Source organism: Ranitomeya variabilis, chromosome 1, assembly GCF_051348905.1.
Source record: "Ranitomeya variabilis isolate aRanVar5 chromosome 1, aRanVar5.hap1, whole genome shotgun sequence".
Taxonomy (NCBI): Eukaryota; Metazoa; Chordata; class Amphibia; order Anura; family Dendrobatidae; genus Ranitomeya; species Ranitomeya variabilis.
The window spans coordinates 326288515-326360603 of record NC_135232.1 but is presented as its reverse complement, the minus strand read 5'-3'; positions in this window follow the sequence as shown (position 1 = coordinate 326360603).

The following is a 72089-nucleotide window of genomic DNA, read 5'->3' as shown; positions in this document are numbered from 1 at the left end:
TCATCACTACTGGTGCTGGAGCAGACCATGTGTGACGCTATAAATGTCAGAAAAATAGAAAATTCAAACCACACCCTTAAGACATTCAGTCTCCAGGGACTTCAGAGCGCACGTCCCAAAACCAGGGAGTCCATCCCAGATAGCATACCATATCCAAGCAAATCAAGAAGGACAGCGCCACAATAGATAGTGAAGAAGCACAGCTCACATTTTATTCTGCCTCCTGCGGCGACGTTTCGGTCAATAGACCTTTATCAAGCACAGTCTACAGCGTTCTAACCACCATTATATACAAATAACCCCACCCCCCAATTACAATAGTACCAATGGGGTGTTAGCACACAAAGAAAAAAAAACACACAATATCTATAACATACATATATAATAATAAAAACAATTCCCAATGAGCCACCCCCATATTAACCCCTAAATTACCCCAGAGATACACCTCAGATCGCTCTTATGCACTCATCTGTACCCATAATAACACGATAGAATTCCCATCGCACAAATGTAAACACATAACGTCCCACCAGTCATCATATCGCATTTCCATCACCATAGCGATATGGGGGTGGTTATCGCTATGGTGATGGAAATTTAGGGTTAATATGGGGGTGGCTCATTGGGAATTGTTTCTATTATTATATATGTATGTTATAGATATTGTGTGTTTTTTTCTGTGTGCTAACACCGCATTGGTACTATTGTTATTGGGGGGTGGGGTTATTTGTATATAATGGTGGTTAGAACGCTGTAGACTGTGCTTGATAAAGGTCTATTGACAGAAACGTCGCCGCAGGAGGCAGAATACAATGTGATCTGTGCTTCTTCACTATCCATTGTGGTGCTGTCCTTCTTGATTTGCTTGGCATGTGTGATGCTAGTCACAACTAGTGTTGAGCGATACCGTCCGATACTTGAAAGTATCGGTATCGGAAAGTATCGGCCGATACCGGCAAAGTATCGGATCCAATCCGATACCGATACCCGATACCAATACAAGTCAATGGGACTCAAGTATCGGACGGTATTCCTGATGGTTCCCAGGGTCTGAAGGAGAGGAAACTCTCCTTCAGGCCCTGGGAACCATATTAATGTGTAAAATAAAGAATTAAAATAAAAAATATCGCTATACTCACCTGTCCGACGCAGCCGGGACCTCAGCGAGGGAACCGGCAGCGTTGTTTGTTTAAAATTCGCGCTTTTACTTGGTTACGTGAAGTCCCGGCTTGTGATTGGTCAGGGCGGCCATGTTGCCGGGACGCGGACCAATCACAGCAAGCCGTGACGAAATTACGTCACGGCTTGCTGTGATTGGTCCGCGTCCCGGCAACATGGCCGCCATTAACCAATCACAAGCCGTGACGTCACGGGAGGCTGGACATGCGCGTATTTTGAAAAGCGCGCGTGTCCAGCCTCCAGTGACGTCCCGGCTTATGATTGGTCACGGCGCCATGTTGCCGGGACGCGGACCAATCACAGCAAGCCGTGACGAAATTACGTCACGGCTTGCTGTGATTGGTCCGCGTCCCGGCAACATGGCCGCCATTAACCAATCACAAGCCGTGACGTCACGGGAGGCTGGACACGCGCGTATTTTAAAAAGCGCGCGTGTCCAGCCTCCAGTGACGTCCCGGCTTGTGATTGGTTAATGGCGGCCATGTTGCCGGGACGTCACTGGAGGCTGGACACGCGCGCTTTTCAAAATACGCGCATGTCCAGCCTCCCGTGACGTCCCGGCTTGTGATTGGTTAATGGCGGCCATGTTGCCGGGACATCACTGGAGGCTGGACACGCGCGCTTTTCAAAATACGCGCATGTCCAGCCTCCCGTGACGTCCCGGCTTGTGATTGGTTAATGGCGGCCATGTTGCCGGGACGTCACTGGAGGCTGGACACGCGCGCTTTTCAAAATACGCGCATGTCCAGCCTCCCGTGACGTCACGGCTTGTGATTGGTTAATGGCGGCCATGTTGCCGGGACGCGGACCAATCACAGCAAGCCGTGACGTAATTTCGTCACGGCTTGCTGTGATTGGTCCGCGTCCCGGCAACATGGCCGCCCTGACCAATCACAAGCCGGGACTTCACGTAACCAAGTAAAAGCGCGAAATTTAAACAAACAACGCTGCCGGTTCCCTCGCTGAGGTCCCGGCTGCGTCGGACAGGTGAGTATAGCGATATTTTTTATTTTAATTCTCTTTTTTACACATTATTACATTAATGTTGTTGCGATACCCGATACCACAAAAGTATCGGATCTCGGTATCGGAAATTCCGATACAGCAAGTATCGGCCGATACCCGATACTTGCAGTATCGGAATGCTCAACACTAGTCACAACCCATGAACAGGCCATGAATCAGCAAAGTCAGATGTTCCGGGGTCAATACCAAAAGAGCACACAGTAAACCAAGGGAAAATATGAAGTCGTATGTCAGGTCAAATGCCAGGGCTAGAGTACCAGAAAAATAGCGAATAAGCAAAGGGGCAATAAAAAAACGGTAGCCAGAACACGGTCCAAAGGTCAGCAACAGAATATCAGATACAAAGGGGCAATAACAAACGGGTAGTCAGAACATGGTCCAACGGTCAGCAGCAGGACATCAGAGCTTACAGCACAGGAATCAGGTGAACGCACACCAGAGAGCACAGACGTACAGCAAGCTTTTGACTTGCAGTGATCTGGGCTTGATAGCTCACCTAAATAGCTGGACAATTACCAAGAACAGGGAACACTTGTGGAAATCTCTGCACCTTCCAGTCTTAGGCCTGTCCCACACGTCCAGATAATTCCGGTACCGGAAAAAATCGGTACCGGAGTTATCCGTGTCCGTGTGCCCATGAGCTCACGTAGGCCATACGTGTGGCACACGTGTGCCACCCGTGTGCCGAGTGGGTACCACACGGAGTGTGCAGGAGACAGCGTTAAAGTTTAGCGCTGTCCCCTGCATCGTGCTGATGCCGCGATTCATATCTTCTGTGCAGCAGCGTTTGCTGCATAGAAGATATGAATAATAGTGTTTAAAAGAAAGATCTATCTGTCCGCCGCCCTCCCACCCCCTGTGCGCCCCCCCCCCCGCTGTTCTGAAAATACTCACCCGCTTCCCTCATTGGCTGTCGCTGCTTCCTGTCCTGGCTGCACCTTCTCCTGTATGCGGTCACGTGGGGCCGCTCATTTACAGTCATAAATAGGCGGCTCCACCCCTATGGGAGGTGGAGCCGCATATTCATGACTGTAATCGGCAGCCCCACGTGACCGCATACAGTAGAAGGTGCAGCCAGGACAGGAAGCAGCGACAGCCAACGAGGGAAGCGGGTGAGTATTTTCAGAACAGCGGGGGGGCGCACAGGGGGTGGGAGGGCGGCGGACAGATAGATCTTTCTTTTAAACACTATTATTCATATCTTCTATGCAGCAAACGCTGCTGCACAGAAGATATGAATCGCGGCTTCAGCACCATGTGGGGGGGACAGCGCTTACTGTAGTGCTGTCTCCTGCACGCCACACGGAGAACGTCCGTGTGCGGTCCGTGTTTTACACGGACCCATTGACTTTAATGGGTCCGTGTAATACGTGCGCTCCCACGAACACTGACATGTCTCCGTGTTTGGCACACGGAGACACGGTCTGCAAAAAATCCATGACATCAGCACAGATGCATTGATTTTAATGTGTCTACGTGTGTCAGTGGCTCCGGTACGTGAGGAAACTGTCACCTCACGTACCGGAGCCACTGACGTGTGAAACCGGCCTTAGAGAAAGCAAACACAACCAAAATATAGATACCCAAAAAAACCACCAACCAGAAAGTAGGTATAAAAATGCCTTTATTATATATGATTGACCAAATAAATACAAAACAATTGTGCGCACAACAGGACTAAAAATTACATACGGTTAAAAATAAATTGATGGTACTGGCTGACCCAGTTTATATATATGTATATATATATATATATATATATATATATATATATATATATATAAGTAGTGCTTCTATATGTGCATAAAAAAAGAAGGAAAAATTATATTTTTTATATGCTAGTGCTATATTTCAACAAATAATGTGAGGAGGAATACCTAATACACTAGAGTATTATCAGAATACACAATATATATATTACCACAACATATCCACATAAGTGGCAATATGGAGTGCAATAGTGCAATGTGCAAACCGCAAATAATGTGCAGAGAAAAGAAACTAAAAAAAAATAATGAATGATACAAAAAGTGCAAAGTGCAAGAAAATGGGAGGTACACAATAACTACCTTATTATCTGGGTCTGCCAGAGCTGATCCTCTCGACTGTGCATGCGCCGGCTACACCCGGGCCGCAGCATTAGGTGAATGGATGATATAAAAGGCTTCCCTGTCTTAACAATAACCACCCCCTGACGAAGGATTAAATATCCGAAATGCGCGTCGGGGTGCGCTATTACGGGACGTGGCAGACCCAGATCATAAGGTAGTTATTGTGTACCTCCCATTTTCTTGCACTTTGCACTTTTTGCATGGTTCATAATTTTTTTTTGAGTTCCTTTTCTCTGCACACTATTTACGGCTTGCACATTGCACTATTGCACTCCATATTGCCATTTATGTGGATATGTTGTGGTAATATATATACTGTGTATTTTGATAATACTCTAGTGTATGAGGTACTCCTCCTCACATTATTTGTTGAAATATAGCACTAGCATATAAAAAATATAATTTTTCCTTCTTTTTTATGCACATATAGAAATAGGGAAGCACTACTCCTATATACAGTATATATATATATATATATATATATATATATATATATATATATATTTAAACTGGATCAGCCATTACCATCAATTTATTTTTAACCGTATGTAATTTTTAGTCCTGTTTTGCGCACAATTGTTTTGCATTTATTTGGCCAATCATATATAATAAAGGCATTTTTATATCTACTTTCTGCTTGGTGGTTTTTCTGGGTATCTATATTTTGGTTGTGTTTGCTTTCTCTTTGTATAAGTGGTTCCTCACTTTTTTCACAGAGCACCAATCACTGGGATGCGAGTTATAATATTTTTCCCTACTATTGTGGATTTTATTCAGTAATTATTGGTGAAGTGTTTGGTCCATCTGTGTTCTTTTTAACCTTCCAGTCTAAGGGTATGTTTCCACTGTCAGGATGGCCGGCGGTATCGCCGCAGCGGCGAAGCCACTCGGCGCTAAGCCCCGCCCCCTTTCTGGGACGCGATCATGCCGGATGTGTTAACTCTTCACATCCGGGATGATCGTTCTCTCCCATAGGGCCCTGTGATATGCCTTGCGGGGACGCTGCGTCCCTGCAAGGTGTACGGACATGCTGCGATCTGAAAAGATGCGCAGCATGTCCGTAGTCGCAGGGCCGCCGCGTGCGGGTTTCCACGCATAGTGGAGACGGGATTTCATAAAATCCCCTCCACTATGCTGGAACATCTGGACGCTGCGTGTTTGACGCTGCAGCTCTGCGCAGCGTCAAACAAGCAGCGTTTCCTGACCGTGGAAACATACCCTTAGATAGGTCAACCGAGCTGTCAAAGAAATCACTGACAGCTCAGCACACCCAAGCACAGGAAAGAATGACAGAGCTGTCGATCATAATGTCCCAGGTGCTCTGAGCAGAGGAATCTTGACACCATAGCGTGGCCTCCACTGGATCTATGGGGGTGATAGCTGGTGAGCATAGCATTTTATGTTATTTTCAGAAAAAATAAGGTCACCAGTCAACAGTGCAATTACAGTATCATGGACTACCAAATTAACAATGAAGTATCTGAAATCAGCAAAGGGCCCTGAATTTTAGTTAATAGGATAGATTTTTATGATAAAAATCTAAACTTGTACACTTTCAAGAACAGCACTATTCACATTACACATGTACGTATTTGAGAGACAAACTAATCTACAATTTAGTAGTATAGCAGTTTCCCTGGGTGCAGCATGTCTCAATGCTCTACTCATTTTCTGACTTCATATTTCATAAGGATAATTATGTATGACCGATAGATGGCTCTGTTTAATTTAATTTGGCTTCGATAATTTCTAGATTTCACATAAGAGAGGAAACATCTGGGGGTGACAACTGTCATTACAGTAACTTCTTAAGCACTTGTAGTATGTGAGATACTAGATCCTTGAGATAGACATTATGTTTCTGGTAGCTGCTTTGCTTCTATTCCACTGCATGGGTAAGAAAATTATGGAAACAAGAAAATTCTCCATCACTTGCAGCCCACTATTGTGTATTTATACTTAACCTTTTATTTCCATGGTTCACTTATAATGCCTTACTGAGTCAACGCAGCTCTGAAAGTAAAGTCTACGGAGAACTTGCTGTCATATCATGTGAGGCCTTTGGGTATGAGTTTACCAAATACTGGCTGGCCTGGATAAAACATGTTCCAAGAAAAGAACTTGTGCATTTAGGACATATTAACCTATCAGGGGATTATGCCAAAATCTCAGATTCTTTTAGTTCAAGATTACAATTAAAAAGAGATAATGTAAAAAACATAGGGTTTTTGGAAATAAAGAAAGTGCAGTATGAAGATGCTGCTGTGTATTACTGTGCTCAGATGGTCACAGTTTTATGCTACTAATATGAAATCATACAAATACTTTACACAACAGAACAAAATGAATTGACTTGATGAATCAAACACCTACAGATGTGTCAGCTAAATTTGTAATTCCAGTGTATTTAAAGCTAAAAAACTTGTAACATATTAACAAAGTGTACCATACCCCACTAAAACTACATAACATAACTGTGTTGGAAATGTGAACAAATCATTGTGACCCCAGGTATCATTTCTGGTGTAATAGATCCCTTAGCTTTGAATGGTGTTATCACCCCCATCTCTACCATTTTCAATTTAGCTTTAAGACCCTATATAAATTAGAGTAATGTTGCCTGCATGCACGTATATCACCAGATTCAGCTGAAACACTACTGTGTATAGGGGGCCAACTGATTTTTAGTGAAGATGTCAATCCAGCATATCTGATTTAAAGAGAGAGTAGATGGGAGATAAAAGTGGAGAGAGAGATAAATAGTGAGAAGAGAGGGAGGTAGAGACAGAGAGAGACGTTGTGTAATACACAAAGCAATGCCTTTGACATGCTCCATAGGTCATGCTGTACATGTAAAACATTGCTGTAAGGCTGTGTGCACACGTAGCATATTTTTCGCGTTTTTTTCGTGGTTTTTCGCTATAAAAACGCTATAAAACCGCGAAAAAAACGCTACCATTAAGCATCCTATGTAATAGAATGCATTCCGCATTTTTTGTGCACATGCTGCATTTTTTTCCTGAGCGGAATCGCATTCCAGAAAAAAACGCAGCATGTTCATTAAAATTGCGGAATCGCGGCGATTCTGCACCCATAGGAGTGCATTGATCTGCTTACTTCCCGCACGGGGCTGTGCACACCATGCGGGAAGTAAGCAGATCATGTGCGGTTGGTACCCAGGGTGGAGGAGAGGAGACTCTCCTCCACGGACTGGGCACCATATAATTGGTAAAAAATAAAAGAATAAAAATAAAAAATAGCGATATACTCACCCTCGATGTCCCCCGCAGTCTTCCGGCCTCTCCGCTGCACGCTGCCGCTTCGGTTCCTATAGCTGCTGGGCGGTGAAGGACCTGCGATGACGTCAGTGTCTTGTGATTGGTCGCGAGACCGCATGTGACCGCTCACGCGACCAATGACGTCATCTCAGGCCCTTCACCGCACAACAGCTATAGGAACGGACGCCGCTGAGGTCTGCAGGTGAGTATAACCATTTTTTTTATTTTTTTGATTATTTTTAAACATTCTATCTTTTACTATAGATGCGGCATAGGCAGCATCTGTAGTAAAAAGTTGGTCACACTTGTCAAACAGTATGTTTGACAAGTGTGACCAACCTGTCAGTCAGTTTTCCAAGCGATGCTACAGATCGCTTGGAAAACTCTAGCATTCTGCAAGCTAATTATGCTTGCAAAACGCTAGTTTTCTGCGGGTATATGCATGCTAATTCTGCATGCGATATACCCGCGGCAGGAGGCGCAGAATTGCCGCGGAAATTTCCGTGGCAATTCTGCAACGTGTGAACTTAGCCTAAAAGTAATGCAAAAGTGCCTATACCATACTGGATACCACTTATTCTGAATAGTTAAAAGAATTTTCAATTTTATATACACTGTATAAAGCTTGAAAAATATGCTCGGGTGCTCATTGCTCGGGTCGAGCAGATTGGAATACTCGGGTACTCGGCCAGAACAACGAGCCCAATGCAAGTCTATGGGAGACCCAAGTATTTTCACCACGATCCCCCCGGGGGTCCTTTTAAGGACTAAAAACATCTGAAAATCATGGAAAAACTGCTCAAAATACACAGGGACATCATGGGGGTCGCCCCTGGAAGCATTCCTGACTCCTAGTTCACAGCTGTAAACATTTTTTTCTGAGATTCATGGCATTTTTCCCAATGCAACAAAAAACACACTAAAATGAAACCAAAATGGATTTTGCTGGGAAATATGTCAAGGTACATCCTCTGCAGGTTAATGACTTGCCTGTATACTAAATATTTAACCTCAGACCGAAAATTTCCTCAACCACTTAGGCGTAGTTCAGACGCAGCATTTTTTAAGCGTTTTTCAACTTTAACATTGCTTTCAACCACTACAAATGCATTCACTGGGAAATGTCATTGTAACATTTAACAAACTAGCTGGCCATGTGGTGAGTGACACATAAGCAAACCCATGTTGTTTCATTTATGAAGGAGTGACTCTTAAAGTCACAGAGCCATTTTTACTGGTGAATCAGGCAGCATTAATCTTCTTAAAGGGCCATTATTAAACAATGGGTCTCCTAAGCTGTTGTAGCCTATGCTGTGAGTGGATGGGCTGCAAGAATTACGACGCACCACAATACCCCTTTCATAAGATGTCCAGGGGGGACTCCTGAAAAAGTGTTGCATTGAATTCAAGGCCTGCCCTGCTGTCAACTCATATGCACCCCAATAAGCCTTGGAACCCACATACTGGATGGGCCCATGAAAATCCACTTCACAATATTCATTTTTTACTCCCGTACTCCATTGTTTTACACATTGGCAGCAAGGACAGTCCTGCTGCATAGTCAGTCATATGCACCCCATTAGGCATTGGAACCCACATAGTGGATGGGCCCATGAAAATCCACTTCACAATATGCATTTTGCACTCCCGAACTCCTTTGTTTTACACATTGGCAGCAAGGCCAGCCCTGCTGCACCCCATTACGCCTTTGCACAAACATACTGGATGGGCCCATGAAAATCCCCTTGTATTTTTTAATGGTATGATGGTTCCCTCTTTGACGAATTATTTACAGGAGAATTTGGCAATTTTATTTGCCATGTTTTTAACAATAAGTTTCAGATACGGCTTTTAATAAGGCTAATACTTGCAATACAATGCAATTGTATTGCAAACTACAAAATTCAAGGAATAGCATGATTGATTAGTATGAGTGCATACACTTTTGTATATGTTAACATACAAAGGTTAATAAGTACATACAGTATAAGGATTAAATAAATATAGTGATTACGTATATATGAAGATTAACTACATACAGTATACTTACATCATCCACAAGAGGCTCTTAAACATCATCCGTCTGGAATATCAGAAAAGCAACACCAAGACAGAGAACCCCTGGGAGATTACCTACACTGCATGGGTGTCCCCAATTATGCAGGTATCAGCACACTATACATCTACAGATACCTCAGTTTTGGCATCTGTCTTAGTCGTGCTTCTCTGGTCTTATATAGTGATTTACACTATGTAGTAACTCTAGTTTCACCCAGACCTTCAAGTGGCCAGCTTTCAAGGTTGTATGAAACTGAGATATCATGGAGATGAGTAGGGTTGAGCGACTTTTCATTTTTTGAGATCGAGTCGGGTTTCACGAAACCCGACTTTCTCAAAAGTCGGGTCGAGCGAAATCGGCCGATCTTATTGAAAAGTCGGGGTCGGGGAGCGGCCAAAACACGAAACCCAATGCAATTCAATGGGGAAGCATACTTTTTAAATATTTGCTTCAGCGCGATAATGTTGAAAAGCCGGTAATTCAATTGCCGGCTTTTCATTTCTCCTGCCTAAACCCGACATGATATGAGACATGGTTTACATACAGTAAACCATGTCATATCCCCATTTTTTTTGCATATTCCACACTACTAATGTTAGTAGTGTGTATGTGCAAAATTTCGGCACTGTAGCTATTAAATTTAAGGGTTAAATCGCGGAAAAAATTGGCGTGGGCTCCCGCGCAATTTTCTCCGCCAGAGTGGTAAAGCCAGTGACTGAGGGCAGATATTAATAGCCTAGAGAGGGTCCATGGTTATTGGCCCCCCCTGGCTACAAACATCTGCCCCTAGCCACCCCAGAAAAGGCACATCTGGAAGATGCGCCAATTCTGGCACTTGGCCACTCTCTTCCCACTCCCGTGTAGCGGTGGGATATGAGGTAATGAAGGGTTAATGCCACCTTGCTATTGTAAGGTGACATTAAGCCAGATTAATAATGGAGAGGCGTCAATTCTGACACCTATCCATTATTAATCCAATTGTATGAAAGGGTTAAAAAACACACACACACACATGATTAAAAAGTATTTTAATGAAATAAACACACAGGGTGTTTTAATATTTTATTGCTCTCTCAATCCACCTGAAGACCCTCGCTTGGAAAAATAATAAACCAACAATATACATACTGTTATGACCTGGTGGTTACGGAGCGGTACTGAGATGACCTGGTGGGTAAAACCAATCATGGACAAGCTTAGAGGAGGTAGCAGCTCCACAGACAGTAATCACTGATATGACCTAGTGAATACGGAGCAGCACTGAAATGACCTGGTGGGTAAAACAAATAATAAACTAGCTCTGAGGAGGTGGTAACTTTACTGACCGCAATCCCTACTCCTAACACCAACACTAGAAATAGCCGTGGAGCGTACCTAACTCTGCCTAGACGCCTCTGCACAGCCTAAGAACTAGCTACCCCTGAAGATGGAAACGGAAAACTATCTCGCCTCAGAGAAACCCCCAAAGGAAGATAGCCCCCCACAAATATTGACGGTGAGTGGAGAGAGAAATGACAAACTCAGAAATGAAACTAGATTTTAGCAAAGGAGGCCAATACTATCTAAATAGACAGAGATAGAAAAGGCTACTGTGCGGTCAGTATAAAAACTAAAAGTCCACGCAGAGTTTACAAAAAATAACCACCACACCGACTCACGGTGTGGAGGGGCAAATCTGCGACCCCAGAGCTTCCAACTAGCCAGAATATTTCATAATGACAAGCTGGACAAAGAGACATAAATTAAACTGAACAGAAGGTCATAAGCAGGGAAACACCCAAAAGCTAGCAGAACTTATCTTAAGCTGAAAATGGACTGGCCAACAGAGAACTTCCAGGAAAGGACTGAATCCACAGGAAATACATTGACAGCTGGCATCCACTACAGCCAACAGCCCAGTTAAATAACAAGGCCAGGAAACCGATTAGTGAATGCAGCTGCTAAGTTCCACTTGAAACCACCAGAGGGAGCCCAAGAGCACAACTCGCAAAAATACCATTCGCAACCACAGGATGGAGCCCAAGAACGGAATTCACAACAGTACCTCCCCCTTGAGGAGGGGTCACCAAACCCTCACCAGAGCCCCCAGGCCAATCGGGACGAGCCAAATGAAAAGCTCGTACCAAATCATCCGCATGGACATCGGAGGCAAAAACCCAAGAGTTATCCTCCTGGCCATAACCCTTCCACTTGACCAGATACTGGAGTTTCCGTCTTGAAAGACGAGAATCCAAAATCTTCTCCACCACATATTCCAGCTCCCCCTCAACCAACACCAGAGCAGGAGGGTCAACGGAGGGAACAATGGGCACCACATATCTCCGCAACAAAGATCTATGGAACACATTATGAATGGAAAACGAAGCTGGAAGGGCCAAACGAAAAGACACCGGATTGATAATTTCCGAAATCCTATAAGGACCAATAAAACGAGGTTTGAACTTAGGGGAAGAGACCTTCATAGGAACATGACGAGAAGACAACCAGACAAAATCCCCAACCCGCAGCCGGGGACCAACGCACCGACGGCGGTTAGCAAAACGTTGAGCCTTTTCCTGAGACAATGTTAAATTGTCCACCACATGAGTCCAAATCCGCTGCTACCTGTCCACCACAGAATCTACCCCAGGATAGTCCGAAGGCTCAACCTGCCCTGAAGAAAAACGAGGATGAAAACCGAAATTACAAAAAAAAGGCGAAACCAAAGTAGCCAAACTAGCCCGATTATTAAGGGCAAACTCGGCCAACAGCAAGAAGGTCACCCAATCATCCTGATCAGCAGACACAAAGCATCTCAATTAGGTTTCCAAGGTCTGATTGGTTCGCTCCGTCTGTCCATTTGTCTGAGGGTGAAACGCCGAAGAAAAAGACAAATTAATGCCCATTCTACCACAAAAGGACCGCCAAAACCTAGAAACAAACTGGGTACCTCTGTCAGACACAATATTCTCCGGAATACCATGCAAACGAACCACATGCTGGAAAAAAAAGGAACCAAATCAGAGGAGGAAGGCAACTTAGGCAAAGGTACCAAATGGACCATTTTAGAAAGCCGGTCACAAACCACGCAGATGACAGACATCTTCTGAGAAACAGGAAGATCAGAAATAAAATCCATGGAAATATGCGTCCAGGGCCTCTCAGGGATAGGCAAAGGCAAAAGCAACCCACTAGCACGAGAACAGCAGGGCTTAGCCCGGGCACAGATCCCACAGGACTGCACGAAGGAACGCACATCCCGTGACAAAGAAGGCCACCAAAAGGACCTGGCAACCAAATCTCTGGTTCCAAAGATCCCAGGATGACCAGCCAACACCGAACAATGGATCTCAGAAATCACCTTACTAGTCCATCTATCAGGAACAAACAATTTCCCCACAGGACAGCGGTCAGGTCTATCAGCCTGAAACTCCTGAAGTACCCGCCGCAAATCAGGGGAGATAGCAGAAAGAATCACCCCCTCCTTGAGAATACCAGCCGGCTCACGGACTCCAGGAGAATCAGGCAAAAAACTCCTAGACAAGGCATCAGCCTTCACATTCTTAGATCCCGGAAGATACGAGACCACAAAATCAAAACGGGAGAAAAACAAAGACCACCGAGCCTGTCTAGGATTCAACCGCTTGGCCGACTCAAGGTAAATCAGATTCTTATGGTCGGTCAAGACCACAACACGATGCTTGGCTCCCTCAAGCCAATGTCGCCACTCCTCGAATGCCCACTTCATAGCCAACAACTCCCGATTGCCGACATCATAATTACGCTCAGCAGGCGAAAACTTTCTGGAGAAGAAAGCACACGGCTTCAACACAGAGCCATCAGAACTTCTCTGAGACAGAACAGCTCCTGCCCCAATCTCAGAAGCATCAACCTCAACCTGAAAAGGGAGAGAAACATCTGGCTGACGCAACACAGGGGCAGAAGTAAAACGACGCTTAAGCTCCTGAAAGGCCTCCACAGCCGCAGAGGACCAATTCACTACATCTGCACCTTTCTTGGTCAAATCGGTCAGAGGTTTAACCACAGTAGAAAAATTAGCAATGAAGCGGCGATAAAAATTAGCAAAGCCCAAAAATTTCTGAAGGCTCTTCACAGATGTGGGCTGAGTCCAATCATAAATAGCCTGGACCTTAACAGGGTCCATTTCAATAGCCGAGGAAGAAAAAATGAACCCCAGAAAAGAAACCTTCTGAACTCCAAAAAGGCACTTAGACCCCTTCACAAACAGTGTATTAGCACGAAGAATCTGAAATACCATCCTGACCTGCTTCACATGAGACTCCCAATCATCGGAAAAAAACAAAATATCATCCAAATATACAATCATAAATTTATCCAAATACTCCCGGAAAATATCATGCATAAAGGACTGAAACACAGATGGAGTATTAGAGAGCCCGAAAGGCATCACAAGATATTCAAATTGGCCTTCGGGCGTATTAAATGCTGTTTTCCATTTATCACCCTGTTTGATGCGGACCAGATTATACGCCCCTCGAAGGTCAATCTTGGTAAACCAGCTAGCCCCTTTAATTCGAGCAAACAAATCAGAGAGCAAAGGCAAAGGGTACTGGAATTTGACCGTGATCTTATTGAGAAGGCGATAATCTATACAGGGCCTCAAGGAGCCATCCTTCTTGGCAACAAAAAAGAACCCCGCTCCCAACGGTGACGAAGAGGGGCGAATATGCCCCTTCTCCAAGGACTCCTTTACATAAGTCCGCATAGCGGCATGCTCTGGCACAGACAGATCGAAAAGTCGACCCTTAGGGAACTTACAGCCAGGAATCAAATTAATAGCGCAATCACAGTCCCTATGAGGAGGCAGACGACTGGATTTAGGCTCAAATATATCCTGGAAATCCGACAAAAACTCAGGAACTTAAGAAGAAGGGGACGAGGAAATTGACAACAGAGGAATGTCACTATGTATCCCCTGACAACCACAACTAGTCACAGACATAGATTTCCAATCCAGCACTGGATTATGTACCTGTAACCATGGAAACCCCAGCACAACCACATCATGCAAATTATGCAACACCAAAAAGCGAATATTTTCCTGATGTGCTGGAGCCATGTTCATGGCTAACTGTGTCCAGTACTGAGGTTTATTCTTGGCCAATGGCGTAGCATCCATCCCCCTCAAGGGAATAGGACTCTGCAAAGGCTCCAAGGAAAAACCACAGCGCTTGGCAAATTCTAGGTCCATTAAGTTCAGGGCAGCGCCAGAATCCACAAATGCCATTACAGAAAAGGACAACAATGAGCAAATCAGGGTAATAGACAAGAGAAATTTAGGCTGTACAGTACTGATGGTAACCGACTTAGCAACCCTCTTCGGGCAGTCAGAGATAGCATGAGTAGCGTCACCACAGAAAAAACACAGCCCATTCTGACGTCTGAACTCCTGCCGTTCTGCTCTTGTCAAAACTCTATCACATTGCATAGGCTCAGAACTCTGTCCAGAGGACACCGCCATATGGTGCACCACCTTATTTTCACGTAGGCGCCGATCAATCTGAATGGCCATAGACATTGATTCGTTCAAACCAGCAGGTGTGGGAAACCCCACCATAACATCTTTAAGAGCTTCAGAAAGACCCTTTCTGAAAATAGCCGCCAGGGCATCCTCATTCCATTTTATAAGCACAGACCACTTTCTAAATTTCTGACAATATATCTCTACCGCTTCCTGACCCTGACCCAGAGCCAGCAAAATTTTTTCTGCCTGATCCACAGAATTGGGTTCGTCATAAAGCAGTCCAAGTGCTTGAAAAAATGAATCTACATTGAGCAATGCAGGACCCCTGGCTCAAGGGAGAATGCCCAGTCCTGCGGGTCGCCACGCAGCAGAGAAATAACAATCTTCACCTGCTGAATGGGGTCACCAGAGGAACGGGGTCTCAGAGCAAAAATAATCTGCAATTATTTTTAAAGTTCAAAAACCTAGATCTATCCCCAGAAAACAAATCAGGAATAGGAATTCTAGGCTCAGAAACAGGAGTTTGGACAACATAGTCTTGGATACTCTGTACCCTTGCAGCGAGATGATCAACACGCGCAGACAGACCCTGAACCTCCATATCAGCACCAAGCTCCTGCACCATCCAAAAATCAAGGGGAAAAAAAAGGACGAAACAAGCAAAAAAAAAACAAAAAACAATGACTCAGAACTTTCTCTTCCCTATTTTGAGATGCATTTAACACATTGTGGGCCAGCTGTACTGTTATGACCTGGTGGTTACGGAGTGGTACTGAGATGACCTGGTGGGTAAAACCAATCATGGACAAGCTTAGAGGAGGTAGCAGCTCCCCAGACAGTAATCACTGATATGACCTAGTGAATACGGAGCAGCACTGAAATGACCTGGTGGGTGAAACAAATAATGAACTAGCTCTTAGGAGGTGGTAACTTTAATGACCGCAATCCCTACTCCTAATACCAACACTAGAAATAGCTGTGGAGCGTACCTAACTCTGCCTAGATGCCTCTGCACAGCCTAAGAACTAGCTACCCCTGAAGATGGAAACGGAAAACTATCTCGCCTCAGAGAAACCCCCAAAGGAAGATAGCCCCCCACAAATATTGACGGTGAGTGGAGAGAGAAATGACAAACTCAGAAATGAAACTAGATTTTAGCAAAGGAGGCCAATACTATCTAAATAGACAGAGATAGAAAAGGCTACTGTGCGGTCAGTATAAAAACTAAAAGTCCACGCAGAGTTTGCAAAAAATAACCACCACACCGACTCATGGTGTGGAGGGGCAAATCTGCGACCCCAGAGCTTCCAACTAGCCGGAATATTTCATAATGACAAGCTGGACAAAGAGACATAAATTAAACTGAACAGAAGGTCATAAGCAGGGAAACACCCAAAAGGTAGCAGTACTTATCTTAAGCTGAAAATGGACTGGCCAACAGAAAACTTCCAGGAAAGGACTGAATCCACAGGAAATACATTGACAGCTGGCATCCACTACAGCCAACAGCCCAGTTAAATAACAAGGCCAGGAAACCGATTAGTGAACGCAGCTGCTAAGTTCCACTTGAAACCACCAGAGGGAGCCCAAGAGCAGAACTCCCAAAAATACCATTCGCAACCACAGGATGGAGCCTAAGAACGGAATTCACAACAACATACCCTCTGATGAACTGTCACGTCCCACGAGGTAAATCCATCTGAAGGGGTTAAAATAGTTTACAGGCAGGAGCTCTGCTATAATGCAGTTGTGCTCGTGCCTGTAAACCCCGGGGAATGAAGGTAATGTAGGTCAATGACCTATAGTTACCTTCAGTCGCGGTGATGCGCCCCATGGTGGATGTCCTCATATGACCTGGAGCATGGGAAAAAGTTCCCAGGCTGCAGTTCATGAGGACATCCAGCAGAGGGCGCATCACCACGACTGAAGGTAACTATAGGTCATTGACCTACATTTCCTTGATTCGCCGGGGTTTACAGGCACGAGCACAGCTGCATTACAGCAGAGCTCCTGCCTGTAAACTATTTTAACCCCTTCAGATGGATTTACCTCGTGGGACGTGACAGTTCATCAGAGGGTATGTATATTGTTGGTTTATTATTTTTCCAAGCGAGGGTCTTCAGGTGGATTGAGAGAGCAATAAAATATTAAAACAACCTGTGTGTTTATTTCATTAAAATACTTTTTAATCATGTGTGTGTGTGTTTTTTAACCCTTTCATACAATTGGATTAATAATGGATAGGTGTCAGAATTGATGCCTCTCCATTATTAATCTGGCTTAATGTCACCTTACAATAGCAAGGTGGCATTAACCCTTCATTACCCCATATCCCACCGCTACACGGGAGTGGGAAGAGAGTGGCCAAGTGCCAGAATAGGCACATCTTCCAGATGTGCCTTTTCTGGGGTGGCTAGGGGCAGATGTTTTTAGCCACGGGGGGGCCAATAACCATGGACCCTCTCCTGGCTATTAATATCTGCCCTCAGTCACTGGCTTTACCACTCTGGCGGAGAAAATTGCGCGGGAGCCCACGCCAATTTTTTCCGCGATTTAACCCTTAAATTTAATAGCTACAGTGCCGAAATTTTGCACATACACACTACTAACATTAGTAGTGTGGAATATGCAAAAAAAGGGGGATATGACATGGTTTACTGTATGTAAACCATGTCTCATATCATGTCGGGTTTAGGCAGGAGAAATGAAAAGCCGGCAATTGAATTACCGGCTTTTCAACATTATCGCGCTGAAGTAAATATAAATATATATATATATATATGTGTGTCTCTATGACATATATATATATATATATATATATATATATATATATATATATATATATATACACAGTATATATATATAAAAAATCAAACCCGACTTTGGATTACAGATCGTGCACCGCCGACCTGATCCCAGAGTGGGATCGGGTCGGGTTTCACGAAACCCGACTTTGCTAAAAGTCAGCGACTTTTGAAAAGTGCCGATCTGTTTCGCTCAACCCTAGAGATGAGGGGTCATAAAACTCTAGAATATAAAAGCCACAAGGATTTAGATCAAACTACCACAGGCAGAGTTTCAGTAGACCTTAATGTTTTACAATGACAAACAGCAAACATATAGAGGCTTAGAACTGTTCGTGAAGTGAATAAACAAACATTTCTCAAAATTGTGTCACTATGAGCATTGTCTGTCACATATGTAAATGTTTTACAAGACATGCAGCTATGTAATTGTATGAATGCATTCGGTATACAGTATTTTAATCTGGATTCCAAATCGCCATTTGTATATTCACCATTTGTACATTTGAGGCAGCGAAAGTTATGGCTCTCAAGGAGAGAAACTAATATAGTCGACAAAGAAATATTTGTAATGAACTACTGAGCCAAACTAACATCATTACTTTATCAAATTTATATAAAGTGTATTGTGTCCAATGTTAGCAACCAGGCAACACAAAAAGGAGCTTTTCAAGTGAGCTCTTTAAGGTACACAAATGTTATGAAGTCTTTGCCAAAAAGGATGTGATTTCACTAATGGGGGGTACCTTTTTTAAAAAAATACTATTGCCATCACAGCCCCCCTTGCTCAAAAATCTTGGGCCTATAAAAGTGAAGAATATAAACCAGCTCACCCATGATGCATAAGTTTAGTTTCGGGAGCATTGACCCGCTGTTTTCAGGCATGTAGAATCCAAAAGAAAAAAATGTCCAGCTTCACTGAATCCGTGAAAAAAAGTTTTCTTTATTCACAAACTTAAACATGGAGGATACAAACTTCAGCACAAACCATATGGGTAAGAATCTCAATGCGTTTCTGGAGACTAAGCTCCCTTAATCATGACATTCCAAATGACCCATGAATCCCACTTAAATAACCCTAGACCGGTTAACACACCGGTAAGATAAGTGATTGATGTAACTAGTTTGAGAAGTGGGAGTAAAATGAACAAGTGTGAAAAGTTAAATAACATGATAAGCTATTTGAACAACATACATTTATAAGACATTGCACAACAACAAAACAAAAATATTACAGATAATTATACAATTTAAAAAGATTTGCACAATGAAATCTATGAAGAATAAAATATTCATGGATTCTGTATCGAGCTATCGCCCTATATCACTTCTCCCCTATGCCTCAAAACTACTGGAACAATACGTCTATCTTGAACTGTCCTCCAATCTATCTTCCTGCTCCCTCTTCGACCACTTACAATCAGGCTTCCGGTCACACCACTCCACTGAAACTGCCCTAACTAACGTCACCAATGACCTATTAACCGCCAAGAGCAAGCAACACTACTCTATCCTCCTCCTCCTGGACCTGTCCTCTGCCTTTGACACAGTGGACCATTCCCTGTTGCTGCGGACCCTCTCATCCCTTGGAATCACAGACTTGGCCCTACCCTGGATCTCGTTATACCTAACTGACCAGACATTCAGCGTCTCCCACTCACACATCACCTCCTCACCTCGCCACCTCTCTGTCGGAGTCCCGCAAGGCTCAGTTCTAGGGCCCCTGCTCTTCTCCATTTACATTTTTGGCCTGGGACAGCTCATAGAATCTCATGGTTTTCAGTAGATAGAACACGGTACCAAGATATATTTCTTTCCTGTATCAAAATGGTTTTCAGTATCATCTCTATGCTGATGACACACAGATCTACATCTCTGGACCAGATATCACCACGCTCATAACCAGAATCCCTCAATGTCTATCTGCTATTTCATCCTTCTTCTCTGCTAGATTTCTAAAACATGGACAAAACAGAATTCATCCTCTTTCCCCATCTCATGCGACCCCCCCAACGAACCTTTCCATTACAGTAAACGGCTGCCCACTCTTCCCAGTCCCACAAGCTCGCTGTCTCGGAGTAATCCTTGACACTGATCTCTCCTTCAAACCGCATATCCAAGCCCTTTCCACTTCCTGCCTCCTTAAACTCAAAAATATTTCACGGATCCATACATTCCTTAACCAAGAATCTGCAAAAACCCTAGTCCATGCCCTCATCATCTCCAGCCTCGACTACTGTAACCTCCTGCTCTGTGGCCTCCCCTCTAACACTCTCACTCCCCTCCAATCTATTCTAAACTCAGCTGTCCGACTAATCCACCTGTCCTTCCACTATTCCCCGGCCTCTCCCCTCTGTCAATCCTTTCACTGGCTCCCCATTACCCAGAGACTCCAGTAGAAAAGCCTAACCATGACATACAAAGCCATCCACAACCTGTCTCCTCCATACATCTGTGAACTCATGTCCCGGTACTTTCCTGCACGCAACCTCTGATCCTCACAGGATCTCCTTCTCTACTCCCCTCTTATCTCCTTTTCCCATAATCGCATACAAGATTTCGCTCATGCATCACCCCTACTCTGGAACTCTCTACCGCAACATATCAGACTATCACCTACCATCGAGACCTTCAAAAAGAACCTGAAGACCTACCTCTTCCGGCAAGCCTACAACCTGCAGTAACCACTGATCGACCAAACCACTGCACGACCAGCTCTATCCTCACCTACTATATCCTCAGCCATCCCTTGTAGACTGTGAGCCCACACGGGCAGGGTCCTCTCTCCTCCTGTACCAGTTGTGACTTGTATTGTTCAAGATTATTGTACTTGTTTTTATTATGTATACCCCTCCTCACATGTAAAGCGCCATGGAATAAATGGCGCTATAATAATAAATAATAATAATAATAATAATAATAAAAAATTTCTGACTGGACAAAAATTCCAAAGAAATGAACAATTATGCCTTTTGCGGCTTTATTTACTATAGGTATTCACATTTAGTTGTAAATTACTGGTCTCACTTGATTAGCCTTGTTCCATTAATTGTATTCACACATTCAATGATGGGCTACGGTTTCATTATTTTCCATTTGGTTTTTTTTTCATTTTTTAATTTTTTTTTTCACTTCCATTAATCAGTTATTTAATTTTATTATCCTTTTGCTAATCTCAGAGATATCTGGATTTGTCTATTTGGGAATATAAATACTATATAGTCATACACTTATTTAAGTAGAAACCCTTTGTATAATTTTGTATAATGTTCCCCTCTATGTGGCTATCTTGAGGCTGCGCTTTGGAGCCTGGATTTTTGGCTCTGACCTCTCCCTTCTTTTAATGTTCAGTGACTATTTGTACTGAGTTATGTGCATTAATCAATCTTGTTAAGATAGAGGCCTTGTACTAATTCCTGCCTGTAGTGAATTTACAACATCATGTTGTTTAATATACCGCTATTTTCTGTGTCCTCACGGTTCTCAGCTCCTCAAGTTCATTATCGAATCTTACAATTGTCGGAGGATTTTTCTTCTTCTTTGGTAACAAATAACTTTTGTATTGTTCTTGTTTAAAAGCAAGCCAGGTACATGCCAAAATATATGAGCATTTGTCATTGTAGTGCTATATGCACACATGCTGCGTCTCCTGCCTGTGATTATATTTATCTATGGACATTGTGATTTGCCTATTGTTATAGATATTTTTAACAATTTTCTTAGTTAATATTTGCTACTAAAATATCTAATATAATTAGTCATTAATAACTGTAGGCATAATTGTTCATTTCTTTGGAATTTTTGTCCAGTCAGAAATTTTTTATCCATGAATATTTTATTCTTCACAGATTTCATTGTGCAAATCTTTTTAAATTGTATAATTATCTGTAATATTTTTGTTTTGTTGTTGTGAAATGTCTTATAAATGTATGTTGTTCAAATAGATTATCATGTTATGTAACCTTTCACACTTGTTCATTTTACGCCCACTTCTCAAACTAGTTACATCAATCACTTATCTTACCAGTGTGTTTACCAGTCTAGGGTTATTTAAGTGGGATTCATGGGTCATTTGGAATGTCATGATTAAAGGTACTGTTACACTAAACGATTTACCAATGATCACGAACAGCGATACGACCTGGCCGTGATCGTTGGTAAGTTGTTGTGTGGTTGCTGGAGAGCTGTCACACAGACAGCTCTCCAGCGACCAACGATGCCGAAGTCCCTGGGTAACCAGGGTAAACATTGGGTTACTAAGCGCGACCCTGGTTACCATTGTAAGTGTAAAAAAAAAAAACAGTACATAGTATGTACTGTTTTTTTTTTTTTACATTTACAATGGTAACCAGGGCAAACATCGGGTTACTAAGCGCGGCCCTGCGCTTAGTAACCCGATGTTTACCCTGGTTACAAGCAAACACATCGCTGGATCGGTGTCACACACACCGATCCAGCGATCCAGCGATGGCAGCGGGTGATCCAGCGACTAAATAAAGTTCTGGACTTCTAGCTCCGACCAGCGATGTCACAGCAGGATCCTGATCGCTGCTGCGTGTCAAACACAACGAGATCGCTATCCAGGATGCTGCAACGTCACGGATCGCTGTCGTTCTCGTTGGACAGTTGCTCAGTGTGACGGTACCTTAAGGGAGCTTGGCCTCCAGAAACGCGTTGAGATTCTTACCCATATGGTTTGTGCTGAAGTTTGTATCATCCTTGTTTAATTTTGTAAATAAAGAAAACTTTTTTCATGGATTCGGTGAAGCTGGACATTTTTTTCTTTTGGCCTATAAAAGTACAGAACATGTTCACCCAGGTCATATTGTCAGAGATAAGGAAGAGACATTGCAGGAAACAGAGTTAAGACGTAGGCTCAATGTAATGTCGTGCCCAATTCCCCAATGTGGGGTCCTTTTTTTACTAAATAAAACAGTGCCATCACAGCCCCCTTGCCCAAAAGGCCACTACAGAGCATGTTCACCCTGGTGATATAGTGGCAGTTAAAGGACACATTGCAGGAGGCAGAATTAAGGAGTAGGCCCAATGTAATGTCATGCCCAATTCCCCAATGTGGGGTTCCTTTTTTAATAAATAAAATAGTGCCATCACAGGCCCCTTGCCAAAAATGCACCATACAGAGCACGTTCACCCTGGTGTTATGGTTCTCAATGGCAAGAGAACATAGCCCAGCAAACATAGAACTAGCTCTTGGAAGGATGGAAACTAAACTGACCATGAACTAAACCTGCCGCACAACTAACAGTAGCCGGGTAGCATAGCCTGCGTTTTATCCCTAGACGCCCAGCGCCGGCCGGAGGACTAACTAATCCTGGCAGAGGAAAATATAGTCCTGGCTCACCTCTAGAGAAAATTCCCCAAAAGGCAGACAGAGGCCCCCACAAATATTGGCGGTGATTTTAGATGAAATGACAAACGTAGTATGAAAATAGGTTTAGCAAAATTGAGGTCCGCTTACTAAATAGCAGGAAGACAGAAAGGACACTTTCATGGTCAGCTAAAAGCACTATCAAAACACCATCCTGAAATTACTTTAAGACTCTAGTATTAACTCATAACATCAGAGTGGCAATTTCAGATCACAAGAGCTTTCCAGACACAGAAACGAAACTACAGCTGTGAACTGGAACAAAATGCAAAAACAAACAAGGACTAAAGTCCAACTTAGCTGGGAGTTGTCTAGAAGCAGGAACATGCACAGAAAGGCTTCTGATTACAATGTTGACCGGCATGGAAGTGACAGAGGAGCAAGGCTAAATAGCGACTCCCACATCCTGATGGAAACAGGTGAACAGAGAGGATGATGCACACCAGTTCAATTCCACCAGTGGCCACCGGGGGAGCCCAAAATCCAATTTCACAACAGTACCCCCCCCCTCAAGGAGGGGGCACCGAACCCTCACCAGAACCACCAGGGCGATCAGGATGAGCCCTATGAAAGGCACGGACCAAATCGGAGGCATGAACATCAGAGGCAGTCACCCAAGAATTATCCTCCTGACCGTATCCCTTCCATTTGACCAGATACTGGAGTTTCCGTCTGGAAACACGGGAGTCCAAGATTTTTTCCACAACGTACTCCAACTCGCCCTCAACCAACACCGGAGCAGGAGGCTCAACGGAAGGCACAACCGGTACCTCATACCTGCGCAATAATGACCGATGAAAAACATTATGAATAGAAAAAGATGCAGGGAGGTCCAAACGGAAGGACACAGGGTTAAGAATCTCCAATATCTTGTACGGGCCGATGAACCGAGGCTTAAACTTGGGAGAAGAAACCCTCATAGGGACAAAACGAGAAGACAACCACACCAAGTCCCCAACACAAAGCCGAGGACCAACCCGAAGCCGGCGGTTGGCAAAAAGCTGAGTCTTCTCCTGGGACAACTTCAAATTGTCCACTACCTGCCCCCAAATCTGATGCAACCTCTCCACCACAGCATCCACTCCAGGACAATCCGAAGATTCCACCTGACCAGAAGAAAATCGAGGATGAAACCCCGAATTACAGAAAAAGGGAGACACCAAGGTGGCAGAGCTGGCCCGATTATTGAGGGCAAACTCCGCTAAAGGCAAAAAAGCAACCCAATCATCCTGATCTGCAGACACAAAACACCTCAAATATGTCTCCAAGGTCTGATTCGTCCGCTCGGTCTGGCCATTAGTCTGAGGATGGAAAGCAGACGAGAAAGACAAATCTATGCCCATCCTAGCACAGAATGCTCGCCAAAATCTAGACACGAATTGGGTACCTCTGTCAGAAACGATATTCTCCGGAATACCATGCAATCGGACCACATTTTGAAAAAACAGAGGAACCAACTCGGAAGAAGAAGGCAACTTAGGCAGGGGAACCAAATGGACCATCTTAGAGAAACGATCACACACCACCCAGATGACAGACATCTTCTGAGAAACAGGAAGATCCGAAATAAAATCCATCGAGATGTGCGTCCAGGGCCTCTTCGGGATAGGCAAGGGCAACAACAATCCACTAGCCCGAGAACAACAAGGCTTGGCCCGAGCACAAACGTCACAAGACTGCACGAAGCCTCGCACATCTCGAGACAGGGAAGGCCACCAGAAGGACCTTGCCACCAAATCCCTGGTACCAAAGATTCCAGGATGACCTGCCAACGCAGAAGAATGAACCTCAGAAATGACTTTACTGGTCCAATCATCAGGAACAAACAGTCTACCAGGTGGGCAACGATCAGGTCTATCCGCCTGAAACTCCTGCAAGGCCCGCCGCAGGTCTGGAGAAACGGCAGACAATATGACTCCATCCTTAAGGATACCTGTAGGTTCAGAATTACCAGGGGAGTCAGGCTCAAAACTCCTAGAAAGGGCATCCGCCTTAACATTCTTAGAACCCGGCAGGTAGGACACCACAAAATTAAACCGAGAGAAAAACAACGACCAGCGCGCCTGTCTAGGATTCAGGCGTCTGGCGGACTCAAGATAAATTAGATTTTTGTGGTCAGTCAATACCACCACCTGATGTCTAGCCCCCTCAAGCCAATGACGCCACTCCTCAAAAGCCCACTTCATGGCCAAAAGCTCCCGATTCCCAACATCATAATTCCGCTTGGCGGGCGAAAATTTACGTGAGAAAAAAGCACAAGGTCTCATCACGGAGCAATCGGAACTTCTCTGCGACAAAACCGCCCCAGCTCCGATTTCAGAAGCGTCGACCTCAACCTGAAAAGGAAGAGCAACATCAGGCTGACGCAGCACAGGGGCGGAAGAAAAGCGGCGCTTAAGCTCCCGAAAGGCCTCCACAGCAGCAGGGGACCAATCAGCAACATCAGCACCCTTCTTAGTCAAATCAGTCAATGGTCTAACAACATCAGAAAAACCAGCAATAAATCGACGATAAAAGTTAGCAAAGCCCAAAAATCTCTGAAGACTCTTAAGAGAAGAGGGTTGCGTCCAATCACAAATAGCCTGAACCTTGACAGGATCCATCTCGATGGAAGAGGGGGAAAAAATATATCCCAAAAAGGAAATCTTTTGAACCCCAAAAACGCACTTAGAACCCTTCACACACAAGGAATTAGACCGCAAAACCTGAAAAACCCTCCTGACCTGCTGGACATGAGAGTCCCAGTCATCCGAAAAAATCAAAATATCATCCAGATACACAATCATAAATTTATCCAAATAATCACGGAAAATGTCATGCATAAAGGACTGAAAGACTGAAGGGGCATTTGAAAGACCAAAAGGCATCACCAAATACTCAAAGTGGCCCTCGGGCGTATTAAATGCGGTTTTCCACTCATCCCCCTGCTTAATTCGCACCAAATTATACGCCCCACGGAGATCTATCTTAGAGAACCACTTGGCCCCCTTTATGCGAGCAAACAAATCAGTCAGCAGTGGCAACGGATATTGATATTTAACCGTGATCTTATTCAAAAGCCGATAATCAATGCACGGCCTCAAAGAGCCATCTTTCTTAGCCACAAAGAAAAAACCGGCTCCTAAGGGAGATGACGAAGGACGAATATGTCCCTTTTCCAAGGACTCCTTTATATATTCTCGCATAGCAGCATGTTCAGGCACAGACAGATTAAATAAACGACCCTTAGGGTATTTACTACCCGGAATCAAATCTATGGCACAATCGCACTCCCGGTGCGGAGGTAATGAACCAAGCTTAGGTTCTTCAAAAACGTCATGATATTCAGTCAAGAATTCAGGAATCTCAGAGGGAATAGATGATGAAATGGAAACCACAGGTACGTCCCCATGCGTCCCCTTACATCCCCAGCTTAACACAGACATAGCTTTCCAGTCAAGGACTGGGTTATGAGATTGCAGCCATGGCAATCCAAGCACCAACACATCATGTAGGTTATACAGCACAAGAAAGCGAATAATCTCCTGGTGATCCGGATTAATCCGCATAGTTACTTGTGTCCAGTACTGTGGTTTATTGCTAGCCAATGGGGTGGAGTCAATCCCCTTCAGGGGTATAGGAGTTTCAAGAGGCTCCAAATCATACCCACAGCGTTTGGCAAAGGACCAATCCATAAGACTCAAAGCGGCGCCAGAGTCGACATAGGCATCCGCGGTAATAGATGATAAAGAACAAATCAGGGTCACAGATAGAATAAACTTAGACTGTAAAGTGCCAATTGAAACAGACTTATCAAGCTTCTTAGTACGCTTAGAGCATGCTGATATAACATGAGTTGAATCACCGCAATAGAAGCACAACCCATTTTTTCGTCTAAAATTCTGCCGTTCACTTCTGGACAGAATTCTATCACATTGCATATTCTCTGGCGTCTTCTCAGTAGACACCGCCAAATGGTGCACAGGTTTGCGCTCCCGCAGATGCCTATCGATCTGGATAGCCATTGTCATGGACTCATTCAGACCCGCAGGCACAGGGAACCCCACCATAACATCCTTAATGGCATCAGAGAGACCCTCTCTGAAATTCGCCGCCAGGGCGCACTCATTCCACTGAGTAAGCACAGCCCATTTACGGAATTTCTGGCAGTATATTTCAGCTTCGTCTTGCCCCTGAGATAGGGACAACAAGGCCTTTTCCGCCTGAAGTTCTAACTGAGGTTCCTCATAAAGCAACCCTAAGGCCAGAAAAAACGCATCCACATTGAGCAACGCAGGATCCCCTGGAGCCAATGCAAAAGCCCAATCCTGAGGGTCGCCCCGGAGCAAGGAAATCACAATCCTGACCTGCTGAGCAGGATCTCCAGCAGAGCGAGATTTCAGGGACAAAAACAACTTGCAATTATTTTTGAAATTTTGAAAGCAAGATCTATTCCCCGAGAAAAATTCAGGCAAAGGAATTCTAGGTTCAGATATAGGAACATGAACAACAAAATCTTGTAAATTTTGAACTTTCGTGGTGAGATTATTCAAACCTGCAGCTAAACTCTGAATATCCATTTTAAACAGGTGAACACAGAGCCATTCCAGGATTAGAAGGAGAGAGAGAAAGGCTGCAATATAGGCAGACTTGCAAGAGATTCAATTACAAGCACACTCAGAACTGAAGGGAAGGGAAAAAAAAAAAAATATTCAGCAGACTTCTCTTATCTCTCCTTTCTCTGTCAATTAATTTAACCCTTTTGGGCCGGTCAAACTGTTATGGTTCTCAATGGCAAGAGAACATAGCCCAGCAAACATAGAACTAGCTCTTGGAAGGATGGAAACTAAACTGACCATGAACTAAACCTGCCGCACAACTAACAGTAGCCGGGTAGCATAGCCTGCGTTTTATCCCTAGACGCCCAGCGCCGGCCGGAGGACTAACTAATCCTGGCAGAGGAAAATATAGTCCTGGCTCACCTCTAGAGAAAATTCCCCAAAAGGCAGACAGAGGCCCCCACAAATATTGGCGGTGATTTTAGATGAAATGACAAACGTAGTATGAAAATAGGTTTAGCAAAATTGAGGTCCGCTTACTAAATAGCAGGAAGACAGAAAGGACACTTTCATGGTCAGCTAAAAGCACTATCAAAACACCATCCTGAAATTACTTTAAGACTCTAGTATTAACTCATAACATCAGAGTGGCAATTTCAGATCACAAGAGCTTTCCAGACACAGAAACGAAACTACAGCTGTGAACTGGAACAAAATGCAAAAACAAACAAGGACTAAAGTCCAACTTAGCTGGGAGTTGTCTAGAAGCAGGAACATGCACAGAAAGGCTTCTGATTACAATGTTGACCGGCATGGAAGTGACAGAGGAGCAAGGCTAAATAGCGACTCCCACATCCTGATGGAAACAGGTGAACAGAGAGGATGATGCACACCAGTTCAATTCCACCAGTGGCCACCGGGGGAGCCCAAAATCCAATTTCACAACACCCTGGTGATCTAATGGCAGTTAAGGGACACATTGCAGGAGACAGCATTAAGAAGTAGGCCCAATTTAATGTCATGCTCAATTCCCCAATGTGGGGTCCTTTTTAAAAAAAAATAGTGCCATCACAGCCCCCTTGCCCAAAATGCACCGTACAGAGCACGGTCACCCTGTTGATCTAGTGGCAGTTAAAGGACACATTGCAGAAGAAAGAGTTAAGAAGTAGGCCCAATGTAACGTCATGCCCAATTCCCATATGTCGGGTCTTTTTTAATAAATAAAATAGTGCCATCACAGCCCCCTTGCCAAAAATTCACCCTACAGAGCACGTTGATCCTGGTCACTGAGTGTCAGTTAAAGGACACATTGGAGGAGACAGTGTTAAGAAGTAAGCCCAATGTAATGTCATGCCCAATTCCCCAAAGTGGGGTCCTGTTTTGACAAAAAAAATAGTGCCATCACAGCCCCCTTGCCCAAAATGCGCCGTACAGAGCACCTTCATCCTGGTGATCTAGTGGCAGTTAAAGGACACATTGCAGGAGACAGAATTAAGAAGTAGGCCTAATGTAATGTCATGCCAAATTCCCCAATGTCGGGTCCTTTTTTTATAAATAAAATATTGCCATCACAGCCCCCTTGCCCAAAATTCACTGGCCTATAACAGTACAGAGCACGTTCACACTGCTCATCTAGTGGTTCTGGATGATGAGGATGAGGATAAGGAAGAGGATAACAACAAACAGACCAAATATGGAAGCGTATACCCATGTGTGGTTGTGAAGAGGTGCATGAGATTACACCTCCCACAAGAGAGAATGTATTTGAGGTTATGTTTCGCTGTTTTCACTCTGTGGTGTACAGAATTCTTTCCCAATCCAGCCCTTGTTCATTTTTATAAGAGTCAGCCTGTCAGCATTTTCAGTTGACAGGCGGATGCGCTTATCTGTTATAATTCCACCAGCGGCACTAAAAACCCGCTCTGACAGAACGCTAGCAGCAGCGCAGGCCAGGACCTCCAAGGCGTAAAGAGCCAGTTCCTGCCACGTGTCCAGCTTGGATATCCAATAATTAAAAGGCACAGAGGAAACATGGAGGACGTTTGTATGATGGTGTACCAAGCGGCCAATCCCTGATTGTAGACTGGCTGCCTCATCGGTATTAATGCATTAGTCAGCACTAGGGTTGAGCGAAACGGGTCGGCCATTTTCAGAAGTCGCCGACTTTTGGCAAAGTCGGGTTTCATGAAACCCGACCCGACCCCTGTGTGGGGTCGGCCATGAGGTCGGCGATCTTCTGAATCTGGTATCGGAATTCCGATACCGAGTTCCGATATGTTTGCGATATCGGGAATCGGTATCGGAATCCATATTTAAGTGTAAAATAAAGAATCAAAATAAAAAAATATTGATATACTCACCCTCGGACGCGCCCTGATACTAACCGGCAGCCTTCCTTCCTAAGAATGAGCGCGTGAATGACCTGCGGTGACGTCGCGGCTTGTGATTGGTCGCGTGAGCGGTCACATGGGCGGTCGCGACCAATCACAAGCCACGACGTCATCTAAGGTCCTTCACACGCTCATTCTTCCTAATAGGAATATACTCACCCTCGGACGCGCCCTGCTTCTTTCCGACAGCCTTCCTTCCTAAGAATGAGCGCGTGAAGGACCTTAGATGACGTCGCGGCTTGTGATTGGTCGCGACTGCCCAAATAAAGAATCAAATTAGAATCAAAAGAATATTTTGATTCTTTATTTTACACATTAATATGGATCCCAGGGCCTGAAGGAGAGTTTCCTCTCCTTCAGACCCTGGGAACCATAGTATCCCATTGCACTGCATTGGGTTTTGTGTTTCGGCCGACCCCGACCCCGACCCCGACTTTTTTATAGGATCGGCCGATTTCACTCGACCCGACTTTCGTGAAACCCTACCCGATCCTATAAAAATAAAAGTCGCTCAACCCTAGTCAGCACTGGTTAGCCTGCCACATGGCATCATTAATAGGTTTTGAGCCATATGCTCTGCATTTTCTGTGTCAACATGCCACATACAGATTATGTTTTTTCACTGGTGTACCAAGCCGCCAATCCCTGATTGTAGGCTGGCTGCCTCATCGGTATTAATGCACCTGTGAAGTTGCCATCTGATCATGGGTCCGCTGCACCTTGATAGTGCAATTGGTCAGTGGTCGTGACAGGTAAAGTACCTTTTGCCTGTGTACTGGTGTTTTTTTGTCTATAGTTAGTGGAGGTTTTTACTCTTATGGTGTTTTTTTTAGATTAGGACTGGCAAGTTGTAAGGACCCTTGACGTGGGTTGCCATCTTAAGTATTGTGGCCATAATATCAACCAATACCTTGCATATATTGTTGTTTTTGTGCACTCTACATTTTTCGGGGTGCAGTTGGGCCCTAGATGGCTCTGTAAACTGTGGCCTCTGTATACACAGGATGCATTAGTCAGCACTGGTTAGCCCGCCACATGGCATCATTAACCCCTTAATCCCGTATGACGTACTATACCGTCGAGGTGGGGTGGGCCTTAATTCCCGGTGACGGTATAGTACGTCATACGCGATCGGCCGCGCTCACGGGGGGAGCGCGGCCGATCGCGGCCGGGTGTCGGCTGCATATCGCAGCTGACATCCGGCACTATGTGCCAGGAGCGGTCACGGACCGCCCCCGGCACATTAACCCCCGGCACACCGCGATCAAACATGATCGCGGTGTACCGGCGGTACAGGGAAGCATCGCACAGGGAGTGGGCTCCCTGCGGGCTTCCCTGAGACGATCGGTACAAGGTGATGTACTCACCTCGTACCGAACGTCTTCTCCCTGCAGGCCCCGGATCCAAAATGGCCGAGGGGCTGTATCCGGGTCCTGCAGGGAGCACTTCCGGGTCGGAGCAGGCTGCAGATGAAAGCTGCAGCCTGCACGGCTGTAAGTGAGATCGGAGATCTCACAGAGTGCTGTGCACACTGTGAGATCAGCGATCTGTAATGTCCCCCCCTGGGACAAAGTAAAAAAGTAAAAAAAAAAATTTCCACATGTGTAAAAAAAAAAAAAAAAAATTCCTAAATAAATAATAATAAAAAAAAAAAATATTATTCCCATAAATACATTTCTTTATCTAAAAAAAACAAACAAAAACAATAAAAGTACACATATTTAGTATCGCCGCGTCCGTAACGACCCAACCTATAAAACTGGCCCACTAGTTAACCCCTTCAGTAAACACCGTAAGAAAAAAAAAAAAAAAACGAGGCAAAAAACAACGCTTTATTACCATACCGCCGAACAAAAAGTGGAATAACACGCGATCAAAAAGACGGATATAAATAAGCATGTTACCGCTGAAAACGTCATCTTGTCCCGCAAAAAACGAGCCGCCATACAGCATCATCAGCAAAAAAATAAAAAAGTTATAGTCCTGAGAATAAAGCGATACCAAAATAATTATTTTTTCTATAAAATAGTTTTTATCGTATAAAAGCGTCAAAACATAAAAAAATGATATAAATGAGGTATCGCTGTAATCGTACTGACCCGACGAATAAAACTGCTTTATCAATTTTACCAAGCGCAGAACGGTATAAACGCCTCTCCCAAAAGAAATTCATGAATAGCTGGTTTTTGGTTATTCTGCCTCACAAAAATCGGAATAAAAAGTGATAAAAAATGGTCACGTGTCCGAAAATGTTACCAATAAAAACGTCAACTCGTCCCGCAAAAAACAAGACCTCACATGACTCTGTGGACCAAAATGTGGAAAAATTATAGGTCTCAAAATGTGGAGACGCAAAAACTTTTTTGCTATAAAAAGCGTCTTTTAGTCTGGTTTCACACTTGCGTTTTTATCTGCATGCGTTTTTTTAAAAAACCGCATGTGTGAAAAAATGCATGTAAACGCGGTAAAACGCATGCGTTTTTATAGAAAAACACAAGAAAACAAGAAAAAAACAAAAAACCCTAACCCTACCCCTAACCTGAAATACGTGGCACTGAAATACGTGGCACTGAAATATACGTTTATATACGTATATACGTATATAAGTGCCACGATATTTCAGTGGCCACGTATATAAGTGCCACGTATATAAGTGCCACGTATTTAAGTGCCACGTATTTAAGTGCCACGTATTTAAGTGCCACGTATTTACGTGCCACGTATTTACGTGCCACGTATTTTTCAGTGCCTGAAATACGTGGCACTGAAATACATGGCACTGAAATACGTGGCACGGAAATATCGTGACACTTAAATACGTGGCACTTAAATACGTGGCACTTAAATACGTGGCACTTAAATACGTGGCACTTATATACGTGGCACTTATATACGTGGCACTTATATACGTGGCACTTATATACGTGGCACTTACATACGTGGCACTTACATACGTGGCACTTACATACGTGGCACTTACATACGTGGCACTTATATGCGTGGCACTTATATACGTGGCACTTATGACTGTCAGAAAATGTTCAGTAAACGGTTAGGGGTGAGGTTAGGGGTAGGGTTTCAGGTAGAATTGGGGAGTTTCCACTGTTCAGGCACATCAGGGGCTCTCCAAACGCGACATGGCGTCCAATCTCAATTCCAGCCAATTCTGCGTTGAAAAAGTAAAACAGTGCTCCTTCCCTTCCGAGCTCTCCCGTGCGTCCAAAAAGGGGTTTACCCCAACATATGGGGTATCAGCGTACTAGGGACAAATTGAACAACAACTTCTGGGGTCCAAGTTCTCTTGTTATCCTTGGGAAAATAAAAATTTGGGGGGCTAAAAATCATTTTTGTGGGAAAAAAAATATGTTTTATTTTCACGGCTCTGCGTTGTAAACTGTAGTGAAACACTTGGGGGTTCAAAGTTCTCACAACACATCTAGATAAGTTCCTTGGGAGGTCTAGTTTCCAATATGGGGTCACTTGTGGGGGGTTTGTACTATTTGGGTACATCAGGGGCTCTGCAAATGCAACGTGACGCCTGCAGACCAATCCATTTAAGTCTGCATTCCAAATGGCGCTCCTTCCCTTCCGAGCTCTGTCATGCGCCCAAACAGTGGTTCTCCCCCACATAGGGGGTATCAGCGTACTCAGGACAAATTGGACAACAACTTTTAGGGTCCAATTTATCCTGATACCCTTGTGAAAATACAAAACTGGGGGCTAAAAAATCATTTTTGTGAAAAAAAAAATAATTTTTATTTTCACGGCTCTGCGTTATAAACTGTAATGAAACACTTGGGGGTTCAAAGTTCTCACAACACATCTAGATAAGTTCCTTGGGGGGTCTAGTTTCCAATATGGGGTCACTTGTGGGGGGTTTGTACTGTTTGGGTACATCAGGGGCTCTGCAAATGCAACGTGACGCCTGCAGACCAATCCATTTAAGTCTGCATTCCAAATGGCGCTCCTTCCCTTCTGAGCTCTGTCATGCGCCCAAACAGTGGTTCCCCCCCACATAGGGGGTATCAGCGTACTCAGGACAAATTGGACAACAACTTTTAGGGTCCAATTTATCCTGATACCCTTGTGAAAATACAAAACTGGGGGCTAAATTTCATTTTTGTGAAAAAAAAAAAAAATTATTTTCACGGCTCTGCGTTATAAACTGTAGTGAAACACTTGGGGGTTCAAAGCTCTCAAAACACATCTAGATAAGTTCCTTAGGGGGTCTACTTTCCAAAATGGTGTCACTTGTGGGGGGGTTTAATGTTTAGGCACATCAGGGGCTCTCCAAACGCAACATGGCATCCCATCTTAATTCCAGTCAATTTTGCATTGAAAAGTAAAATAGCGCTTCTTCCCTTCTGAGCTCTGCTATGCGCCCAAACAATGGTTTACACCCACATATGGGGTATCGTCGTACTCAGGACAAATTGCACAACAACTTTTGTGGTCTAATTTCTTCTCTTACCCTTGGGGAAATAAAAAAATGGGGGTGAAAAGATCATTTTTGTGAAAAAATATGATTTTTTATTTTTACGGCTCTGCATTATAAACTTCTGTGAAGCACTTGTTGGGTCAAAGTGCTCACCACACATCTAGATAAGTTCCTTAGGGGGTCTACTTTCCAAAATGGTGTCACTTGTTAGGGGTTTCAATGTTTAGGCACATCAAGGGCTCTCTAAATGCAACATGGCGTCCCATCTCAATTCCAGTCAATTTTGCATTGAAAAGTCAAATGGCGCTCCTTCCCTTCCGAGCTCTGCCCTGCGCCCAAACAATGGTTTACACCCACATATGGGGTATCAGCGTACTCAGGACAAATTGCACAACAATTTTTGGGGTCCAATTTCTTCTCTCACCCTTGGGAAAATAAAAAATTGGGGGTGAAAAGATCATTTTTGTGAAAAAATATGATTTTTTATTTTTACGGCTCTGCATTATAAACTTCTGTAAAGCACTTGTTGGGTCAAAGTGCTCACCACACATCTAGATAAGTTCCTTAGGGGGTCTACTTTCCAAAATGGTGTCACTTGTTAGGGGTTTCAATGTTTAGGCACATCAGGGGCTCTCCAAATGCAACATGGCGTCCCATCTCAATTCCAGTCAATTTTGCATTGAAAAGTCAAATGGCGCTCCTTTGCTTCCAAGCTCTGCCATGCGCCCAAACTGTGGTTTACCCCCACATATGGGGTATCAGCGTACTCAGGACAAATTGTACAACAACTTTTGGGGTCTATTTTCTCCTGTTACCCTTGGTAAAATAAAACAAATTGGAGCTGAAATAAATTTTGTGTGAAAAAAAGTTAAATGTTCATTTTTATTTAAACATTCCAAAAATTCCTGTGAAACACCTGAAGGGTTAATAAACTTCTTGAAAGTGGTTTTGAGTACCTTGAGGGGTGCAGTTTTTAGAATGGTGTCACACTTGGGTATTTTCTATCATATAGACCCGTCAAAATGACTTCAAATGAGATGTGGTCCCTAAAAAAAAATGGTGTTGTAAAAATGAGAAATTGCTGGTCAACTTTTAACCCTTATAACTCCGTCACAAAAAAAAATTTTGGTTCCAAAATTGTGCTGATGTAAAGTAGACATGTGGGAAATGTTATTTATTAAGTATTTTGTGTGACATATGTCTGTGATTTAAGGGCATAAAAATTCAAAGTTGGAAAATTGCGAAATTTTCAAAATTTTCGCCAAATATTCGTTTTTTTCACAAATAAACGCAAGTTATATCGAAGAAATTTTACCACTAACATGAAGTACAATATGTCACGAGAAAACAATGTCAGAATCGCCAAGATCCGTTGAAGCGTTCCAGAGTTATAACCTCATAAAGGGACAGTGGTCAGAATTGTAAAAATTGGCCTGGTCATTAACGTGCAAACCACCCTCGGGGCTTAAGGGGTTAATAGGCTTTGAGCCATATACTCTGCATTTTCTGTGTCAACATGCCACATACAGTTTATGTTTTTTCACTGGTGTACCAAGCCGCCAATCCCTGATTGTAGGCTGGCTGCCTCATCGGTATTAATGCACCTGTGAAGTTGCCATCTGATCATGGGTCCGCTGCACATTGATAGTGCAATTGGTCAGTGGCCGTGACAGGTAGAGTACCTTTTGCCTGTGTACTGGTGTCTTATGTGTGGAGTCTGAACTGAATATTGATGGCCTTGTTGACATTGGTAGTCAACAACTGCCCTCTTCTGCTCACAAATCCTTTCCAACATATGCAGCGTAGAGTTCCAGCGCGTGGGGACATCACACACCAAACGGTGAGCTGGAAGCTGCAAATGCTGCTGAAGCACGGCAAGGGCAGCTGAAGCTGTAGCTGACTTTCTAAAATGCGCAGACAGACGGTATGCTTTCACTAGCAGATCCGGCAGCTACGGGTAGCTTTTCAGAACACATTGAACCACGAGGTTAAGCATATGGGCCAAGCAAGGTTTATGTGTGAGCTCGCCTTGACTCAGAGCTGCCACCAGGTTACGGCCATCGTCACACATGACCATGCCTGGCTGTAGGTTCAGCGGTGTCATCCAAACATCTGAATGCTCTTTCAGTGCTGTCCACAACTCTTCAGCATTGTGTGTTTTGTCACCTGTGCAGAATAGCTTCAGCACAGCCTGTTGCCGCTTGGCTGAGGCAGTGCTGCAGTGCTTCCAGCTTGTGACTGATGTGTTGATTTCAGAGATGGAGGATGAAGAGGAGGAGGAGGAAGTGCAGGAGCTGTAGACTGAGGGGGCAAGAATGACTGACGTAGGGCCCGCAATCATCGGTGTGAGGAGGATGTGTTCCATCTCAACTTCCGACTAGGTCCCGGATTCCAATATGTTAACCCAGGTGCTGTCAGTGAGATGTACCGTCCCTGCCCACAAACACTTGTCCTCGTGTGCGTGGTTAGGTGGACTTTCTCATTAACAGCATTGTTGAGGGCACGGGTAATGTTGTGAGACACATGCTGGTGTAATGCCAGTATGGCACATTGGAAGAAATAGTGGCGACTGGGGACCAAGTAGCTTGGGACGACTGCCGCCATCAGGTTGTGGAAAGCTTCCATCTCAATGAGCCTAAAAGGCAACATTTCAAGCGCATGCAGATGAGAAATGTTAGAATTTAGTACTGTGGCCTGTAGGTGTTGGGTGGGTATTTCTGCTTGCGTTCCAATGACTGGAGTATAGACAACTGAAAGCTGTGCTGGGACAAGGATGCTTGATGATGGTGCTGCTTGACTGTGCGCAACAACAGGTGCAGGGCCAAAGGCATCTTCACATGCACTGTGTACTGGTGATTGGCTTCTACGCAAAACAGTGGAAGAAGCAGTGGTGTCACTTGCAGGCAGTGTTCCTTGTTGTGAATTCTGCTCTTGGGCTCCCTCCGATGGTTGTTGGTGGTAGTGCAGTTGTCTTGGGGTTGTAATCCAGGCAGGTGTTTCTGCTGATTGCAGCTCTATTAGGTATTTAGGTGTGCAGGATCCATGAGTCCATGCTAGTTGTCCATTGTACTTGGAGGGATTGCATCTCTCTCTGGCTCCTCATGCCCTGCTGCCAATTCTGCTAAAGATAAGTGTCTGGTTTTTTGTCTCTGTGCACACATGCAGTGTGCTTTGCAATTCAGTGCAATTCATTGTGTTTTTGTCCAGCTTAGACTTTGTTTGGATTTTTCAGTCATGCTGGATTCTCAGGAGATGCAGATATACTTTCTATGTCTTTAGTTAGATGTAGAATATTTGTATTATCTGCTGTGGATATTTTTAGTATTTTAATACTGACCGCTTAGAATTCTGTCCTATCCTTTTCTATTTAGCTAGAAGTGCCTCTTTTGCTAAATCCTGTTTTTCTGCCTGAGTGTGTTTTTCCTCTTATACTCACAGTCAATATTTGTGGGGGGCTGCTTATCCTTTGGGGTTCTGCTCTGAGGCAAGATAGAAATCCCATTTCAATCTATAGGGGTATTTAGTCCTCCGGCTGTGTTGAGGTGTCTAGGACGTGTTAGGTACATCCCACGGCTACTTCTAGTTGCGGAGTTAGTTTAGGGGTTGCGGTCAGTACAGGTACCACCCACTCCTGAGAAAGTCTCTCATGCGGCTCCAAGGTCACCGGATCATAACAGTTCCTGGAGCCTGGGTATCGGCCCACAAAGTCAGGTGCTTTGCTGCCATGTGCCTGATCATACTGGTGGTGGTCAGGCTGGTAGTTTTGCTACCCCTGCTGATGAGGGAATGTGTTGTGAATTCTGCTCTTGGGCTCCCTCCGGTGGTTATAAGGGGTAGCGCTGCTGTCTTTGGATTGCTGTATTCATCAGGTGTGTCTACTTAGTGTAATTCTGACTGGGCTATTTAGTCTTGCTTGACCCTTTAGTCAGTGCCAGTTGTCCATTGTTCCTGGAGGATTCACATCCCTGCCTGGTCTCTCCTGCTTTGCTGTTCATTTCAACAAAGATAAGTTCTGGCTTTGTTTTTTGCAGTCCACATGCTGTGGGCTTTATTGTTCAGTTCTTTTCCATGTTTTTGTCTTGTCCAGCTTGGTCTGCATAAGGATTTGTTCAGCCAAGCTGGTATCTCTGGAGATGCAGATATACCCTCCATATCTTTAGTTAGATGTGGAGATTTTGTATTTTCTGTGGTGGATATTTTCTAGTGTTTTAATACTGACCGCATAGTACTCTGTCCTATCCTTTCTATTTAGCTAGAGTGGCCTCCTTTGCTAAATCCTGATTTCAGTCTGCGTATGTTATTTCCCTCTCCTCTCACAGTCAATATTTGTGGGGGGCTGTCTGTCCTTTGGGGATTTTCTCTGAGGCAAGATAGTTTTCCCTTTTCTATCTCTAGGGGTATTTAGTCCTCCGGCTGTGTCGAGATGTCTAGGGAGTGTTAGGTACATTCCACGGCTACTTCTAGTTGCGGTGTTAAGTTCAGGGTCTGCGGTCAGTACAGGTACCACCTTCTCCAGAGTACATCTCATGCTGCTCCTAGGCCACCAGATCACAACAGGAATGGCAGGTTCTGCAAATGGCCTGTTTGGGGTTATCGGCAGAGTCTTTAAAAAATAACCTGATTTGGGAAGACCTAACAGATGGAATGGCAACTTCCCTCATGTTGGTCTTATGGGGAATGGATGCACTTCTGTCTGTGGCCACCACACTGCTTGTTCCTGTCTGTTGGGGTGATATGCCTCCTTTGCCATGTGTGCTGCTGTCCTCGCTCTGCATGTCTTCTTAACATGTTTGTTCAGTCACTTTGTCATCCACCACCTCGTCTTCCACATCCGCATCCTGCTCCTCCTCCTGACTTTCTGGCAATTGTGTCTCATCATCGTCCACCTCTTGTGACACTTTCCCACCATCACCTTCGTGTGACCATGGCTGTTCAAAGCTACATGCGATCTTATCTGGCCCCACTTCAAGTTGACCGGCCGAGAGTACGGAATCTTGAAATGGAAAACTGAACAGCTCTTCGGAGTGTCCAAATGGGGGATCAGTTGTCTCAGGGCACTTGGTATGGTGTGTGGAAGGAGGATCATGGTGAGGAATATCTGGTCCCCACTCATGGCTACTCAGATTTGACCATGTGGAAGACATGGTGGTGGTGGTGATTACTAAGTGACTGGAAGCATTATCCGCTATCCAACCAACAACCGTTTCATACTTCTCCAGCTTCAATAGTGGTATGCTGCAGTCCCCTATAAAATGGGACAGGAAGGTTGAGCGCGAAGATGTGGCTGTTTGTTGTGGCCCACTTTCAGCTTGGCCACGGTCTCGACCTCTGCATGCACCATCAGCATCACGTCTACATCTCCGTCCCTTGCCCCTTGCCTTGCCCATTTTAAATAGACCTCAGAACTATTAGAAAAGCTCAATACAAATGGATTTATTTGGTGAAAAATTATATGTGATCAGTATGCCTGCAAAGAAGATTTTTCAACCACAAATACACCAGGCGTCAGCCTGAGATAACAGATTGTATAATTTTTTTAATGTTTTTAGTGAATCTTTTGAAAAAAAAGTAGAACAAGGCTAGCAGACAGAACTATACAACAGATGCCTGCGAAGCAAAGATTTTTCCAACACAGATAAACCAGGCCTCAGCCAGAGATAACAAGATAACAGACTGTATGACTGTATACATTTTTATCTTTGCTTGTTGGTAATTTAAAAAAAAAATAAAAAATGAGTAGAACAAGGCTGGCAGACAGAACTATGCAAGGAATGCCTGTGAAGCAAAGATGTTTCCAATACAGATACACCAGGCCTCAGCCAGAGATAACAGACTGTATACATTTTTATTTATATTTGTTGGTAATTTTAAGAAAAATAAAAAATGAGTAGAACAAGGCTAGCAGACAAAGCTATGCAAAAGATGCCTGCAAAGCAAAGATTTTTTCAACACAGATACACCAGGCCTCAGCCAGAGATAACAGACTGTATACATTTGTATTTATGTTTGTTGGTAATTTTTGAAAAAAATAAAAATGAGTAGAACAAGGCTAGCAGACTGAACTATGCAATGAATGCATGCGAAGCAAAGATTTTTCCAACACAGATACACCAGGCCTCAGCCAGAGATAACAAACTGTATATATTTTTATTTATGTTTGCTGGTCATTTTTGAAAAAAATAAAAATGAGTAGAACAAGGTTAGCAGACAGAACTATGCAACGGATGCCTGCGAAGCAAAAATGTTTCAAACACAGATACACCAGGCCTCAGCCTGAGATAACAGACTGTATACATTTTTATTTATGTTTGTTTGTAATTTAAAAGAAAAAAAAATATGAGTAGAACAAGGCTAGCAGACAGAACTATGCAATGGATGCCTGCGATGCAAAGATGTTTCAAACACAGATACACCAGGCCTCAGCCAGATGTAACAGACTGCATAATTTTTTGGGGGGTGAATTTAAAAAAAAAAAAATGGAGAACAAGGCTAGAAGACAGAAGTATGCAATGTACGCCTGCAAAGAAAAGATTTTTCCAACACAGATACAACAGCCGTCAGCCTGAGATAACAGACTGATCTAAATGTGGCCTTGATTTTTTTGGGCACAACAAAATTGTGTCAACAAGTTGGCTATGACACAAAAAAAAGAGTACTAAAATTGTAACATATTTTTTGCACAATGATATGCAATGTGTGTGGTGTGCAACACACAGTGATAAATCTAAGAACTGTAGCTAAATATTTTTGGGCAAGCTACAGATTTTTGGGGCAGCTAAATGGTGTACAAAAATGACTTAAAACCTTACAAAATATAAGATAGTACCAAAAAAAAAAGGGTTTTTTTGGAGCACTTGAATCGCCCCCACGTAGTAGGGCAATGGGGTACTCGGCACCGGGTCTGTCAGTTCAGGGGATGTCACGGTGGCCCGACCCGGTCCGTGGCCCTTTGAGGGACGTGCAATAAAAGAAAGAGTTTATATGGTTTTGCGAAAGGTCTTTAAAGGGGAAGTGTTCGTGACGCCACCTGTGGTATTCGGTCAGGGAGACCGACGCTGCTTAGGGGTCTGCTGGGGTGATGTTATGGCAGCAAGATGGTATACCTTCCCACAGGTGAAGTGTATCCCCAGGGCTTCCCACCAGTGTAGATGGTGATGGTGGATGAAAGGTGTGATGCAGGTGCGTGGTGTGAGGTGCGATGAATAACGAGGACACAGGGTTGCAGTCTCTTTACCTCTTTACTGAAGACTTCGGGCTCCCCAATCCAGAGCATTGCTAACAGGGCTGGCTGAGACTGGCCGGTCCGAAGGCACATCTAGAGTTCCCTTTGCAGGTGGAAATCAGTGCCTACTTTCTAGCACCTGGGTGTTGTAGTTCCTCCCTGCTGAGCACCACGGGATAGTCCTCACAACTGTTGTATCTGTTTCTGATGTTCTTTCTCTCTCCGTCCCCCAGATAATATGGCTAGGATGCACCCGTGTGACGGGGTAGGCCTGGAGTTATTCTGGGACCCTAGAGACGCCCCTCTCCCACAATTGCCTCCGTTGTCTGCTTAGGTGATTTAGGTGAGACAGCCAACCTAAAGTCAACTGCCCTGCCGCTGTTTGAAGTAATGCATGGAGCCCTATACTTCCTTGGCGTTCCGGCCACCGGCTACGCACCTCAGTAGGATGTTGCCGATCTCGGGGCACGACTTCTACTGGTTCTATTCTCCTTTGTGCTGTGATCTCGTTTCCCACTTCTCCACAATAAACCTCGCTTCTTATCCTTTGTTAAGATACCGTTACAACGAAGTGCAGGCGCGGTTCCGTAACGATCTGTCCTTTTTGCTAGGCCTCTGTCAGGATCCCACCCCTGACAGGGACCCCCCTGAATCTTCCCAAGCAACCTCTTCTCTCACTAGGTGTTGCCTGGGCAAAACCCAGTCAGCTTCTCTCTAACTTCCTATCCAGACCCCAGTTTTACCAGATTGTGAGGAGTGGCCTAATCATAGAACCCTTTGCTCCCCCTGGTGGCCAGAGTGGGAAGTGTAATGTGTGACTGTGATACCTGGTCAGGTGAACTCCTTAAGTGCCATCAGATGTACCATCACTCTCCTTAGTGGCAGAGCGACAGTACTGCAATGGCCAGGACTCTGGGGCGCTGCACTCCCCCCTGGTTAAATCCAGTACTCCCGGTCTGGGAAAGAAGAACAACAATACATGTTAGCAAAAGGCATACAAATTTTTTGAAATGCAATAAACAAGAAAATTTAACAGGGCTTCCCTTTATAGGAGGTGAGGACACTTGAACGTTACAAACAAAAACATATTTACATAGTGCTTAAGATTTTAAATAACACTTATGACTAGTGTTGAGCATTCCGATACTGCAAATATCTGGTATCGGCCAATATTCGCTGTATCGGAATTCCGATACCGAGTTCCGATATTTTTGCAATATCGGGAATCGGGATCGGGATCCATATTAATGTAAAAAATAAAGACTAAAAATAAAAAATATGGATATACTCACCCCTCCGACGGCCCCTGGCTCGCAGCGGTGCAACCGGCAGCCTCCGTTCCTAAGAATGCAGTGAGTGTAGGACCTGCGATGACGTTGTGGCTTGTGATTGGTCGCGTGACCGCTCATGTGACCACTCACGTGACCGCTCATGTGACCGTGATGTCATCGAAGGTCCTTCACTCTGCATTCTTAGGAACGGAGGCAGACGCTTGCAGCGGTGACAGCCAGGGCTCGTCCGAGGGTGAGTATATCCATATTTTTTATTCTTATTCTTTATTTTTTACATTAATATGGATCCCAGGGCCTGAAGGAGAGTTTCCTCTCCTTCAGACCCTGGGAACCATCCAGGATCACTTCCGATATTGGTGTCCCATTGACTTGTATTGGTTTTTGGTATCAGTATCGGCGATATCCGATATTTTTTGGATATCGGCCAATCCAATCCGATACCGATACTTTTAAATATCGGAAGGTATCGCTCAACACTATTTATGACTAACTCGACTATAAATAACCATCAGTACCCAACCGGGTATTCTATCTACTAAGTGCAAATTTTGAACAATAATTTAACTTTTCCTTTAAGGGCGTATAAGCTGAACCCACTAAAGGCTTACTATAAAACTCTAAAATATAAATTAACTTTGTCTTTATTCTCTGACTTTGAACATGCAGGACCGCCTGGCTACTCATCCGGACCTACTGCCTCTTTTCTTCTATTAGCTCAATTTTTATTCACAGTACAAGATCAATCAACCATCTCTCTATGGTTTCCAGGAGGACTCACTAACCCCTACGGGTCCACTTTATTGAAATTCGGCTTTCAACTCTTTCCTGTCCTCAATCTCTAGTAACATCATTAAACAATTCCTATTGCTATCTAACTGACTACATACTACTCCTATGTAAACATTATTATAATCCAACTTTTCTTAAGGCAACAGTATACTTAAGTGCAACACATGAACATTCCCTTTAAGAGGGGACCAAGTCTCTTTGGAAGTAGTGCAGACTCTCTATCTGCAAGTCCGTTTAAGGCAAGAACTTCTGCACTGTATTCAAGAACAGTCTCTTCAATAAGTTCTCCTTTTTGTAAAACCAATGAAGTGCAGGCGCGGTTCCGTAAAGATCTGTCCTTTTCGCTAGGCCTCTGTCAGGATCCCACCCCTGACAGGGACCCCCCTGAATCTTCCCAAGCAACCTCTTCTCTCACCTCTAATGCCTGGGACAAATTGTTGTTTTTTTTAATTCTTATATTTGCACGCTCTTCTATTGCAATGACCTGGCAGGAGTCTGCATTGTGACCAAGCAAATATATGTAGAACAAAAGGGGGCTTTGGATTGCTTTAAAATAAAATGATCAGGTATAAGCTGGAAAAAAAAAAGTTTGCCACAGATAACTGTAGCTAGGCATATATTAACTAAGCAGCAGCAGACAGTGATGGAGCTTTTTGAGGTATGCAGTGAGATCTATGTCTGTTATGATCCGGTGACCTTGGAGCCGCATGAGACTTTCTCAGGAGAAGGTGGAACCTGTACTGACCGCAAACCCTAAACTGACACAGCAACTAGAAGTAGCCGTGGGGTGTACCTAACACATCCTAGACACCTCGACACAGCCGGAGGACTAAATACCCCTATAGCTTGAAATTGGAATTCTATCTTGCCTCAGAGCAGAACCCCAAAGGATAGGCAGCCCCCACAAATTTTGACTGTGAGTAATAGAGGAAAGACACATGCAGGCAGAAATCAGGATTTAGCAAAAGAGGCCACGCTAGCTAAATAGAAAAGGATAGGACAGAATACTAAGCGGTCAGTATTAAAACCCTAAAAATATCCACAGCAGATAATACAAAAATTCCAACATCTAACTAAAGACATGGAATGTATATCTGCATCTCTTGAGAATCCGACTTGACTGAAAAATCCAAACACAGTCTAGCTGGACAAGAAAAAACATTGAATAGTACTGAATTGTAAAGCACACAGCATGTGTGCTGCAGAAACAAAACCAGACACTTATCTTTGCTGATTTGGCAGCAGGGCCGGAGGAACCAGACAGTGTCATGGTTCTCAATGGCAAGAGAACGTAGTAAGGCATAAAAAAGGACTAGCTCTTGGAAGATGGGAACTCGAGCTGACCGTGAGCTAAACCTACCGCACAACTAACAGTGGCCGGGTAGCGTGCCTACGTTTTATCCCTAGACGCCCAGCGCCAGCCGGAGGACTGACTGACCCTAGCAGAGGAAAATACAGACCTGGCTTACCTCTAGAGAAATTTTCCCCAAAAGGCAGACAGTAGCCCCCACATATATTGTCGGTGATTTAAGAGGAAATTGACATACGAAGTATGAAAATAGGTTTAGCAAATTGATGTCCGCTTACTAGATAGTAGGAAGACAGAAAAGGGAACTTCACAGTCAGCTGAAAACCCTTTCAAAACACCATCCTGAAATTACTTTAAGACTCTAATATCAACTCATGACACCAGAGTGGCAATTTCAGATCACAAGAGCTTCCAGCCTCAGAAATATTCAATCACAGAGAACTGGAACAAAAATGCAAAACAAACTTAGGACTAAAAGTCCAACTTAGCTGATAGTAGTCTAGGAGCAGGAACATGCAACAGAAAGGCTTCTGGTAACATTGTTGGCCGGCATAGAAATGACTGAGGAGCAAGGTTAAATAGAAAACTCCCACATCCTGATGGAAACAGGTGAACAGAGGAGATGAAGCACACAAGTGCAGTACCACCAGAAACCACCGGGGGAGCCCAGAAACCAAATTCACAACAGTACCCCCCCCTCAAGGAGGGGGCACCGAACCCTCACCAGAACCACCAGGGCGGTCAGGATGAGCCTTATGAAAGGCACGGACCAAATCGGAGGCATGAACATCAGAGGCTGTCACCCAAGAGTTATCCTCCTGACCGTAGCCCTTCCACTTGACCAGATACTGAAGTCTCCGTCTGGAAACACGGGAGTCCAAGATCTTCTCGACAACGTACTCCAACTCACCCTCAACCAACACCGGAGCAGGAGGCTCAACGGAAGGTACAACCGGTACCTCATACCTGCGCAACAATGACCGATGGAAGACATTATGAATAGAAAAAGATGCAGGGAGGTCCAAACGAAAGGACACAGGGTTAAGAATCTCCAATATCTTTTACGGACCGATGAACCGAGGCTTAAACTTAGGAGAAGAAACCTTCATAGGGACAAAACGAGAAGATAACCACACCAAGTCCCCCACACAAAGACGAGGACCAACACGACGACGGCGGTTGGCAAAATGCTGAGTCTTCTCCTGGGACAACTTCAAATTGTCCACCACATGCCCCCAAATCTGATGCAACCTCTCCACCATAGCATCCACTCCAGGACAATCCGAAGACTCCACCTGACCGGAAGAGAAACGAGGATGAAACCCCGAATTACAGAAGAAAGGAGAAACCAAGGTGGCAGAACTAGCCCGATTATTGAGGGCAAACTCCGCCAAGGGCAAAAAGGCAACCCAATCATCCTGATCCGCAGACACAAAACACCTCAAATAAGTCTCCAAGGTCTGATTAGTTCGTTCGGTCTGGCCATTAGTCTGAGGGTGGAAAGCAGACGAAAAAGACAAATCAATGCCCATCCTAGCACAGAACGCTCGCCAAAATCTAGACACGAATTGGGTTCCCCTGTCAGAAACGATATTCTCCGGAATACCATGCAAGCGCACCACATTTTGAAAAAACAGAGGAACCAGCTCGGATGAGGAAGGCAATTTAGGCAAGGGAACCAAATGGACCATCTTAGAGAAACGGTCACACACCACCCAGATGACAGACATCTTCTGAGAAACAGGGAGATCAGAAATAAAATCCATGGAGATGTGAGTCCAAGGCCTCTTCGGAATAGGCAAGGATAACAACAATCCACTAGCCCGAGAACAACAAGGCTTGGCCCGAGCACAAACATCACAAGACTGCACAAAACCTCGCACATCTCGCGACAGGGAAGGCCACCAGAAGGACCTAGCCACCAAATCCCTGGTACCAAAGATTCCAGGATGACCTGCTAACGCAGAAGAATGGACCTCCGAGATGACTCTACTGGTCCAATCATCAGGAACAAACAATCTACCAGGCGGGCAACGATCAGGTCTATCCGCCTGAAACTCCTGCAAGGCCCGTCGCAAGTCTGGGGAAACAGCAGATAATATCACTCCATCCTTAAGGATACCTGTAGGTTCAGAATTACCAGGGGAATCAGGCTCAAAACTCCTAGAAAGGGCATCCGCCTTCACATTTTTAGAACCCGGTAGGTAAGAAACCACAAAATTAAACCGAGAGAAAAATAACGACCAGCGCGCCTGTCTAGGATTCAGGCGCCTGGCGGACTCAAGATAAATCAAGTTCTTGTGGTCGGTCAATACCACCACCTGATGTCTAGCCCCCTCAAGCCAATGACGCCACTCCTCAAAAGCCCACTTCATAGCCAAGAGCTCCCGATTACCAATATCATAATTTCGCTCAGCGGGCGAAAACTTACGAGAAAAGAACGCACAAGGTCTCATCACGGAGCAGTCGGAACTTTTCTGCGACAAAACCGCCCCAGCTCCGATTTCTGAAGCGTCGACCTCAACCTGAAAAGGAAGAGTAACATCAGGCTGACGCAATACAGGGGCGGAAGAAAAGCGGCGCTTAAGCTCCCGAAAGGCCTCCACAGCAGCAGGGGACCACTCAGCAACATCAGCACCCTTCTTAGTCAAATCAGTCAACGGTTTAGCGACATCAGAAAAACCAGTTATAAATCGACGATAAAAATTAGCAAAGCCCAAAAACTTCTGAAGACTCTTAAGAGAAGAGGGTTGCGTCCAATCACAAATAGCCTGAACCTTGACAGGGTCCATCTCAATGGAAGAGGGGGAAAAAATGTACCCCAAAAACAAAATCTTTTGAACCCCAAAAACGCACTTAGAACCCTTTACACACAAGGAATTAGAGCGCAAAACCTGAAAAACCCTCCTGACCTGTTGGACATGAGAGTCCCAGTCATCCGAAAAAATCAAAATATCATCCAGATATACAATCAAAAATTTATCCAAATATTCACGGAAAATGTCATGCATAAAGGACTGAAAGACTGAAGGGGCATTTGAAAGACCAAAAGGCATTACTAAATACTCAAAATGGCCCTCAGGCGTATTAAATGCGGTTTTCCACTCATCCCCCTGCTTAATTCGCACTAAATTATACGCCCCACGAAGATCAATCTTAGAGAACCACTTGGCCCCCTTTATTCGAGCAAACAAATCAGTAAGCAGTGGCAAAGGATACTGATATTTAACCGTGATTTTATTCAAAAGCCGATAATCAATACACGGCCTCAAAGAGCCATCTTTTTTAGATACAAAGAAAAAACCGGCTCCTAAGGGAGATGACGAAGGACGAATATGTCCCTTTTCCAAGGACTCCTTAATATATTCCCGCATAGCAGCATGTTCAGGCACAGATAGATTAAATAAACGACCCTTTGGAAACTTACTGCCCGGAATCAGATCTATAGTACAATCGCACTCTCTGTGCGGAGGTAGTGAACCAATTTTAGGCTCCTCAAAAACGTCACGATAATCAGATAAAAATTCCGGAATCTCAGAGGTAATAGATGACGAAATAGAAACCAAAGGTACGTCCCCATGAGTCCCCTGACATCCCCAGCTTAACACAGACATTGCTTTCCAGTCGAGGACTGGGTTATGAGATTGCAGCCATGGCAATCCAAGCACCAACACATCATGTAGATTATACAACACAAGGAAGCGAATAATCTCCTGGTGATCCGGATTAATACGCATAGTTACTTGTGTACAGTATTGTGGTTTGTTACTAGCCAATGGCGTGGAGTCAATACCCTTCAGAGGTATAGGAACTTCCAGAGGCTCTAAATCAAACCCACAGCGTTTGGCAAAGGACCAATCCATAAGACTCAAAGCGGCGCCAGAGTCGACATAGGCGTCCGCGGTAATAGACGATAAAGAGCAAATCAGGGTCACAGATAGAATAAACTTAGACTGTAAAGTGCCAATTGAAACAGACTTATCAACCTTCTTAGTACGTTTAGAGCATGCTGATATAACATGAGTTGAATCACCACAATAGAAGCATAACCCATTTTTTCGCCTAAAATTCTGTCGTTCGCTTCTGGACAGAATTCTATCACATTGCATAATCTCTGGCGCCTTCTCAGTAGACACCGCCAAATGGTGCACAGGTTTGCGCTCCCGCAAACGCCGATCAATCTGAATAGCCATTGTCATGGACTCATTCAGACCTGTAGGCACAGGGAACCCCACCATAACATCCTTAATGGCATCAGAGAGACCCTCTCTGAAATTCGCCGCCAGGGCGCACTCATTCCACTGAGTAAGCACAGACCACTTACAAAATTTTTGGCAGTATATTTCAGCCTCATCTTGCCCTTGAGACAGGGCCATTAAGGCTTTTTCAGCCTGAATCTCTAAATGAGGTTCCTCATAAAGCAACCCCAAAGCCAGGAAAAACGCATCCACATTGAGCAAAGCAGGATCCCCTGGTGCCAAAGCAAATGCCCAATCCTGAGGGTCGCCCCGGAGCAAGGAAATTACAATCCTGACTTGCTGTGCAGGATCTCCAGCGGAGCGAGATCTCAGAGACAAAAATAATTTACAATTATGTTTGAAATTCTGGAAGCGAGATCTATCCCCGGAGAAAAATTCAGGTAAAGGAATTCTAGGTTCAGATATAGGAGCATGAATTACAAAATCCTGTAAACTTTGAACCTTCATAGCGAGATTATTCAAACCTGTAGCTAAACTCTGAGGATCCATTTTAATCAGGTGAAATCAGAACCATTCAAGGATTAGAAGGAGAGAGAGACGAAGGCTGCAGTAAGCAGAGATGCAAGTGAATCAACTAATGAGCAAACTCAGAAAAAGAAAAAAAAAAATTCTCTGCAGACTTCTTTTCTCTCCTTTCTTCTGCCAATTATTTTAACCCTTGGCCGGCCAAACTGTCATGGTTCTCAATGGCAAGAGAATGTAGTAAGGCATAAAAAAGGACTAGCTCTTGGAAGATGGGAACTCGAGCTGACCGTGAGCTAAACCTACCGCACAACTAACAGTGGCCGGGTAGCGTGCCTACGTTTTATCCCTAGACGCCCAGCGCCAGCCGGAGGACTGACTGACCCTAGCAGAGGAAAATACAGACCTGGCTTACCTCTAGAGAAATTTTCCCCAAAAGGCAGACAGTAGCCCCCACATATATTGTCGGTGATTTAAGAGGAAATTGACATACGAAGTATGAAAATAGGTTTAGCAAATTGAGGTCCGCTTACTAGATAGTAGGAAGACAGAAAAGGGAACTTCACAGTCAGCTGAAAACCCTTTTAAAACACCATCCTGAAATTACTTTAAGACTCTAATATCAACTCATGACACCAGAGTGGCAATTTCAGATCACAAGAGCTTCCAGCCTCAGAAATATTCAATCACAGAGAACTGGAACAAAAATGCAAAACAAACTTAGGACTAAAAGTCCAACTTAGCTGATAGTAGTCTAGGAGCAGGAACATGCAACAGAAAGGCTTCTGGTAACATTGTTGGCCGGCATAGAAATGACTGAGGAGCAAGGTTAAATAGAAAACTCCCACATCCTGATGGAAACAGGTGAACAGAGGAGATGAAGCACACAAGTGCAGTACCACCAGAAACCACCGGGGGAGCCCAGAAACCAAATTCACAACAGACAGAGATGCAAAACCTCCAAGAACAATAGACAACTGGCAAGGGCTAATGAATCCTGCACACCTAAATATCCCAGTCAGAGCTGCAATCAGCAGGGACACCTGCCCAGGATTGCAACCCAGGGACAACTGTATTACTACTAACAACCACCGGAGGGAACCCAAGAGCAGAATTCACAACATATGTCATCACATACTGTGCCTTGCACTGATGTGGATATGTGCACATAGATTCCCCTGCCTATGTAGCGCTGCAATCTTAGGACACCCAAATTAGCCCTAAAAGGACTGTTAGTTTCTCGAGTTGTGGACCGAACATTAGCAGACCCACACTAACTATTAAAAGGACGATTCTGAGCTTATCTCAGCAGCAGCTCTCCGTACACTACCTAAGTCCGGAGCAGAATGCTGCGAACAGGGCGGCGCCAGGACTCTTTCAGACCTGATGACCCTGTGCGGCAAGCCAAATCACTGTAATACCATAGCAAAGATGGCTGCGGCATTACAGTGCATGGCAGACAATCCCTGCATTGTCAATGGAGCTCTAAAGAGCACCAGAATTGCAGGGCAGAGACCTGTACTCTCGCCGAATAATCCCGGAAATATTAAGTACGCGAGTACTGAGTAGTGGCGAGTAGGGTTGAGCGAAACGGATCGGCCAAATTCAAAAATTGCCGACTTTTGGCAAAGTCGGGTTTCATGAAACCCGACCCGATCCTAGTGAGGGATCGGCCATTAGGTCGCAGATCTGCGCACAAAAGTCGCGTTTCATATGACGCTTTCAGCGCCATTTTTCAGCCAATGAAGGAGGACACAGAGTGTGGGCAGCTTGATGACATAGGTCTCGGTCCCCACCATCTTAGAGAAGGGCATGACAGTGATTGGCTTGCTTTCTGCGGCGTCACAGAGGCTATAAAGTGGCGTGCACACCGACCACCATCTTACTTCTGCTGAGGAACAGCATAGGGAGAGGTTGCTGCAGCTTCATCAGAAGAAGGGATATAGTTAGGGAGGGCAGATTAACCCCCAAACTGCTTGTGCTGTAGCGATTTCCACTGTCCAACACCACCTTTTTTTTGCAGGGACAGTGGAGGCTATATCTTTGTGCATCAGCTCTGTAGCTTATTAGGCTGCCTTATAAGGCAGGGGAGCACGGAATCACCCGGAGTCATCTAATATTGGACCCATCACTAGTGTTGAGCGATACCGTCCGATACTTGAAAGTATCGGTATCGGAAAGTATCGGCCGATACCGGCAAAGTATCGGATCCAATCCGATACCGATACCCGATACCAATACAAGTCAATGGGACTCATGTATCGGACGGTATTCCTGATGGTTCCCAGGGTCTGAAGGAGAGGAAACTCTCCTTCAGACCCTGGGATCCATATAAATGTGTAAAATAAAGAATTAAAATAAAAAATATTGCTATACTCACCTGTCCGACGCAGCCTGGACCTCAGCGAGGGAACCGGCAGCGTTGTTTGTTTAAAATTCGCGCTTTTACTTGGTTACGTGAAGTCCCGGCTTGTGATTGGTCAGGGCGGCCATGTTGCCGGGACGCGGACCAATCACAGCAAGCCGTGACGAAATTACATCACGGCTTGCTGTGATTGGTCCGCGTCCCGGCAACATGGCCGCCATTAACCAATCACAAGCCGTGACGTCACGGGAGGCTGGACACGCACGCTTTTTAAAATACGCGCATGTCCAGCCTCCCGTGATGTCACGGCTTGTGATTGGTTAATGGCGGCCATGTTGCCGGGACGCGGACCAATCACAGCAAGCCGTGACGTAATTTCGTCACGGCTTGCTGTGATTGGTCCGCGTCCCGGCAACATGGCGCCGTGACCAATCATAAGCCGGGACGTCACTGGAGGCTGGACACGCGCGCTTTTTAAAATACGCGCATGTCCAGCCTCCCGTGACGTCACGGCTTGTGATTGGTTAATGGCGGCCATGTTGCCGGGACGCGGACCAATCACAGCAAGCCGTGACGTAATTTCGTCACGGCTTGCTGTGATTGGTCCGCGTCCCGGCAACATGGCCGCCCTGACCAATCACAAGCCGGGACTTCACGTAACCAAGTAAAAGCGCGAAATTTAAACAAACAACGCTGCCGGTTCCCTCGGTGAGGTCCAGGCTGCGTCGGAGAGGTGAGTATAGCAATATTTTTTATTTTAATTCTCTCTTTTACACATTATTACATTAATGTTGTTGCGATACCCGATACCCGATACCACAAAAGTATCGGATCTCGGTATCGGAAATTCCGATACAGCAAATATCGGCCGATACCCGATACTTGCAGTATCGGAATGCTCAACACTACCCATCACCTTATCGGATTTATTGCTCTGTCCACGGCTACGAGGTAATATATACCTTAAATTTTGGTACCTACATAAGTATTATTTATATTAGTATGCCAGATCAGGGCACTAGGTGAATATATAACATCTTAAATGGAGGACATAATAGACAAACAAAGTGGCTCAGAGCTTTAAACTATCTTTATATGTTTTAGTTACATAGTTACATAGTTATTAAGGTTGAAGGAAGACTGTAAGTCCATCTAGTTCAACCCAGTTGAACTAATCTAGTTTTAGAAATTCCTTTTTGAGTGATATTGGACCATATACTATTATATTATATGTTAGGGTGTGTCCCTGCTCCCCTGGGTGTTTTTTGTAATTGTACCATATTTGTTCAAATTTTAATGTAAAAAATAAATATTATATTTTAAGGGTTATTTTATTTTGGTTCTCTTCTTGTGGGCTCAGGGGTTAACACATACTGAGTTCCTTCATTGTTGAATTATACCTTTGAAGTGCCAATTAGTATTCTGGGACATTTGATTGAATAATTATATGCCTTATAAGGCTCCCTGATAGCTGCATTGCTGTTTGCACGCTGCTGTGCAAACCAACTGCTTTTTTAAAAGCAAAAATCCTGTTGCTCCTTTCTGCACAGTTATCTTGTTTATTTGTCCACACTTTTGTGTGCAGCAGTCCTTTTTATTGCTGCCATACTTGTCCTGAGATCATTGTAGATTGAAATTGTACTACAGTCCTTGTATTTTTTCATATATCTTCCAGCCACTTTCTGCCACTTACATTGTTTTGTTTTATCCACTGGGCCTGAGTTTTGGTTCAGTCTCCAAAAAAAAAGTGAGATTCAAATTCTCACAAAGTGGATATACTTCAGTCCTGTTAGTTTGTTGCATGTCAGCCAGCCACTTTCTGCCACTTAGATTGCATTGTTATATACACTGGGCCTGAGTTTTGGTTGAGTCTCCTGCCAAAAAAAGTGAGATTCAAATTCTCACAAAGTGGATATACGTCAGTTCTGTTAGTTTGTCGTATATCAGTCAGCCACTTTCTGCCACTTACATTGTGTTGTTTTATGCACAGGGCCTGAGTTTTGGTTCAGTTTCCCCAAAAATAGGGAGATTTAAATTATCAACAAGTTTATATACACCTTCTACCTTGTTTTACAGTACCATATAATGGTTGTTATTTTGGTTAGATTTTCCAAAAAATGAGGAAGTCTGATGGAAGAGCCCGTGGGCGGTGATTGCCAGCTGGTACTGACGGTGGTGGTGCACAACCAACGTCAGACACACAGTGGTAATATGAGGGGCCCTGTGCCAGTACCGCCGCCCACGAGAGAGTGTTCCCCCCCAGCTCAAACAGTGCTCTACCACTTGCAATACTTACCTCTCCCTGCTCCACCACTGTGTAGTCTGTGCTGTTAAAATGATAGATGATAGTTAAAATATACAGGGGCCCTGGCCTCCATTTAGACCAGTTAATACATTGCGCCTACTACCACTGTCTGCTACTCAGCAGAGGAGCCCACTCATGTACCTAGCTATGCCACCTGTTTATTTATGAACAATTCTTTGGCAGACATTTAGCCCACTTTATTATTTGGGCCTACTAACTTAGTCTGCTACTCATTACAATTTTCCGACACTGAGCAAAGCAATGTCGCCTGTTTATTTATGAACAATTTTTTGGCAGACATTTAGCCCACTTTATCATTTGGGCCTACTAACTGTGTCTGCCACTCATTACAGTTTTCCTCCACTGAACAAAGCAATGCCGCCTGTTTAGTCCTGTTACCACATTTGAACTGCATTTAGCCTACTTTATTATTTGGGCCTATATCTGTGTTTCCTCCTCATCCTGCCCATTGCCCAGCCACTACTAGATGAGTCTGCTGATACATTGACCCAGACCACTACATTCCCCTTGCACTCTACACAGCCAGAATCTGACCCTGCTGAAAGTCAGGTTCCCCTTCCCGCATACTATACCACCTTACATGGGGACAAAGAGGAAGGTGCAGATGAAAGTGCAGGTTCCTTCATCAGGTACGTGGGGGGCATACTCGTTGGCGACATCACTGGCACAGGGCCCCTCATAGTACGCAAAAGTGTCTCTGCCAGTGGGAGGCGCCACCCGCTGTCAAACACACCGCCGTACTATGAGGGGCCCTGTGCCAGTGCCAACAAGTGGCACCCCCTGCTTGCTCAGGATCACAGCACTGAAATACTTACCTCTCCCTGCTCCACTGCCGTGACGTATTCCGTGTTTCCTGGGCCCACGAAAATCTTGAGCCAGCCCTACCCCCCCACAACTTTAGCCAAATGACCCCCAGTTTTCGATGCCTAACTATTATTAGGTCTAAGGGGTAACGTTACTCCTTATGGAGAGTGACATACCATCTCTGGCTTGTCAAGGTAAGGAGGCTTATTCGCCGTGCAATGCTCCTCTGGGAATTTAAATATGCAAATTGCCTCTTCTGAGAAAAAGAGGACTTTACTCTATAGCGCCACCTATTGGAAGTAGCGATCCTACAAGTCACAATCAACCCTTTAACGAGTGGCTTTTATCCTAAGTCATATTGCACGACTCGTTAAAGGGTTGATTGTGACTTGTAGGATCGCTACTTCCAATAGGTGGCGCTATAGAGTAAAGTCCTCGTTTTCTCAGAAGAGGCAATTTGCATATAACTATTATTATAAAGTAAATTAAGATTGACAAGCTTAAGTAATAAGAATTGATGTTTTTGGCATTAAAATGGGCACTGTAGGTGTTTTCCTGTCCTCCACTCACTGCCAACTTTGATTCCCCATTGACTTGCATTGGGTTTCGTGTTTCAGTCTTTTCGCAATAATCGGCCGATTTCACCCTACCCGACTTTTGACAAAGTCGGGTTTCGCGAAACCCGACTTGATCCGAAAAAAGTAAAAGTCGCTCAACTCTAGTGGCGAGCACATTCGTTCATCACTAGTCAATAGTATTGTGCCAATATCCTGTTCATCTGAATTTCTTTATTCTACTTGTAACATAACTTGTTTCGTTTTCAGCATTTGCACTATCCCCAAATATTGTGCTGAAGGCACCCTTTTGATTGTGTAAATCAGCTAAATAGGTTTAAGTACCACCATCCCCTCATTGTCTGAGTTGTTGCATCCACGTAACTTTTAAAAGTAGTATAAATCACCTTTGTCTTATCTCCGTTATGCCTCTTTTTGTTTTTCGCTGATCACATACTTTTTAACAGGTAATCATCAACAAATCATACAGTTCCAGTGACCGGTGCATACAATTAGCTCATTACAATTTCAACATCTCTTGCTTCGCAATTCTTTGCGAATAACCTACATGTTAAATATGTGAGCATTTTAGATTTTTCCCACTTCTGAGAGCATTGCTATGTTCATAGTAATGCAAAATTAAAACTGAACATGTATTTGTTTTATACTAAAAGAAGTTGGACCCTTGGAATAAGTTACAATGGTGGGCCCAATCTGCCAAATTCAAACACTGGCCATGATGCTAATATGAACAGAGTTTGTGTTGATTAGCATGTGACTTATAACAGCTATAGAAGATGCTGAATCTGGCCATGTAACCATTTACTGTATAGGCACGACCTCTACAAGTCATGTATATATAGGAAATGCTGTGTGGTAACAGAAGAGATGATGTTTATTCTCGGCAGCTTTCTTCTGCTCCATTACTTGGGTAAGAGAACATGAGATGTGGGGAGATATATTATAATACAGTCATTACTTATCTATTTCTCTGTGTTTTCAGGAGTCGGAGCTGAGGTTCAGCTTCTTCAGCCAAAATCAGTGTCTGCCCAATATGGGAGAAAAGTTCAGTTACCATGTAATGCTTCTGGATATGTGTTTAGTCAGTATTGGATTGCTTGGCTCAAACAAGTTCCTAGTAAAGGACCTGTGTTCTTGGGTCGTAAATATCCTGGCATTAAAGACAATGATTTCACAGAATCATTTACAGAAAGATTTAATATAAATACAGATGGTAGTGTGGACAGGGCTTACCTGGATATAAGTGATGTTCGGTTGGAAGATGCTGCGATTTATTACTGTGCTCGAGGTTCACAGTGATCGTATTACTGATCAGTTCATACTATAATCTCCTGTACAATGTGTTCCACTCTGCCACAGACACAGGTACAGACAAGTGTGGTAGGTCATGACAAACAGACCAGGTGTTCACTGCTACCAACAGTAGATTTTTACCTTTAGACTTATTTCCTGATAAAGAAAAGATAAGTATAACTGCTCTTTTTAGATAAAAATACTTTTTTCAGTATCGATTAGATGAAAAACAAACAAACATATTTGCACAAAAAAAAGAATGTAAACTACATGGGGGAGGTTTAATATTCTGGACATTTTGTCACAAGAAAATACTTTTTTCATGCCAGTTACATTTTAGACACTTTCACTTGTTTATCTGATAACACAGGGCAACGGATATTTTGCTTCCTGAACACTTTTGGGTATATATCGTATGTAATTTGAGATGCTGATTACAAAAATCACCTTGAAATTTTCTTGTTGCTTACCATTTTTCTAAAATCTTCTGTATGAGCGATTTTTTTTCCATATTTTCAGGCTTTCTATGTATTATCCACAATATATGTGCTGTTAAGTAATTTATAGGCAATCATAGCTCTTGCATTTCATTGATGTTGCAAAACTTCAGTGGAATTATTATAGACTAGTCACACCTAGACATGTCTGGACGCTGCCTGCAGAGGCTGTAAAATCTGCTTGCAAAGATTCTGCAAGTTATTTTAAATTTAAGCAGCTATAAACTCCTACAGTACGATCTGACGCATCTAAAATGTCTTGCCAGTGTTGGAACAGACGAGATACCTTTTGTTACATTTGTTGAGAGTAGGGTTGAGCGAAACGGATCGTTCATTTTCATAAGTCGCCGACTTTTGGTAAAGTCGGCGTCTCATGAAACCCGACCCGATCCCTGTGTGGGGTCGGCCATGCGGTACGCGATCTTGGCGCCAAAGTCACGTTTCGTATGACGCGTTTAGCGCCATTTTTTCAGCCAAAGAAGGAGCGTGGGCAGAGTGATGACATAGGGGTTAGGGCGTGCACGCCCATCATTTTATCGCTTGTGCGCAGTAGTGATTTGGAATGTGTAAAACGAAATTTCCTGTGGTGGGACGGAGAGAGAGAGAGAGAGAGAGAGAGAGAGAGAGAGAGAGAGAAAAAAAAAAAAATTCCCCATTGACGTGCATAGGGTTTCGTGTTCCGGCCGATCCTCGACTTTGCGCTGTAATCGGTCGATTTCGCCCGACTCGACTTTTCCAACAGTCTGGTTTCGCGAAACATGACTCGACCCTAAAAAAGTCAAGGTCGCTCAACCCTAGTTGAGAGTACATACTAAAGGCTCAAAGATGCATCATGTCAGCTCTCGTGATGAAAGCCTATGAGCTGTACTTTGGGTGCAAGATTGGTGATCAAGACAAATCCTGGGCTCCTCACATCTGTTGTGCAAGATGTGCTGTTGATTAGGGTTGAGCGACTTTTATTTTTATAGGATCGGGTCTCAAAAGTCTGGTCGAGTGAAATCGGCCGATCCTATAAAAAAGTCGGGGTCGGGGTCGGCCGAAACACGAAACCCAATGCAGTGCAATGGGATAATATGGTTCCCAGGGTCTGAAGGAGAGGAATCTCTCCTTCAGGCCCTGGGATCCATATTAATGTGTAAAATAAAGAATTAAAATAAAAAATATTGATATACTCACCTCTCCGACGCAGCCTGCACCTTACCGAGGGAACCGGCAGCCTTCTTTGCTTAAAATGCGCGCGTGAATGGCCTTAGATGACGTCACGGCTTCTGATTGGTCGCGGCCGCCCATGTGACCGCCACGCGACCAATCACAAGCCGTGACGTAATTCTCAGGTCCTAAATTCCTAATTTTAGGAATTTAGGACTTGAGAATTACGTCACGGCTTGTGATTGGTCGCGTGGCGGTCACATGGGCGGTCGCGACCAATCACAAGCCGTGACGTCATCTAAGGCCCTGAACGCGCTCATTCTTAGGAAGGAAGGCTGCCGGAAAGAAGCCGAGGGTGAGTATATTCCTATTAGGTATATACTCACCCTCGGACGCGCCCTGCTTCTTTCTGGCAGCCTTCCTTCTTAAGAATGAGCGCATGAATGGCCTTAGATGACGTCACGGCTTGTGATTGGTCGCGGCCGCCCATGTGACCGCCACGCGACCAATCACAAGCCGTGACGTAATTCTCAGGTCCTAAATTCCTAATTCTAGGAATTTAGGACCTGAGAATTACATCACGGCTTGTGTTTGGTCGCGTGGCGGTCACATGGGCGGCCTCGACCAATCACAAGCTGTAACGTCATCTAAGGCCATTCACGCGCGCATTTTAAGCAAAGAAGGCTGCCGGTTACCAGCGGTAAGGTCTAGGCTGCGTCGGAGAGGTGAGTATATCAATATTTTTTATTTTAATTCTTTATTTTACACTTAAATGTGGATTCCGATACCGATTTCCGATATCGCAAACATATCGGAACTCGGTATCGGAATTCCGATACCAGATTCAGAGGATCGCCGACCTCATGGCCGACCCCACACAGGGGTCGGGTCAGGTTTCATGAAACCCGACTTTGCCAAAAGTCGGCAACTTCTGAAAATGGCTGACCCGTTTCGCTCAACCCTACTGTTGATCTTAGGGGTTAGCTAAGAGTTGCTCGCAAGTCAATGCCGTCTGCTGTCTCAATGATATGGCAGGAAAAGAAGGATCATGTGACAAACTGTTACTTCTGTCTAACCAATGTTTCTGGTTTCTCTGCTAAAAATAAGAAATCCAATGAATATCTTAATCTGCCTTCAGCTTCAACAGACTAGAGATGGTGGAGTTCAAGATCTTAGCTTTGCCATGTGTAGGAGGAAACATTCTTTTATGTGACCACAACTTCGGGACCTAGAGCTGGCTGCTGTGCTGAAACAGGGTGGCGTACAGAGAACAGGACAAACTGCTGGACTGTGAGGTTCAAGCGGTTATGTTATGGTGGATTGAGAAAGATGTGTTGTGCTAGGTGTCGCAAAAGCAGCAGTCATGTCTACTTCCGTAACAGCTGACAGGCTCTCACTCACCCCAACTGTGTAGGTAAACAATTGCAGTTTCTGCGGCGGTAGACCTATGTGTGAACACTTGGAATGGTGTTGGAGGAGGAAGAAGCAGCAGATGGAGTTGATGGTGAGGGCGGTAGTTGTGAAGGCCCGCTAGTCGGCATTTTAGCTCAGTAAGGTTCCCACACTAAGGCATCTTGATTGTGCATGTGGGGGTTCACCCATGTAGTTGTCCAATTATTGTAATTTTTGCCTCTACTGAGTTTATTTTTGCAAATTTGACAGAAAACTTGTTTTGGGTCATCCTTTGCAGTCTCAAAAAATGCCCAGGCTAGGCAATCCTTGCCACCTCTGCGAACTGCACACTCGCAACCGATGAAGGCCATAGCCAGAGTTGGAGCTGAGGATGCAGTGCTTGTTGTGGTTGCATCATTTGATGTCTGTGTGGGAAGCCGCAACTTCCTCATCTTCCTACTATTCCTCCACCTCCTCTGTTGAGCTACTCAGCTGCATATCCCTGTTCACACCAAGTGGGATCTACAACCTCATCATTATCCTCTCTGTTCTCACACTTCTCTGTTATGGACCTGGTGGTTAGGAGCACCCGAAATGACCTGATGAGTAAACTAGAAATCGGGACAAGCTCTGGGGAAGTGGGAACTCTGCTGACCGCAAACCCTACTCCTATCATACACACTAGAAATAGCCGTGGAGCGTACCTAACTCTCCCTAGACGCCTCTTCACAGCCTAAGAGCTAACTACCCCTAAAGATAGAAATAAAAGCCTTACCTTGCCTCAGAGAAATTCCCCAAAGGAAAAGGCAGCCCCCCACATATATTGACTGTGAGTTAAGAGGAAAGTCACAAACACAGGAATGAAACAGGTTTTAGCAAAGGAGGCCAGACTTCACTAAATAGTCAAAGGATAGAAAAGGGAACTATGCGGTCTGCACAAAAAACTACAAAAACCAAGCAGAGTATGCAAAAAGACCCCCACACCGACTCACGGTGTGGAGATGCAACTCTGCACCCCCAGAGCTTCCAGCTAGCAAGGGAATATCATGATAGCAAGCTGGACTAGAATTTAGCAGTACTAAGAAATATATTCAGGAAGCAGTAACAACAAATGAACTAGCAAGGACTTAGCTTCTGCTGGAGTAGACAGGTCCTCAGAGAAGTCCAAGAGAGATCTGAACCAATACTGAGACATTGACAGCTGGCATGAAGTAACGATCTGAGTGGAGTTAAATAGGGAAGCCAGCATAACAATAAACGAGGGCAGCTGAGAAAGCCAACCTCAGTGACCAGCAGTTCCGCTCAAAGCCACCAGAGGGAGTCCAAGAGCAGAATTAACCAAAGTACCATTCATGACCACAGGAGGGAGTCCGAGAACGGAATTCACAAGACTTCTCACCTTGAGAGTCCTCCTCCGCTTCCTGTCCTGAAGCCATACTACAGTTCACGTGTGCCTCTGATATCTGTCTCATCAGGATCACCTCCACCCTTTGTAGTTAACATCTTGTGATGAGGATCTGGATTTTTCTGTGTCCTTACTTTGTCTGGCCCGGCATCCAGCATGAAAAATTTTGGGGCATCGATGCAGATGCTTTCCTCCTTTGGATTCTGTGATTCTTAGGAGCAGACCTCTGGTGCCCATGGAATACAACATGTGAACAGTTCTTCAGAATGGCCTGAGGTTCCCCACAGACTGTAACAAATTTTACAGTCAGTTGGGCATTTGGAGATAGTTGACGTGGGGGTAAACAAGGCTGATTGGAGTGCCATCTCTTTGGATTGTACAGTGTGTTATGTTAAGGTGAAGAAAAAGGAGGAGAGGCCACTTGATGCAGTGCTTGCCATCCACTGGACCACATGCTCTTTTTGAGCCTCATCTACAAGGTGTACCACTGTACGGCTGCCAGAGAAAAAGAGTTAAGTAGGCCGGTCAGTAACAGATGTTGTCAGTGGTCTTTGGATAGGACAAGACGGTGTTTGTTCAGTTGAGCTTTCATTAACATTAACATCTAGCCCACATACATGTCGAACACCAAGCCTATTCCCCCTTCCACATGACCTCACTTTTTCACACTCATGTTATAAGTAGCCTTCCCCTCTTGTACCATCCTGTTTCACCACCTTAAACCCACAGCTCTCAGTTAACTTTCACTAAATGAACAATCACTATTTATTTTCTTAGATAGTGTGCCTGAACAACACTGTTATACACAATAATCTTTAAGTGGAAATATTTTTGATTTGCCACTGAAGCACAGTTTTGGCACAAACGATTCAGAGTAGCTAATTGCGCTTCGTGGCTGCATCACTATAGTAAGTCTAATGAATTTTACGTGGAAATCTGGCCTTCTGATTTGCCAGTGAAACACATTTTTAGCAAAAATGATTTGGAGTAGTTAATTGTGCCTATTGGCTGCAACAATATATAAGGTCTAACAATTTTTAAGTTGAAATTTGGCATTCTGATTTGTCACTGAAACACAGTTTTAGCACAAACGATTTGGAGAAGCTAATTGGGTCTCATGGCTGCACCGCTATAGTAGGTCTAATGATTTTTATGTGGAAATGTGACATTCTGAATTGCCACTGAAACACCGTTTTAACATGAACAATTTGTATTAGCCATTTGTGTCTAGTGGCTGCCCCACTATATTAGGCCTAACAATTTTTAAGTGGAAATCTGGCCTTCTGATTTGATACTGAAGCACAGTTTTAGCAAATATGATTTGGAGCAGCTAATTGGGCCTCATGGCTGAACCCCTACAGTAGGTGTAATGATTAGTGATGAGTAGTGATGAGCGAGTATACTCGTTGCTCGGGTTTTCCTGGGTTTTCTCGGGTGGTCTCTGAGTATTTGTGACTGCTCGGAGATTTAGTTTTCCTTGCCGCAGCTGCATGATTTGCTGCTACTAGACAGCTTGATTACATGTGGGGATTCCCTAGCAACCAGGCAACCACCACATGTACTCAGGCTGGCTAGTAGCTGTAAATCATGCAGCTGCCTCAACAAAAACTAAATCTCTGAGTAGTCTCAAATACTCGGAGACCACCCAAGCGTGCTCAGGAACACCCGAGCAACGAGTATACTCATTCATCACTAGTGATGAGCGAATAGTTAAATATTCGGATTTGGGAAAATTGGCATGAATAATTTCTATTATCCGTGTATACGTACCGAATAATGAATCCAATGCAAGTCAATGGGAAAGCTGAATATTTTTCTACAGGACCCAACAAACAAGTCTGGGGGCATGGGAAAAAAAGCTGAAATGGATGGGAAAGAGCTAAAACTAAATGGGAACAGCATGGAGAAGATGCCTGTATGCCTTTCTGACTCACAACCAAAGCAACATTTTTTGTTCAGTGAAAAGTGCAAAGAAACATTTTTTCCTTCAGAACTATATGTATATAACGCAAAACAATGCATATGTTAAAGCAGAGCATTTTGGCTTTAGTCTTTCCTTAATAATAATAATAATAATAATTTTATTTATATAGCGCCAACATATTCCGCAGCGCTTTACAACTTATAGAGGGGACTTATACAGGCAACAGACATTACAGCATAACAGAAATCACAGTTCAAAACAGATACCAGGAGGAATGAGGGCCCTGCTGCTCGCAAGCTTACAATCTATGAGGAAAAGGGGAGACACAAGAGGTGGATGGTAACAATTGCTTTAGTTATTTGGACCAGCCATAGTGTAAGGCTCGGGTGTTCATGTAAAGCTGCATGAACCAGTTAACTGCCTAAGTATGTAACAGTACAGACACAGAGGCTATTAACTGCATAAAGTGTATGAGAACATGATGGAGGAACGTGATTATGTTGTTGTTTTTTATTAATAGGCCACACAGGGATAATTAGGTTAATGCGTTGAGGCGGTAGGCCAATCTGAACAAATGAGTTTTTAGTGCACGCTTAAAACTGTGGGGATTGGGGATTAATTGTATTAACCTAGGTAGTGCCTTTAACATTTGTGAGGGCTCTCACTCCTACATTTGGGAGCTCACTCTATCATGCCAATTAGTTAGCAAGATAGTAGAATACATATTCCCCATCTCTTAACAATACCATATCAAACATGCCCATTTGAATTTTGGGTTTTGCCCACCACCACCACCATGTCCACCACCATGTCGTTATGTGGCCCTCGCTTCACATTTTAAAAGGGTCAGCAGGTGCCATGAAACCTGAGTTTGGGAAGGGCCCTCAGGTGGCCCTGTATCATACATTTGGGAGAGCTCTCATTACTACATATGAGAGGTCCCACCCTCATCCCAAGTAGTTAGCAAGATGTGGTATATATATTCCCTATCCCTTTACAATGCCAGCTAAACCATGCCCATTTGAATTTTGAGCTTCACCCACCACCACCACGTCCACCATCATATCATTATGCTGCCCTCGTTGACAATTAACAGAGTCCCAGCAGATTCTGTGAAACATGATTTTGGTAAGGGCCCTCAGGTGGCCCTGTATCATTCATTTAGGAGAGCTCTTACTCCCAGATGGGGATATCCCAATACATTTTGCAGTTGTTACAAGAGGTAGAGATAGTGAATACAAGTTTCACCATCGTACAATGTTCAAAGTTTTCAAAAAAATATCCAAGAGGTCTCTAAAAGATCAGCTGAAAGATGCTATGATGGGGACCTCAGAATTTTGCAGTTATTGCAAGAGGTAGAGAAAGGGAGTACAAGTTTCACCATTCCACAATGTGCAAAGTTGTCAAAAAATTACCCAAGGTCTGCTGTTGTCGTGTGTCATAAAGGTGAAATAAAAAAACTCTGTGTTATTGATTAAATAAATAGCGTATGTTTATCTAACAGTTGTGTGATTGGCCCAAAGCCTGCTGAGATATGCAAACATCAATATTTACCTGTAATTTCCCTGAGTCTGCTGTTGGCGTATGTCATAAAGGCGATATAAAAAAATTACTGTGCTATTGGTTAAATAAATAGTATATATTTATCTAGCAGTTGTGCGATTGGTGCAAATCATGCTGATATGGAAACATCACTATTTACCAGTAACTTTCCTGAGGCTGCTGTTGCATTTGTCATAAAGGTGATATAAAAAACTGTGCTATTGGTTAAATAAATTGGTTAACTTGGTTATTTACTGTGCTATTCGTTAAATAAATGGCAAATATTTATCTAGCCGTTGTGCGACTGGGGTAAAGGCTGCTGAGATACGCAAACATCACTAATTATTAGTAATTTCCCAGAGTCTGATGTGGGCATGTGTCATAAAGGCTAAATAAAAAAAATAATCTGCTATTTTTTAAATAAATATTGCATATTTATTTAGCAGTTGTGCAACTGGCCCAAAGCCTGCTGAGATACACAAACATCATTATTTATCAGTAATTTTCCTGAGTCTGCTGTTGTCATGTGTAATAAAGGCGATATTAAAAAAATTACTGTGCTACTGGTTAAATAAATATCGTATGTTTATTTATCAGTTTTCTTGACTGGATCAAAGCCTTCTGAGATACACAAGCATCACTATTGCCTAGTATTTTTCCTGAGTCTGCTTTTGGAATGAGTCATAAAAACAATATAAAAAAATACTGTGCTATTGGTTAAATAAATAGTGTATATTTATCTAGCAGTTGTGCGACTGGTTCAAAGCCTTCTGAGATAATCAAATAGCGTGGTGCGTTTATCCAATAGGAAGTATGTGGTCTCTCTATGCTGTCCACAGAAAAAGCTTCACCCCTATCTTACCCCAATAGCGTTAGAGAGATGACATACCGAATGGGGCTTCTCCAACTCGTGGTGAGATCTAATCACACATGTGGGCTTATGTAACATGCTGATTCATGTATATTAATTTGTTTTATATTATTACAACAACTGCAACAAAGAATCCATATGGGATGCTCATATGTAATATATGAGGAAGCATGGTCCTATGAGCATATGGATAAGTGGTTGCATTTTAGAATATAGATTTGAAGCCTTGTGGACATGCTGCTATATGCACCGACAGTGACCAAGTATATTTGTATACCAGTAACAAATTATTTGGTGTAATGTATTTCTATAGGACTTGTAGGCTAAACAATGGTTCACAGGTACCATTTGAACCGGCCGTTTGGTAGATCAGATAGATAAACCAGGCAGTGAAACCATTTGACTGACAAGGTATAGGGCTTCACATGCTGCGAAGGCACGTATAGGCTTGGCTCATAGTACAAAGTGGTGCTACCTACTGTACCATTTTTAGCGTAAGGGTATGTGTATTTGGAAAATCTGCAGTGCAAAACCACTGCGGTTTTCACTGCGGATTTTATCGCGGTTTCTTCTGCGGATTCCACTGCGGTTTTACAACTGCACTTTCCTATTGGTGCAGGTGTAAAACCGCTGCGGAATCCGCACAAAGAATTGACATGCTGTGGAAAATAATCTGCTGCGTTTCCGCGTGGATTTTTCCGCAGCATGTGCACAGCATTTTTTTTTTCCATTGGTTTACATGGTACTGTAAACTTTGGGAAAACTGCTGCGGATCCGCAGCATCAAAATCCACTGTGGACCTGCAGCAAAATCCACAGCGTGTGCACATACCCTAAAAGTGGTTTCTATGATATATAATATAAAATAGTATTCAATCTTCCACCACTATTATTTTTTATTGCACACTGTGTGTGTCATATTGCAAGAGTAGTTCCATAGCCTCCAGTCCTTTTGTTTTGATTGTCAGGTCACAAAGACGGTGACCATCCTGCACTGTCAGCTTTTAAATAATGTGTATTTGTTTTTTGTTGTTTGCATTTTTGTCTTCCCATTCTGTGTTGGTACTAGGGCACATCATACACTGGGGTTCTCCCACTTCCCTCCCTTTCCCCTCCTCTTGTTTTGGAGATTTTTGTAATTTTTTAATAGACCTAAATAAAGGTTAAGTTTTATTACATCCAATCGCTAACACATACCTTCTGAGATAAGCAAAAAGCACTGTTTACCTGTAATTTCACTGATTCTGCTGTTGATGTGTGTCATAGCTGCAATTTTTAAAAAAATTACTGTGCTATTGTTTAAATAAATAGTGAATATTTATCTAACAGTTGTGCAACAGGCGCAAAGGCTGCAAAGATATGCAAACGTCACTATTTACCAGTAATTTCCCAGAGTCTGCTGTTGGCGTGTGTCGCAAAGACAAGATAAAAAAATTAATCTACTATTGGTTAAATAAGTAGCATATATTTATCTAGCAATTGTGCGACTGGTGCAAAGCCTGCTGAGATACGCAAACATAACTATTTACCAGTAATTTCCCAGACTCTGGTGTTGGCATGTCATAAAGTCAACATAAAAAAATAACTGTGCTATTGGATAAATAAATAGCGCATACTTATCTAGCAGTTGTGCAAAAGGTGCAAAGCCTGCTGAGATACACAAACATAACTATTTACAACTAATTTCCCAGACTCTGCTGTTGGTGTGTGTCATAAAGTCGACATAAAAAATTACTCTGCTATTGGTTAAATAAATAGTGTATACTTATCTAAAAGTTGTGCGAAAGGTGCAAAGCTTGCTGAGATAATCAAACATAACTATTTACCAGTAATTTCCCAGACTCTGCTGTTGGCATGTGTCTTAAAGTCGATAAAAAATAATTACTGTGTAATTGGTTAAATAAATAGTGTGTTAAATAAATAGTGTATATTTATCTAGCAGTTGTGCAACTGGCGCAAAGTCTGCTGAGATAAGCAAACATCATTATTTACCAGTAATTTTCTTGAGATTGACATTGTTGTGTCATAAAACTGATATAAAAAAAATGACTGTGCTATTGGTTAAATAAATAGTGTATGTTTATCTAGCAGTTGCGACTGGTGCAAAGTCTTCTGAGATATGCCAACAACACTATTTACCTGTATTTTTCCTGAGTCTGACATTGCCATGTGTCATAAAGGTGATATAAAAAAAAATTGCTGTGCTATTATTTAAATAAATATCGAATATTTAACTAGCAATTATCATGACTGGTGCAAAGCCTTCTGAGATACACAAACATCACTATTTCCCAATTATTTTCCTAATACTAGAATCTGTTTTGATTTTGACCATCCGCCATCTTGTTGTGGTTTTCTGGCTGCTGGTCTTTTTCCCCTGGTGCTGGGTTATCTTAGGTCAGGTGATTGTTTCACCCTTTATTATCCAGCACCTGCCTCCCAGTCCTTGCTGGACAACAGTGTTAATCCGCTATAGTTCTGGCTAGGTGCTTTGATAGATTTGTGTTTGTTATTGTGCAGTTCTGGGACCTCTTAGTTTCTGTTTTCATTTGGTTTCTGCAGCCTTCTCTGTGTTTTCTATTAGGAGGTGACCTGTTTTTATACCCAGTCCTTAGATCTTTTAGGGACCTCCTTCCCCCTATCTATAGTTCTTCGCTTGAGAATAACCTAGGATCGTCGGTGGGTCTATTCACAAGGAATGGGTCGCCCACTCCATTGTATCAGCCTAGTCTCAGTGCAGGGTCAGTTTTCCCCCTTCTATCCTAGTTCTGTGTTGCAATTCCGTAACACCTGAGTCTGCTGTTGGAGAGTGTCATAAAGGCAATATAAATAAAATACTGTGCTATTGGTTAAATAAATAGAATATATTTTTCTAGCAGTGTTGAGACTGGCGCAAAGCCTGCTGAGATGTGCAAACATCACTATTTACAGTAATATCCCAGAGTCTGCTGCTGGTGTGTGTCATAAAGGCGATATGAAAAAATTACTCTGCTAATGGCTAAATAAATAGCATATAGTTTTCAAGCAGTTGTGAGACTGGTGCAAAGCCTGCTGAGAAGTGCAAACATCAATATTTACTAGTAATTTACCAGAGTGTGCTGTTGGCATGTGTTATAAATGCAATATACCAAAAAATTACTCTGCTATTGGTTAATTAAATAGCATATATATATATATATATATATATATATATATATATATATATATATATATATATATATATCTAGCAGTTGTGTGACTAATGAGAAGTCTGCAGAGATACACAAGCGTCACTATTTACCAGTAATATCCCTGAGTCTACTATTGCCGTTTGTCAAAAAGGTGAAATAAATTGAGACGGACGGACACCAGGATGTTCAGTTCCAGCGGGTTCGGATGTACAGTTACAAAAAAGTTTGGGTATGGTACCAGAACAGTACCCAGACCCAAACCTGAACCCGGACTCCAATCACTTGAATCAGTGGCTTGAACATCCAGTGTTTGCCATGCTGTCATGTGCATGACAGTGCGGCAAACACAGCTTCTGATTGGTGGTGAAATTATCCCCACTGGTCAGAGAGCCTCGGTTCCCACGATGTCAAAAGACAGAGTGAGCGCACAGCTGTGATCGGAGGTATACAGTTTACGTCCGGTCACTGGTGTCAGCAGATGGGACTACAGTTCCCATCATCCGACACCTGCTGCCGCTAATAACAGCGAGAATAAATGAAAAAAATGGAGTGCCATACACATAATTAAATTAAAAAGATATAAATTTTATTACACATGATACTACACAATTTGTCACAATTGTAACACAACCATAGAACAAAAAAGAGACCCTAGTAAAAAAACAAGTAGGTCCCAGGCACAAGAATTAACAGTATAAACCATCATCATGGTACTAGTCTGAAACACTGTAAACTTTACTGACACTCAATGTAAATGCTATTCATATAAGATCAGTGTTAACCAGCATTGGATATCCGTCTCATAGTGCATTCCCCGTGGGCTGTCACAGTGATCAATGCCTCCACGCCAAAACGAAAAAGTTTCAGAGAGATACACTCGATTTTCAGAACAATCGAGTGTATAGGTGGAGACAAAATAGAAGGAGGAGGCATTCTACATCTAGAGCCCGTACAAAGTCAATTTCATCTATGACATCGGGGGAAGATCCTGATGTGGATATCCCCCAGGGGACAAGTCAAACCTTTAATAGACAGAGAAGACCGAGCTTTAAGCCCCCAGAACTTCGTAAGGGAAGATTTTCTACAAAACGAAAAATACCTGCATCTAGTCAATCTGATGGCAAAAAAAAGAAACCAGGAACATTGGAGGTAACTATCCTATCTAGTCATAAATTATCTGATGCACAACTGAATGTGCTTTCTCTCAGTCTTACATTTGTGCCTAATAATTCATTTAATTATTTTTCAGCCATGAAAGACTTACATTTATTTTCTCGTAAGTTAATTTAAAAGAAATTGCATAATAAAAGGGAAAGTGAAGAACATGGTTGACATCCAGGGCTGAAATAGAGACTTTGGCCATCCTAGAGGATTTGTTAAAGGAACAGGAACCTGATATACAAGGTACGTTCCCAAAGTCAATTATTTATAGCTCAACAACATTCCCTCCCTTGTCCTTATGCCCACAGGTTGAGATTTTCACCAAACTAGTATTGGAAGATTTTAAAAAAGATCCCCAATTTTGTTGCAAGAGATAATATAATGAAATCCCAGCATCAGGCCTTGGGTGAACTTAGAGAATTGGATGACGTTATGATTAAGGCAGCAGACAAGGGAGGGAATATTGTTGTGTGGCCTACTATTAAATAGGAGAGGGAGGCGTTCAGACAGTTGGGTTGCAAAGACACTTATAGTCCACTGTCTCATTGTCCTTTAGCCACATACAAAATGGAACTGAATAAAATCTTACAGGATGCAATGGATCAAGGAATCATTAATAAAAAGATTTTTGACGGTTTATCGGTGGAATTTCCAAAGGTTCCAACACTGTATCTATTACCAAAGATACATACGGATTCTACAAATCCTCCTGGAAGACCAATTGTCTCTGGGATTGATGGCCTCTGCGACCCAGTGTGTAAGTACATTGATTTCTATTTAAAATCTATGGTGGAAATATTACCATCATACATGCGCGACACTACGGACATGTTGAGTAAAATTGAGGGGATGGTCTTGGAGCAGAACATGTGGCTAGTAACAGCTGATGTTGAGTCGATATATACATGTATTTCTCATGATGATGGCATCAATGCGGTCTGCTTCTTCCTGGGGAACAGCAACTGGGATAGCCAGGTCTGTGGCTTTGTTGTTGAGTTGTTGCAGTTTGTGCTGACCCATAACTTATTTGTTTTCAAAGATAGGTACTACCTGCAAAAAAGTGGTACAGCCATGGGGGCAGCTTGTGCCCCAGCCTATGCCAACCTGTTCCTTGGTCTATGGGAGAGATCTATATTCCAACAGGACGGGGTCTCTGCCGTGGACCGGGTGCAGTTTTGGCATAGGTATATTGATGATATTTTCCTTATTTGGCAGGGCAGTGAAACGGTTATCACGGAGTTTATGGGTCAGCTCAACCGCAACCCATTCAACATCAAATTGACATATAGAGCACACAGATGGAGAATTGATTTTTTGGATATTTGTCTGGAGGTGGATGAGATGGGGACGCTACATACAGATGTTTTTAGAAAAACAACCGCTGTGAACTCCTTGTTACATGCGTCCTCCTCAAATACCACACATACTATCAAGGCCATCCCAGTTGGACAGTTTCTCAGGATGAGGCAGATCTTTTCAACAGATCAAAAATTTGAGGCCCAAGCAGAAAACTTGACAAATAGGTTTAAAGCCCGTGGTTACAGTAACCGCTGTATAAAACAGGGATATTTGAGAGCTAAAAA